Raw genomic sequence first — 72,089 nt, 5'->3', positions numbered from 1 at the left:
AATTCTTTTGATCAGGAATAGTCTGTTAGTCACTGGAAAAGCTGCAAATTAGATCTGCCACAGTTCCTTATGTGATGTAAAAAACAGATCTGTATAAAGAGTTCTGTTTTCTTCACTCTCTGGCAGAGAGCTAGTCACAAGAGATAACTTATCAGTTTTTATTATATTGAGGTGTGCAGAGAAACCTATGCGAAGATCCAAGCTTCCGTACATCCCAGCATAGACTAATCATTAATTAGACACCTTCTCCTTAGTTTTCATCAGATGACCTCCCTTGGACCAATCCAGCAACAACACCAATTAATAGCCTTTTTGTGTATATTCGTGCACCGGCCTTGAGAGAGAGGTGCCTCAGTAGATAAGAGAGACACATACCAATCATCGCAGCTCATCCCTCCTCCAACTTTCTCAGGAGCTGAGCCGGGCAGATGTCCTTGACTGAAGAAACTTGGTTTTTTAAACAAGCCCAGAATGCACCTGGCAGGCATCAGAGATGATTTTTCTTGCAGAAGATGGTTCATGCTTCTTGACATCAGTGAGAGAGAGGCTTAACCTTAGGTGTGAGGAAGGAATAACCCCTACAGGTGAACTCTTATTTCCTTGGTATTTGAAGCTGTGCAGGCATCCAGGGTTTATGGAGAGCCCTGACATCCTTCTTGTGAGAGCTTCTACATGTGCCCGTTCATGTCTCGGCACTATTTGCTCATTTCTCTGTGTATACTTCTGCAGAAAAACTATTTCTTAGTAAATGTTTTATTTTGGGGAACAAGCGTATCTTGCAATGTTGGCTTTCTTCGTAGCCACCCTCCTTTTGGTGTTGGAGGAATAGGCTGATGGGTTGGGAAACTCGTTTGGCTTATTCTTCTAGACGCAGGAGCCGAGATTTTGTGAACACTTGGACTCGTAGCTGTGTATTGAATAGATTTCCATTGTATACAGCCATTCCTGTGTAAGCTCTGCTACCAGTCCGTGCGTTGTTCTGGGTGGGGGGGAGGGGTTCCGGATTGGGTGACAGCAGGCATGATGTCACTGTGGGGGATATCAGAGTACAGTCCCCCAAAGTAGGTAGATCTTATTGTAAAATTGAAATATGCCTTTGTTGCTCTGGTTGTATCTGTTTCTAATAAAAAAGATTTGAACATAAAGCTCATCCACTGTCATAGCTTGTGTTGCCAGGAATTCCTTTGCAGTCTCTGGTGTCTCTGAGAATTTTGTAGATCCATTTTGTCTCATTTTCAGACTTACCAAACTTTCTGTTCTGTAGGAGCTTTCCTCTGAGGCATAGACAACGGAATGTTTTTTTGTTTGAGGGGGGCCAAAAGCTCTGCCCAAGCTCTGACCCATATCCCCGCCTAAACTTCATCCCAGACCCCGCCCACCATTTTTTCATTCATTTTTCATATATACATACAATATAAACTTATTAACAACACTAATGGTTAACCATAAAATTAAACTATACTATATGCTTCTCAACATTCATTCCCACTAGAACACCTGGCCTTGGTCACACATGCAAAACATAGGTAACCCCTTCACAAAACCTAAAAGTACTAATATATACAAATGAGACCCTAAGATGCCAGACTACATTCAGTAATAGAAATAGAAACAAATGTATTTCTCCCTGAACAGTGCAAAATATAGACAGCAGATGTAAATTCTAGAAACTGACACATTTCAATCCCTAAATTGAGAATAAAATCATTTCCCCCACCTTAGTTGTCTGGTGCTTTTATTTTTCTAACCATCTTTTCCCAGTCTTTCCGTCTGTGCACTTAACTGTGTATTCAGGGCCACCTTATCCATTTGCTGTTTTTCTCTTCTTCTCAAAATCTATCTGCTTTTCCATGTCTTTCCTTTCCTACCCATCTATCCATATGTACCCAGTGGCGTAGTAAGGGTAGTAAGGGGGAGAAAGGGGGCGGTCTGCCCCCCCACTCCTTGCCACGTGCACGCCTTGCCTTCTCTAGTATCTTTTGCTGCCCACATCAGCATTGGTGCTCTCTCTGACGTCACTTCCAGGACCAGCACTTAGGAAGTGACGTCAAAGGTTGAGCCAATACCAACATGGACATGCTGCTCACGCTGGAGAAGCTGAAAGGGAAGAGGGCGGGGGAGGGATGCCACTGCCCTGGGTGCCGCTCACCCTTAGTACGCCATTGTGTGTACCATCTCCTCCCTCTTTCTTCTCCCCTATTCCCATCTATCCATAAGAAGCATTTCTTCTTATTTCTTCCCTGCCACACCCAATGCTGTGCACCATCTCCTTCCTCTGTCTCCCCTTCCTCTCCATCCCTGTACACCACCATCTCTCTCCCTCTCCCATGGTCTGATATCTCTCTCTTCCATCACGCTTCTCCGGAATCTGACCTCTCTCCTCCATCCCAGTGGAACATTTCTCCCTCCCTCCTATCCACCACTATCATGTCCAACAATTCTCCCTCTTCCCCAAGTATACCATCTCCCTTTCCCTTCCACCCCACATACAATTCTCTTTTTCCCTTCCCTAAATCACCGGCAGCATCTCTCTTTCCTTCCCTTCCTAACCCCAGCCTGTGCAGCATCTGTCCTTCCCAACCCCCTCTCAGCCCAAGCAGCATCTGTCCTTCTCTGCCTTCCCAAATCCCTCCCAGTCCGTGCAATATCTATTCTTCTTGCTTCCCCCCTCCTGCAGCACCTGTCCTTCCCTCATTTCCAATCCCAGCCCAACCCCCCTCAGCTGGATCCAGTGGTACAACCTCTCCCCAGTTCCCGACTCTCCAACCTACCACCTCCCCGCTACTGTAATTTAAAATTTAAAATCTTCGGGTAGCTGGTGGTGCAATGAAGCCAGCCTCCTTCTGTTGGTCTATCCTGGAAGTGTTCTTTCTGTAGCACTTCCTCTTCCTGTGTTGGCAGGACGCTGCACTTTCAACTGACAAATTATTTTGGGGAGGCCATGGCAGATCCTGCTTGGGCCCAAAATGCCATATAGGGCTCATAGGTAGGAGTCATGGCCTGGGTGCCCCTCTCTACTACTAGCTGGGTTTTTGCCAGGTATTTGAGAGCTGGATTGGCCACTGGAGTCTGACCTACAGAGGCTGTGTAAGCTCCCCACCAGCCTCCCTTTGTCTTCCAACCCATCTGAATTCTTGCACTTTGCAGCTCTGCAGCTCACTTGATTTGGGAGCATTGCAGCACGTGCCCAGGGGAGTTAAAGGGCTGCAGTTCCTCGATAGGGCCAACAGGTGGCAGCCTAACAGTTCCTAGGAAGCACCGTTGGACTCCCGACGTCCCCCTTTTGTACGGGGGGAAAAAGTCTGCGCGGCGATGAGAAGCTTCTTCCAGCACGGCGCATGTGCGCTGCCTTACCTGAGGCTCCGGTAAAGCCACAACATGGACCTGCGCATGCTCTTTGCCCACGAAGGAAAAGCACTTTAGTCTAGGAGAGGGAGCCGGCTCCAAAGTGTTTGAAGTGACGTCGCTAGATCACGAGGGTAGTTAATCTATGTGTACCCAGAATGCCCTGCGAGATGCTTTCTTTTTCAATACTTGGCTAATGTTTACAAACGTTTTCATTTTTCTCTGGACAATGGCGTGTCTTTCTGTGCTCGGTGTTACTGTACGCTTCATTCTGGTATGTTTTTGCCGGTTTTGTGTTTCACTCCCTTTCACTTCTTTAGGAGCTGCTTTTGGTGGCCTTGGCAGCGATATCGTTGCTTGGCCCTGATAATTTTCTTTCTTAATTTTTGGAGGTCCCATTTATGTCAAAATGGGACTAATGTTTGGTTTAAAGATAGACAAAAACTGAGATTTGTATCTTGGTATATAATCTGTGCTGTTGTCTAGATTATAAAATTTAATTCTGGTCTTAATAAGGAGGCGGGTATTTTCCTATGCAAATCCTGGAGGAAAAACAAAATATAGTAAAACTTTGGATTGCAAGTGTTTTGCAAAATTTTTTATTAAATTTTAACTTGATATGCAGCCAATGTTCTGCAATACAAGACCATCACAAATGAGCCGATGGCTTTTCTATGACGCTGCAGGAGTGTAGTGAATGTTCTATACCAGCAAAGTCTTGCAATACAAGTATGTATAGTATTTTGTATTAAAGTTTTTGAGTTATGGAGTTTCCATTATTTCTTATGGGGAAATTCGCTTTGATATACTGGTGTTTTGGATTACAAGCATGTTTCTGGAACAAATTATGCTTGCAAACCAAGGTGTTACTGTAATTCTCTTTTTTTTATTGGAATGTTCAAATACTCCATTGATATTCTCAATCTGGCAAATCTCCCTGTGCTTTTCTCCTGTCCCCAGACTTCCCCGTCTATCCTTCACTCAGCTCCCTCTGACCCAGAACAGGTCTTCCCTTGTCAACCACTTGGGGGAGGGGGGTTTCAGCCTGGGCAGAATGTGGCACAAAGGTTTCAGGGTCAGGCAGTGTGTATGAATTGCTGCTCTTGCTAAGGGAGGGAGGGAGCTTCAAGATTGTAAGGGCCAGGAAAGCTGGATCATAGGAGGGAGGGAGCAGAGACGGAGAATTGGTAGGAGGAAAGGAGGGAGAGAGAGAGGGCTCAAGAGAGGAAGAAATATTAGACATGATCATAGGAGGGATGGACAGTGGAAAATGTGTTGTGCAAAAGACACAGATCCCAGATGCACTGCTCCAAAACAAAATCTCTTTATTACAACAATCACCTGAGGTGCTTCAGGGGTATAATTGGAAAGGCTAAAGTATTTGTGACCCCTGTTCTGTTCTAAGGTCTTCCCGTGTGGTCTTTGCTCATTTTTAAGTGGGGGACAAAAGGGCTGAAGGAGAGCCAAGTCTCTTCCTACCCCTATGCAAATACAGGACCACAAACGAAAAGTCCTATAGGACAAAAATTAAGCCCTAGGTTGCCAGACTCTACATGCAGTACAACACCAGAGAAGGAAATTAATTTCTTCCTGAACAGTGCAAACTATAGATATCAGATGTAAATTCTCAAAATTGTCATATTTCAAATACTGAATCTGAAAATAAAATAATTTGTCCTTCCTTTGTTGTCTGATGATTTTATTTTTCTAATCACCTTTTCCTAGTCTTTGGCTGCACATTCTTTTTTCTTTTTTTACTTTATCTTTATTCAAATTTTAAGTATAAACAAGTAACAGAACTTGCATAAGGATTGGAAATTATCATCTTAAATCACATGAATTAAATTCAGATTAAAGAAAAGAAAAACAACAATATTATTTAGTCCACAATATCTGATCTAAGAACAAGGAAACTTAAAGAAAAAAATACAAGCATTTCAAAATTAGGCGGGATAGGGGGCATTTATCTACCATCCAAACAGCCAGTTTGTTAAACTACGGAAGGAGATATTGAACCAATAATCACCCCTCCCCCTTCTCTATCAGTTATAAATTCAGATAATTGTTTTGCTTCAAAAAAACAGAAAGTTCTTCCCATTAATAGAGACTCAACATTTAGCTGGAAATTTCAACAAAAAGGATGCACCAAGGGCTAATATCCTTGGTCTGTAACAAAGGAAATCTTTTCTTTTTTTGTGTCTCTTTAGAAAGATCTGGAAACATTCTCACTGTTGAACACAGAAAAGCATCATAGAAACATAGAAATAGATGGCAGATAAGGGCCCACGGCCCATCTAGTCTGCCCACCTTAATGTCCCTCCCCTACCTTTGCCCTGTGAATAGATCCCATGTGCCGATCCCATTTGGCCTTAAAATCAGGCACGCTGCTGGCCTCAATCACCTGTAGTGGAAGACTATTCCAGCGATCAACCACTCTTTCAGTGAAAAAGAATTTCCTGGTGTCACCTCGTAGTTTCCCGCCCCTGATTTTCAACGGATGCCCTCTTGTTGTCGTGGGACCCTTGAAAAAGAAGATATCTTCCTCCGCCTTGATGCGGCCCATAAGATACTTGAACGTCTCGATCATGTCCCCCCTCTCTCTGCGCTCCTCGAGCGAGTATAGCTGTAATTTGTCAAGCCGTTTTTTGTATGGTAGATCCTTGAGTCCCGAGACCATCCGGGTGGCCATTCTTTGCACCGACTCCAGTCTCAGCACATCCTTGCGATAATGCGGCCTCCAGAATTGCACACAGTATTCCAGGTGGGGCCTCACCATGGATCTATACAATGGCATAATGACTTCCGCCTTACGACTGACGAAACCCCTTCGTATGCAGCCCATGATTTGTCTTGCCTTGGACGAAGCCTGCATCATTCATGTGCCGGAAATAAGTACAGCAGATTAAGTCTCTATCAAACTCCAAGGCAAATATACCTTTCAGTGATTATTTCTAAAGAACTCTCCAAAAATTTGTCAGATCTAATTTATTTTCTTGTTTTTCTGGTTCTCTTTTTGGGGTAGAAGCAGATGATTTTCTTCTTTGTGGATATTTTGGGGTCAATTCCTTTTGTTTTTTTCTTCAAACCCACTGAAATACTTTGGACTCTGGTTATAGGTGATAAATGTTCCTCAGGTATTAACAATATCTCTTTTAGATATTACTGCACCATTTCTAAAGAAGAAATTACCAAAGATTTTGGAAAATTTAACAACCTCAGATTATTTCTTCTTTGTTTGCTCTCCATAAATTTTAGTTTCTTCTGAAGAAAGGATCTTTCTTTAATCATTTCTGACTCCAAAGATTTTATTTGGGAGAATTGCTCTTCATGGTTTTTTTAATAATCTCACTTTGTTCATGTATGGTAACTCCTTGCACTTTCACCTGGGAGCTAATAAGGGCACAATCTGAATGGACCATAGATACGGCTTTCCTAAGGTTAGGAATAGCCTTCCATAGATTGTGCATACTGACATTTTCAGGCTTACTTATCTCTCCAAACTGTTCACATGGAATGGAAAAGATCTCACTAGTTTCTGCCTTGGGCGCCATTGGTCGAGCTTCAATGGGGGTTAAACTCTCCATCTCCACTACCTCCATCATTCCTTCGGAGCATAACAGCATTGTGCATCCATGGGTCGGCTGTTTAATCTCCTCCTCGGCAGCTATCCCACTCCCAGGCTGGAGAGGTGCCTGCCTCTGGACCAATAAGGTCTGCCGATTCACTTGGCAGTTCTCCTAAAGTCTGGGGAGTCTCCGCTGGCTGAAGCTTCGTTCCGACATCCAGCATTGTCTGGATCAGCTGTCTGGAGCTCGAGGTCGACAGATGTCCTGGCCGCTGAGCTCCCTTCCTCTTCCCCATTGCGCAGTCTCACTGCACAGTGCCGAAAAACTTGAAAGGGGAAATATAACAAATGGCATACGGCTGGAGAACTTGCCAAGCCGACGCTGAGGCAATTTTGCAATGTGGAGAGGGCCAAAACAAATGCTAGCATGGAGCTCAGCGTTGTATCTCCGCCTCAATCACCATCTTGGATCGAATTACCTGTCGGCTGTACTTTCTTCTTAACTGTTTGCAGGACCTTCTTATTTATTAGGTATTTATATACCGCCTATCAAGGTTATCTAAGCGGTTTTACAATCAGGTATTCAAGCATTTTCTCTGTCTGTCCCGGTGGGCTCACAATCTATATACTGTACCTGAGGCTATGGAGGACTGAGTGACTTGCCCAGGGTCACAAGGAATAGCTCAGGATTTGAACCCACAACCCCAGGGTGCCGAGGCTGTAGCTCCAACCACGGCGCCACACGCTCCTCAGCTCCAACCACTGCGCCACACGCTTCTTATCCATTTGCTTATTTTTTCTCTCCTTCACTTTCTGCCCTACATCAATCTTTGATCCAAACAGACCGGGAATTTTAAATTACAGTCCACTTGAGGAGGCAAAACTTTCAAAATAGAACAAAAGACAAAAAAAACCCTCTCATCAATACTGGGCAAGTTTCTCGAATAATATCATCATATAACATTTAAAGGCTTTTAAATATTTAAATGTGCTCATAAGCTCTTCAGCAAGGCACCACAGCAGCGGTACAATGTTGCTGGAAAGGTGCTTGAATTTTAATCATAACACATTGCATGGACCAAGGATTCTCGCTTCTACTGGAGTGGCACAGTAGACCACTTATCTGAAAAGGTCAGTTCACAGCTCCAACACAGTCTGTGTTTCGCTACACTACATCAGGAAGCTAGAAGGATGAGCTTTTTATATTGATTTTATTTGCAATGTGCAGTGCCTAAGAAGAACAAAAACATGCTATGAAAATTGTGCTCATAGTTAAGAAACAAAATATTTGGCATTAACATTTAACATTCAGCTTTCTTCCATTGTTCTGCTTCCTTCTCATCTATTTTTCCATGTCTTCCCCTCATTTCCATCCATGTGCACCATCTCCTCCCTTCCCCACTCCTCCCATCCATGTGCACCATCTCCTCCCTCTGTCTCCCCCTCCCATATTCTGATATCTTCCTATAGTTTGGTATCTCTATCCCCTCCTTCCCTTCCCTCCTCCCTATGGTCCATCTTCCTCCTTCCCTTCCTCCTTCTCGTGGTCTATCTCAGTGGTTCCCAACCCTGTCCTGGAGGAACACCAGGCCAATTGGGTTTTCAGGCTAGCCCTAATGAATATGCATGAAGCAAATTTGCATGCCTATCACTTCCATCATATGCAAATCTCTCTCATGTATATTCATTAGGGCTATCAATATAAACAACTGGGTGAATTCAAAAAAACAAAATTGTTCCTAAATGTCCATGACAAAAAACAAACTAATAAAGGAACAATACTACTTCAAAAAACCTTTGAACCTTAGGTGGTGCTCAGATTCCAAGATGGAAAGCAAAGACCTCAATATGGGGACTTAACCCCTATAGAGACTCTGTGGTATCTATCATTGCACCGTGTGAGAGATTTGTATGAAGTACTTGTTGGTGATAGACTCGATGATTGTTTAGTCTCTATCTTTAAACACTTCAAAGTAGAATAAACTTTAAATTGTATGAGCTTGAAAAATGAACTTAGCTGTAAAATACAGGAAGCGTTGGTAATGCAGGGACCCTGCATTACCAACGCTTCCTGTATTTTACAGCTAAGTTCATTTTTCAAGCTCATACAATTTAAAGTTTATTCTACTTTGAAGTGTTTAAAGATAGAGACTAAACAATCATCGAGTCTATCACCAACAAGTACTTCATACAAATCTCTCACACGGTGCAATGATAGATACCACAGAGTCTCTATAGGGGTTAAGTCCCCATATTGAGGTCTTTGCTTTCCATCTTGGAATCTGAGCACCACCTAAGGTTCAAAGGTTTTTTGAAGTAGTATTGTTCCTTTATTAGTTTGTTTTTTATTCATTAGGGCTAGCCTGAAAACCCAATTGGCCTGGTGTTCCTCCAGGACAGGGTTGGGAATCACTGGTCTATCTATCTACCCTCTTCCTTTCCATCCCTGTTCTCCTTCCCTTCCCCCTCATGTGATCTGGCATCACTGTCCTCCCCTTCTCTTCTTTCTTCCCACAGAGGAATGGCATCTTCTTACCCTTTCCTCCCCACCTCCACAGACCAGCATCTCTGTAGTAGAGCTGCCTGATTCAGAAAAAAAAATTTCAATTCGTTTCAGCCTATTGAATCAATTTTTCAATTCGAATTTCCTGGCCAACTGGGTGTTTTTTTCAAACATTCTGGTGGGTTTATTTTATAGCCTCTTCACCCACCCCACCCCTTTGCCCTCTTCTACCCACACTGGCACTGTAGTGTAAACAAAATAAACAAAAAAGACTTTTCCTCTCTCTGTTAAATCCTAGCTCACGTTCGTGGTCTAACACCAGCTCTGGAAGGATACACATTTCAAATCTGACACTTGTAATCACAAAACAGAAAATAAAATTATTTTTTCTACCTTTTGTTGTTTGGTCATTATTCAAATCTTGTTGGTCCCATGCTCTGCAACAAACATCTTCTGATAACCCGCTTGCCATGGTCTCCTGCCCATTTGTCATTTTCTTCGTTCTCCGTGCTAACCATCCATCTTCCATCTCTGTCCTCGCCTTCGGTTTCCCTTCCCTCCCCCGGAAGATCTGGCATCTTTCTTTTTTTTTGTCTCCATCCCCGCAGCTGCAGCGATGGACCCCACCATCCCCAGATCCACCATCTCTCCCTTTCTCAACTACCCTTTCATCCAGCATCATTCCCTCCTTCCCCACCACCCTAGGGTCCACCAGCTCTCCCTTTCTCTTCCCAGCTACCCTCCTATTTAGTATCTCTATCCCCCCTCTACACCATCCCTTGTGTCCAACTTCTCTCCCTTTCTGTTCCTTCTCCCTAAATTTCATTGTCCACCATCTCTCTCCCTCTCCTCTGTTTTATATCCATTATTTCTTCCCCCCCTAGTCCGGTATATGCACGTCTCTTTGGACCCCCCCTTCCCTCCCTCCATGTACTTCTACACCAGGGCTCCCACCCCCGAAGGCCTGTATGTTCCCCCTTCTTTGCAGCGTCCTCTGGCTTCCCCCCTGGCCTTCCGGTCTTACTGTCAGCTAATTACAGCAGCCTGCAGAGAGGATCTCTGGTGCTGTAATGATCCTAGCAGGCTTCCATTGGCCTCTGTAGCACGTTCCCTCTGCTGCAGTCCCGCCCATCATCTGACATCAAGTGCAGAATTGTGGCAGAGGGAACGTGCTACAGAGGATGACGGCAGCCTGCAAGGATTGCTACAGCACCGGTGATCCTCTCTTTAAGCTGCCGTAATTAGCTAAAGGTAAGACTGGGAGACCAGGGGGAAGCCGAAGGATGCTACAAAGAGCTTCTAAGCACTGCAGCACTTCCCGCCTGACCCAAGGGGCCCCCTAAAGCCGCAAGTCTGATTTTTTTTTTTTTAACGAATCGATTCACCAAAGTGAATTGATGAATCAACATGAATCGGGCAGCACTTCTCTGTAATACTTTCTCCCTCTGGCAGAATCTGGCAGTTTTCTACCCTTTTTTTTCTAGCGCTGCACTCTTCAGGCCACAGGCGGCATGAGTGAAGTAAACACGCTACAGCTTCCTACCACGGGGACAGGAAGCTATAGCAAAGGGAAAGCTTCCAGGGCAACCAAAGGCAGTGTGTTTACCTCACTCACACTGTCTGTGGATTGGCGTGTGCAGCACTAGAAAAAAAAGGAAAAAAGTTCTGAATCCTGCTGGGGGGGGGGGGATAAAATTCTGGTTCCCCAGAGATCTTGGAGGGCTGCCATTGGCTCACAGGCCTTGCAATGAAGACCACTGCCTAAGAGCGCCTGGGTTCAGAATAATCCCATCTACAATGTACAAATATGATCAGCAACATTCAATGCTCACAGCAGCATGGACGTGGACTGTTCCCACTGCCTAAAATTAGTTGGAAGGTCAAAGGGGGGGGGGAGGGAGTGGAGTTTGGGAGGAGGCAGAAAATGTTGTGCCTGCCTGCTTTGAGCTCAGGCCCACCCGTAACCAGTTGTCTGGCTAGGCCACTGGTCAGAAATACAGTAGAGCAGATGATAATCACAGTCCAACTTCTGGAGAGAAATTATATGTAACATTTTGTAAAACTTGAAAAGATGAAGCTGTGTCTGGTTCTATTCATGTTGACATCGGATGTCCACGGACCCGTGTCTGGGATCTGTGCCCATGATGACACAAAGTTGCTCAATGTTAAATCACGAGAGGATTGTGAAGAATTGCAAAAGGATCTTGCAAGACCGGGAGAGCGGGCATCAAAATGGCAGAAGTGAGCAAGTGCAAAGTGATGCATGTGGGAAAGAGAAACCCAAACCACAGTTACATTGTGCAGGGTTCCACGTTAGGAATCAGCGCCCAGGAAAAGGATCTAGGTGTCATCGTTGAGGATACGTTGAAACAGTGCTCGGTGTGCGATGGCAGTGGCGGCTAAGAAAGCAAAAATAATGTTACGAATTATCAGGAAAGGAATGGAAACAAAGATGAAAATGTTAGAATGCCTTTGTATCGACAGCACCTCAAACAGTGTTTGCAATTCTGGTTGCCGCATCTCAAAAAAGATAGAGCGGAATTAGAACAAATATAGAGAAGAGGAGCAAAAATGATAAAGGGAGGGAAAGCTGACATGACTAGGGCTCTTCAGCCTGGAGAAGAGACAACTGTAAAATACTGAGTGGAGTGGAATGTAGATGTCAATCACTTGTTTACTTTTCCCCCAATTACTAGGACTAGAGGACATGGATGACATTGACAAGCAGGAGAGTGTGGCAAAGTGGTTCAAGCTAGAGACTCAGTAGCCTGAGGTTGTGGGTTCAAAACCCTGCGCTGCTTCCTCTGACCCTGGGCAAGTCACTTAATCTTCCACTTCCCCAGGTACATTAGATAGACTGTGAACCCATCAGGACAAATAGGTTAAATCCTTGAAGTACCTGTAGGTAAATCACTTTGAGTGTGGTTATAAATCTACAAAAAAAATGGTGTACAAGCCCTTTCCCTTTAAAACAAACCAGAGAAAATATATCTTCACTCACTCAGTGCATAATTAAACTCTGGAATTTGTTGCCCGAGAATGCGGTAAAAGGTGTTAGCTTAGCAGAGTTTAAAAAGGCTTGGCTCATTTCCTAAAACAAAAGTCCATAAGCCATTATTAAGATGGCTTGGGGAAATCCAATGCTTATCTCTACAATAAAATCTGTTTTACTCCTTGGGATCTTGCTGGGTACTTGTGACCTGGGTTGGCCACAGTTGGAAACAGTTGGTCTGTCCCAGTATGTGAACTATTCATCTTTCTCTCTTTTTTATGGTAAGAAGTAAAGATGAAGCTCCACCATGTCACTAATTCCCTGTTTGTGACCTTGTGGGAGCTGTGTTTCTAATGACCCAGTAAAAATAATTCACCTGTAAATGTGGGTGTGTGGGGGGAGGATTTTTGAAATTTATGGATAAGAGAAAGCTCTCATATTTACCGTATTTTTCACTCCATAAGACACACCTGACCATAAGAGGAGGAAAACAAGAAAAAACAGTCTGAACCAAATTCTCCCTGCTAGGCTCTGCACCCTGTCCCCCCTCTGGTAGTCTAGTGGTGGGCAGGGACAGGGCACAGATGTCAAGGCAGATGACTTTTTAAAATGTGCAATGTCACCTCAGTAACAACTATAGAAAAATAGACAAATATAGTGCAAAATATAGACAGCAGATATAAATTCTCCAAACTGACACATTTTGATTACTAAATTGAAAATAAAATCATTTTTCCTACCTTTATTGTCTGGTGATTTCTTTCTTTCCTTCCTTAGGCCCAACAATTGTCCATTTCTCCCTCCTTCTTTCCTAAGTCCCCCTTAATGCCTTCCAGCCTTTGTGCTCTTCCTCCACCCATTGTCTGGTGATTTTTTTTCTTTCCTTCATCAGGCCCAACAATTGTCCCTTCCTCTTATGTTCCCCTCACTGCCTTCTAGCCTTTGTCCTCTTCCCCCTCCCCCCACAACTCAGGCCCAACAATTGTCCCTTCCTCCCTCCCTCCTGGTCCCCTCACTGCCTTCCAGCCTCTGTCCTCTTCCACCCCCCCCCAAGCCTGCCCGCTGGATTTAATTACCTCCAGCTGCTGTCACTGTGAGGACACGTCGATGAAGCAGCATCAGGAGCAGCAGGTGTGGGGGGGACTCCTGGCTCAGCAGCGCGACACCCGGAATGGAAGGAGTTGCTAGTAAGGGCCAGGTGGGTGCAGCAATTGCACGCCGCCGGTCCAGAAGCCTTTCTCCCAACGTCAATTGTGACATCAGGGATAAGACTTCTGGGCCAGCGGCGTGCAATCGCTGCACCCGCCTGGCCTTTCCTTCCTCTACTTTCGGCGGCATTGAGCAACCAGTATCAACGGCGAGGGGCGAGCAGTGGCGGCGATCTAAATAAGGTAACGGTGGGTATGTGCTCCATTGGACGCACCCTTTTTTCCACCCCTTTATTGGGGGAAAAAGTGCATCTTATGGAGCGAAAAATATGGTAATTTGTAAAGGTTAGTAACATGCCCCAAAAGATATATAATGCTACGTAGAGAGCACATTCATTGGGTTTGTAGTAATGGAAAGCTGGAGGAATGCTGCAAAATTTCCAAAACATATTCAATTTTTTTTTTTTTTTGGAATTTTTTATTTATATTATTCAACAAAATTTTACAAGAATACATCTTGTTACATTAAATATAGGAAAGAAAAAACAATACAGAAGTATTACAGATTCATACTTATAAAAATAATTTTTCCTTTCTTAGACCACCATAATAGGGGGATGGTCAATCGAAACTTTTTTGAGAGAAATTTAACGAGGAACTTAATTAAACGATTAGGCTTTATGTTCTAAACACCAGCTATTAATTTCTATTTCCCCTCAGTCCTTGATGATTTTCTTTACATCCAAGAATTCCTTCAGGTGATTAGGAGAAAAAAATGTATATTTAACTCCCAAATACCTAACTAGGCATTTACAGGGGTATGCTAACAAGAAAGTTGCTCCCAATTTTATAGTATCTTGACGCATAGAAAGAAATTCTTTCCTCCGTTCTTGTGTAGTCTTTGCGACATCAGGATATATCCAAACTTTTTGCTCCCCAAATAATTTCTGTGAGTTTTTAAAGAATAGTTTCATAATCATGTTCACGTCTTGCTCGAAAACGAATGATACTAAGAGCGTAGCTCTAACAGTATCAGTAGAAATTGTTTGTTCAAGAAGAGCGGTCACATTAGCAAATTCTATTTCATTATTTTCCCTCCTTATCTCTTTCTCAATCTCATCTTCTCCTTCTTGTCTTCCGGGTATCTTCTTATTTGGTAAATAGTAGATTTTATTTATAGGGGGAATACAATTTGACGAAATCTTTAAATTTTCAATCAGGTATCTTTTTAATAAGTCCAAAGGCAATATACCCGGAATTTGAGGAAAATTTAAAACACGGAGGTTCAAACGCCTGTTGAAATTTTCAAATTGCTCCAATTTCTTATTTATAAGGAAACTATCTTTAATTGAAGCCACCTTGAATTGTTGCAAATGCAGTATATCCTCCTGCATCTGCTTAGTTTGAGCACTAGAATCCCTTTTCATTACTTCCACAGTTTCAGTCAGCACATCCAATTTTTCCACTATTTTTGTTACCTTTTCAGATGATTTTTCCATTTTTGACTCCATCCGCTGAAGCAAAGACCAGATGCCTTGAAGAGAAACCTCCGTCGGAGAGGACAAATCCCCCTCTCTCTTGTTAGCTTCCATCAGCAAACTGTCTCCAGACGCTGTGCCCTCGTCGGGAGACCCCACGCCTCCACTTCCGGGATCGGGTGTCTCTCGCCACATCGTTCCGGCAGCCGCTGGACACGGAGGAGTATGGGAAACCGGAGGAGACAGCGATGTCTCTATGCCCGAAAGGGCAAGCGACTCCCTCTCTTCGCCGCCCAACGCCGGGCTCTCCACTCCGGATATTGCTGGTGCCGGAGGAGCCGAAAAGAAGCTATCCATCGTTAGCTGTCGGGGGGTAGACGCCAAGGCCGGCGAGGAAGGTCCCCTGACCACCCCTTTTCTTTTCGGAGGCATAAGGAGAACGAGGTAAATTAATCAGGCAAAAACTGAAGCTAAACGAGGAGAGATCTTAACGCGTCTCTCACAGCTCCTCACATCGCCGCCATCTTGACCCTCAGCTATTCAATTTTTTAACCTGCCCTCACAAAGGAGCTCAGAACAGGTTAAAAATCAGGTACTGAAGCATTTCCCCTATCTGACCCAGCAGGCTCACAGTCTAATGTACCTGGCAGTGGAGGATTAACCCCCACCCCTTCCCCTTTACAAGCCATGCTGCTGCAGTAATCGCTCCGATGTCCATAAGGAATTAATGGATGTTGGAGTGTTACTGCATGGCTTTGTAAATGAAGCACCTCCTGCCGGACATACCTGAACCCCCCACCCCCGCAACCTTCGCCAGTAGGAGAGATGGCCAATCTCTCCTGCTGACATCCCCATCCCGAAAGTTCACTGGAGAGGCCTAGGGGATCTGGCCAATTGATGAGGGAGACAGAAAGGGAGTGGAAAAGGAGGTGGCAGACAGATTAAACACGTCCTTCTCGTCGGTCTTCACAAAAGAGGACACATCCAACGTGCTGGAACCGGAAAAAATCTTCAAGGGGGATAAAGAGGAAAAGTTATCGTCAGTGGAGGTAAGCCTCGGAGACGTACTCAAACAGATAGATAAATTAAAACTGACAAGTCTCCGGGCCCAGATGGAATCCACCCGAGAATACTGAAAGAGCTCAGAGACAAAATAGCGGAGTTCCTACAGCAGATATGCAACCTATCCTTGCAAACAGGGGTAGTCCCGGAGGACTGGAGGATAGTGAATGTTACACCCATCTTCAAAAAAGGATCCAGAGGTGACCCGGGGAACTACAGACCGGTCAGCTTAACCTCAGTTCCGGGGAAGATGGCCGAATCATTAATCAAGGACAGTATCAATGAGCATATAGAAAAAAATAATCTGATGAGAACCAGCCAGCATGGTTTCTGTAAAGGAAGATCATGCCAAATGAACCTGCTGCACTTCTTTGAAGTGAAAAACGAACAATTGGACAAAGGTGACCCCATAGACATCATATATCTGGTCTTCCAAAAAGCCTTCGACAAGGTACCCCACGAGCCCTACTATGGAAACTGTGGAACACGGGGTGGAAGGGGACATGCACAGATGGATCAGAAATTGGCTGGCGGACAGGAAGCAGAGGGTAGGAGTAAAAGGACACTACTCTGACTGGAAAGGGGCCACAAGTGGTGTCCCGCAGGGGTCAGTGCTGGGACCGCTGCTGTTCAATATATTTATTAATGACCTGGAAACAGGGACGAAGTGCGAAGTTATAAAATTCGCGGACGACACAAAACTCTCCAGTAGGGTTAGAACTATCGAGGAATGTAAAGAACTGCAAAGGGACCTTGAACAAGCTGAGTGATTGGGCAAATAAATGGCTTCAATGTGGAGAAATGTAAAGTCTTGCACATAGGGAAAGGAAACCAGATGTACAACTACACGATGGGGGAGATGGTATTGGGGGAAGGCAACCTAGAAAAGGATCTGGGGGTCTTGGTGGATAAAACAATGAAGCCGGCGGCACAATGCGCAGAGGCATCCAAGAAGGCGAACAGAATGTTGGGCATTATCAAAAAAGGTATCACTACCAGAACCAAGGAGGTTATCCTGCCGCTGTATCAGGCGATGGTGCGCCCGCATCTGGAGTACTGCATCCAATACTGGTCGCCGTACCTTAAGAAGCATATGGTGATACTCGAGGATTTAGAGAAGAGCAACAAAAATTATAAAGGGCATAGAAAACCTTTCATATGCTGAGAGGCTGGGGCTCTTTCCCCTGGAAAAGCGGAGACTTAGAGGGGATATGATAGAAACTTACAAGATCATGAAGGGTAGAGAGAAGGTAGAGAGGGACAGATTCTTCAGACTGGCGGGGGCAACAATAACAAGAGGGCACTCAAAGAAATTGAAGGGAGACAGATTCAGAACAAATGCTAGGAAGTTCTTCTTCACTCAGAGAGTGGTGGACACCTGGAACGCGCTTCCAGAGTAGGTGGTTGAGCATAGTACGATTTTGGGTTTCAAAATGGAATTGGACAAGTTTGAAGTCACAAGATTATGGCGGTATAGAAAAATAAAGTTATTATTATTATTATTGAGAGGTATGGTTAGAGGGATACTATACAAGAAAAAGATCACTAACAGGTCTTTGACCTGGGGGGCCACCATGGGAGAGGACTGCTGGGCACGATGGACCTTTGGTCTGACTCGGCAGAGGCAATGCTTATGTTCTTGGGCAAGTAGGTGGGAAAGGAAGGAAGGGGGGATTTGTTCAGAGATGTCTGGGGGTTGCACAGATGAAAAACTGTACACTGGCACTGGCATGGTAATCTGTTATTTGTTTTGAATTTTATCATAAAAGAAAAAAAGAAATGCAAGTGGAAATAAAGAAGTAAATAAAAAAAAAAAATAGATAAGTAAATGGGGGCAGGGGCAGGACAGGGAGCCCTTGAATAATTAATCCTGCCCTGCAAACCACTCCAGTGTGATTGTGATGCCTATTTGTCCTATTCTCTCTGGAAAATTATTACTCTCAGATCTATAAAGGGATAACTCTGTGTAGACAGCCAAAGAAATCTTTATCAGTCAGGGGATTCTTTTGTAGTTTTAAAGTTGCTCTTAGTTTTATTGCAAGAAACGTTAGAAAGCTCAACCCATTAGAGCAGCAACAAGAGCCAAGTTCCCAGAATCCGAGAAACCCGCAACCCTTTTGGAGCAAGATAAGCTTTGCTTTTTACAGCAGCCAAATCCATTAGCTTCAGCCCTGTGCAAACTTGAAAACGAGAAATAGTCTGTATCTTTCCCTCACAAAGCGACTCACGACCATCCTGGAGTTTCAATGTTCCGAGGAAAAATGTTTTGCAAAGCTTAGAAAAAAAAAAAAAAAACCCAGCAACAACATTAGTACAGAAAAAGCACCAAAACAAAGACTTACGTAGGCTGCCAACAACCCCAGCACGAAACATACCCTTGATTTTCTTTCCTTATAAAACCAACCTCGGCCCCATCACTAAGGAGCCTCCAAAAATTGATCATTGATTGAACCTGTCAAGGAAATTACTCCAGTCCTCTCACGCTGCCTGTGCCACCAGAAGCAGCTCCTAAAGAAGTGACAGGGAGTGAAACACAGCGCTGCTAAGATAAATCAGCATAAACATCGGATAACTCTGAGCACAGACAGACACGTGATCTCAAGAAAACCCTGAAAAGGTCAGTAAAAATCTGCGATTTTATTTACATTAAAGCAGCACCATCTCGCACAGCATTCTGGGCACGCAAATATTAAGTGCCCCATCTATTGACGTCACCTCACTCAAGCATTCCGGAGTCGCCCCCTCCCCTCGACTAGGAATGGCCGTTCCCTCCTGAGCAAGGAGCATGCGCAGTTCAATGTTGTGCCTTTACCGGAGCCCTAGGTAAGGGCAGAGCACATGCGCAGTAGGGATAGGAGCTGTGCTGGGGGAGTTCAGGATAACGTTGGCAAATGGTGCTTCCTAAGAAGTGTTTGACTAACATGAAGAAAGACCTGGTGAAGCTTGAAGAATGAAAACATATATATATATAGCTTGGAAATTTTTTTTAAAAAATTATTTATTCATTTTCAAATTTACAATAAGTGTAACAATAATCATCAATGGTACAAATAATATGCTCTTATCTCCCACCCTTCCCACCCTTCCTTATCATAAAATCAATACCTTATACAATATGTAACAATAAATTTACCCTCCCCTCCCCCCTCACAAACTTGTAAATTTAAGGAAAAAAATAAAAATAAAATGTCATCTATATATATAGCTTGGAATTTCTATGTGGTAGCTAATGACACCTTTTTACAAACCAAAAGACCCAACACGGTCCGTGTTTCAGAAAACACACCTTCTTCAGGGGTTCATGGTAAGTAAGGTAAACAAGAAACTGCAATTAAAATGGATAAAGAACTGCAGCCTGGTGCTGAGCTTGTGAGAGTGAACCCGTCAATTCAGCCCGAGAATACCAATATTTGGTCTTTTGGTTTGTAAAAAGGTGGCATTAGCTACCACATTTAACATTGGGTAAAATAAATATAGCCTGCATCTTGTACATATTGTCTGCAGTTTATTTTTTGGTTTTTGAAGCTTGAAGAATGGTCTGAAATTTGGCAGCTAAAATTTAATGCTAAGAAATGCAAGGCAAATGATGGGTTGTATCCGGAGAAGCTTTGTTAGTTGGAAACCCGATGTCATAATGCCATTGTACAGAACCATGGTGAGGCTTCATCTGGAGTACTGCGTACAATTCTGGAGGCCACATTACCGTAAAGATGTGCTGAGAGTTGAGTCGGTTCAGCGAATGGCCACCAGGTTGGTCTCGGATTCAAAGATCTCTCAAAGATCGGATTCAAAGATCTACGAACAAAGGCTGAACAAATTACGGCTATACTCTCTCGAAGAATGTAGAGAGACGGGAGACATGATTGAGACATTTAAGTATATCACTGGTCGCATCGAGGTAGAAGATGATATTTTCTTTCTTAGAGGACCCTCGGCCACAAGGGGGCATCCGCTGAAAATAAAGGGTGGGAAGTTTCATGGCGACACCAGTAAGTACTTCTTCACTGGTTGACAATTGGAATGGGCTTCAGGTACAGGTGATCGAGGCCAGCAGCGTGCCAGATTTTAAGAACAGATGGGATGCTCATGTCGGATCTCTAAGAGGGGATGGGTAATCAGAGTGTGATCTCTCAAAGGGTGGGTCAATAGAGTGGGCGGACTTGAGGGGCCTTGGCCCTTTTCTGCCGTCACTTTCTATGTTTCTATGGGGCTGCAAAAACCTGAGGGGACGGTACAGATTAGTGGGTGAAGAATTTATGTGCACGACCCGGGACTTGGGTGTGATTGTATCTGACGATCTTAAGGATTTCCCCGGACATGTCCTTTTGAGGCTATGTCCAGGAGTCTAGACAGCTTTTCAAAGCCTGGTATTTTGTCTGAGGTTTGAAAAGCTTCCAACAAATTGCCATTGGGCAGGAGGGCAGGCAGCGGGGGGCAGGGCTGGGGCAGGATTGGGAGCGGAACTGGGGCATAATGAGGCAGGGATGAGTGGAACTGGGGGGTCCTGGGGGTGGGTCTAGAGGGGGGGGGGTCCAGATTTTCCATTTCCTTATCTTAAGGTGACCAAACAGGTTGAAAAGGTGACGGTGACGGCGAAAGCTAGAAGGATGCTAGGTTGCATAGGGAGAGGTAGAATATTGTGTACAATTCTGGAGGCTGCACATTCCAAAAAGATATAAAAAGGATGGAGTCTGAACAAAGGAAGGCTACTAAAATGGTGCGTGGTCTTCATCATAAGGCGTATGGGGACAGACTTAAAGATCTCAATATGTATACTTTGCAGGAAAGGCGGGAGAGGGGAGATATGGTAGAGACGTTTAAATACCTACGTGGTGTAAATGCGCATGAGTCGAGTTTCTTTCATTTGAAAGGAAACTGCAATGAGAGGTCATAGGATGGAGTTAAGAGGTGATAGGCTCCGGAGTAATCTAAGGAAATACTTTTATACAGAAAGGGTGATAGATGTGTGGAACAGTCTCCTGGAAAAGGTGATGGAGACAGAGACTGTGTCTGAATTCAAGAAAGCCTGGGATGATCAGTGGGATCTTGTAGATAGAGGAAGAGATAATGGTTACTGCGGATGGGCAGACTGGATGGGCCATTTGGTCTTTATCTGCCATCATGTTTCCACTCTCTTTTCAATACTTAGAGTAATTTCAATGTACTTTCTGTTACCAACTTCATAAAAAAAGGTACTATTCCTTCCACTTTATTAAATCCCTTAGCTCAGGATTGTCAGAGTCCTTCCTCAAGATCTATTTGCATGCACTGCTTTCATTGTATGCTAATAGATCTCATGCATCTTCATTGGGGAAATCCTGAAAACCCGACTGGATTGCGGCCCTCGAGGAGGGACTTTGACACCCCTGAGGTAGATAGTCCAAGTGATTTGATCACTTGGTCAAGGCTAAATGGCAATTTTTAGCAGATCTTAAGTGGACAGTGTCACTCAATCTGCTGCTAAGTGACTAGATATCACCTTTGTATTAGCCAGAGTGCTATGGGCTTTTTTGAAAACTCTTCAGTTTTCTAGCGCATATATCTCCAAGCGTGAATTGTACTTTTTCAATCGCATAGTAAGTACTTTTTTTTTAACTTGAATTTAGTAATGCAATATACAGTTTGTTTATGCCTTAAGAAACCTCTTTAATACAGCGCGTTTTAGTAAGTATGGTCTGTAACCGCACTTCCGCGTCTTCCTGGCTGTCGCTGTTCAGGGACTCGGGCTCAGCTTCAAGCTCTGAGAAACGAAGCGACCTAGGGAGGCTGGTCTGGGGCTCTAGGCTGGTTCTGGCAAGGTTCCCCCCCTCTCCAGGCCACACGCGGGGAGACGCCTGAGCCCTGCACCGGAGCATGCTGCGGGCCTGGGCCTCGCTGGGGCCCCGCTGAGAGATAATACACGTCCAGGGTGGGTGGGAAGATTTTTTTTATTTTTTATTTTGAGTGCACATTTTTGGATAAATATAAGGGGGGATGATATATGTATTTGTCATAGAATATAATTCTGATTGAATTTAAGTGCTGTTAAAGTGTAAAATGACTATATAATATGTTGCACTTAGTTTTGGCTTTAAAATGAATAAAGATTTATACCAAAAAAAAAAGTATGGTCTGTAACAGTTTCTTTTTCACACTTTTTATTTTAAATTTAAGAGCTTTGTATTGGCGTTTTGCGTAGTTTATTTTCTCTTGGTAGTTTTTATGCCTTCTAGTATGTTCATTATGGCAATCTGTTTTCATTTCAGTTTTATAAAAATACAGCCATATTATGTCCATTTTTAAAGTTTGTACCATTGATTTGAATCAATCATGTTGATATGTTTTATAATTCTTAGTTTGTTGTCCAAGTGCGAATTGCATCAGTTTCTAGAAACATGACAGCAGATAAAGGCCAAATGGCTCATCTAGTCTGCCCATGAGGTATGTTTTTGTATGTAATTTTTGCATATTTTTATAGACTCCAAGACTCCTGAGTCTTTATATTGTTTTTCATGTTTGTTATTAAAATTCCCATTGGTTTGAAAACCTGGATGCTCACCATAAAATCATTGGAACAGTGGTCAGTTTTTCCAAAGTGCTGTTCGACAGAGGTGATGTCCTGTTACCTCTTGAGCAGAGGATTTATTACAAAACATTATCCATCGTTCATCAAATATTGTACTCCTCTGCTCCTACTTGTTTTCAGAACTTGTGGGAAGTTTATCAACCTGCTAGATGTTTTTCATCTGAGGGAGGGATGTCACTAATCAGTTGAAAAGAAAATGGAAAATCTAAAATCTGCAAAATCTGCAAAATTTGCAAAATATGCAAAATCTAAAAAGTCTATTTTTTCCATTGCCGGTGAAAAATCTCTGGAATTCAATCTCAGGTACAATGAAAGTATACAAAGATCGTATGTTCTTTAAGAAATTATTGAAAACACAATTATTTGTAGAAACTTTTCTCTAAACTCTGGTTATTGTTTGTTTTCTGATATTAAGATAAATTTGTTTTATTTTATTATGTTTGTGTTTTAAAACTGTGCATGTAGAAGGATCACGTGATGCACTGAGCGGAGGCAGACACGCGCTGCCTGGGCTCCCGGGTCCCGAGTCCCGATTCGCACTGTTGCCAGCCGCCAAAGGAACGCTGGAGGTCAGCGCTTTGAAGCGCACAGAGTACTCGCTGTATGGACAGATTTCTGTCCTCGCCCACGCCGCAGATGTCCACCCGCCTGCAAAAAAAGGACCGGGATCGAGCACAGAACGGCGGAGACAAAATGGCGCCGAGCTCCCTCACCCCGGCAATACAACAAATAGCGCAGGAGGCGCTAGCTGCACTCACCCAGGCGGTAACAGCGGCTATGCAGCCTAGCATTGAAAAACTTTCAGAACAACTTTTAAAATTGGAAAACCTGCTCACAGAGACAACTAGCAGAACAACTGCTTTGGAGACCAGAGTTTCAGGAATAGATGACATACAGAGAACCCAGGCCACTACGCTACAGGACCTACAGACCCTGACCCAAAAGCAGGCGGAGAGACTGGAGAACATAAGAACATAAGCAATGCCTCTGCTGGGTCAGACCTGAGGTCCATCATGCCCAGCAGTCCGCTCACGCGGCGGCCCAACAGGTCCAGGACCTGTGCAGTAATCCTCTATTTATACCCCTCTATCCCCTTTTCCAGCAGGAAATTGTCCAATCCTTTCTTAAACCCCTGTACTGTACTCTGCCCTATTACTCCCTCTGGAAGCGCATTCCAGGTGTCCACCACTCGTTGGGTAAAGAAGAACTTCCTAGCATTCGTTTTAAATCTGTCCCCTTTCAACTTTTCCAAGTGTCCTCTTGTTCTTTTATTTTTCGAAAGTTTGAAGAATCTGTCCTTCTCTACTCTCTCTATGCCCTTCATGATCTTATAAGTCTCTATCATATCCCCTCTAAGTCTCCTCTTCTCCAGGGAAAAGAGACCCAGTTTCTCCAATCTCTCAGCGTATGAGAGGTTTTCCATCCCTTTTATCAAGCGTGTCGCTCTCCTCTGAACCCTCTCGAGTAACGCCATATCCTTCCTAAGGTACGGAGACCAATATTGGACGCAGTATTCCAGATGCGGGCGCACCATCGCCCGATACAATGGCAGGATAACTTCTTTTGTCCTTGTTGTAATACCCTTCTTGATTATGCCTAGCATTCTATTTGCTTTCTTAGCGGCTGTTGCGCACTGTGCCGTCGGCTTCATTGTCATGTCCACCATTACCCCCAAGTCCCTTTCTTGGTTGCTCTCATTCAATAATATCCCTCCCATCGTATAGTTGTACCTCGGGTTTCTGTTTCCAACATGCAATACTTTACATTTCTCAACGTTGAACTTCATCTGCCATCTCGCCGCCCATTCCCCCAATTTGTTCAAGTCCCTTTGCAATTCTTCGCATTCCTCTTTAGTCCCAGCTCCACTAAATAGTTTTGTATCGTCCGCAAATTTTATTATCTCACACTTCGTGCCTGTTTCTAGATCATTTATGAATATATTAAATAGCAGCGGCCCGAGCACTGAGCCCTGCGGAACACCACTCGTGACCCCCATCCAGTCCGAGTAGTGGCCCTTCACCCCTACCCTCTGTTTCCTACCCGCCAACCAGTTTCTGATCCATCTATGTACGTCTCCGTCCACTCCATGGTTCTTCAGTTTCCGGAGTAGACGTTCGTGAGGCACCTTGTCAAAGGCTTTTTGGAAATCAAGGTATATGATGTCTATGGGGTCTCCTCTGTCCATCCGTTTGTTAATTCCTTCGAAGAAGTGCAATAAGTTCGTTAGGCACGATCTCCCCCTGCAGAAACCATGTTGGGTTGTTTTCAAAAGTTCGTTTCTTTCCAGATGTTCATCGATGTGTTCTTTAATCAGTGCTTCCGTCAGTTTCCCCGGAACCGAAGTCAAACTCACTGGTCTGTAGTTTCCCGGGTCACCTCTTGATCCCTTTTTAAAGATGGGCGTGACATTGGCTATCTTCCAATCCTCCGGGATCATGCCTGTTTTCAAGGATAGGTTGCAAATTTGCTGCAGTAGTTCCGCTATCTCCTCCTTTAATTCCTTCAGAACCCTGGGATGGATTCCGTCCGGACCCGGGGATTTGTCAGTTTTAAGTTTTTCTATCTGCCTGTGTACATCATCAAGGCTCACTTCCATGGATGTTAATTTTTCTGCTTGATTTCCATTGAATATTTGTTCAGGTTCCGGTATGTTGGTTGTGTCTTCGTTTGTAAATACAGACGAGAAGAACATGTTGAGTCTTTCTGCGACTTCTTTCTCCTCCTTCACCGCTCCCTTCCTGTCTCCTTCGTCCAGCGGTCCTACCTCCTCCCTAGCTGGCTGTTTCCCTTTAACATATCTGAAGAACGGTTTGAAATTTCGTGCCTCCCTGGCTAGCCTCTCTTCATACTCTCTTTTGGCTTTTCGAACCACACGGTGACATTCTTTTTGATACTTCCTGTGCTCCTTCTGGTTCCCTTCAGTTTTGTCCTTTTTCCATTCCCTGAATGAATTTTTCTTATTGCCTATCGCTTCCTTCACTATTTTAGTCATCCATACTGGGTCTTTTGTTCGACCCTTTTTGCACCCCTTTCTGAATCTGGGGATGTGCAGATTTTGTGCCTCGCTCACTGTGTCTTTGAAAAAAGACCAGGCATGTTCTACTGTTTGCCATTTTTTGGAAGTGTTCCTAAGTTTCTTCCTTACCATTTCCCTCATTGCTTCATAGTTTCCTTTCCTGAAGTTGAAAGATGTCGCTATGGTTCTCTTTCCGTTCGGTATGCCTACTTCAACCTTGAACTTGATCATATTATGATCACTGTTTCCCAACGGTCCCACTACTTCCACTTCCTTTGCAGGTCCCCTTAGTCCATTTAGGATTAAATCCAGAGTGGCATTTCCTCTCGTCGGTTCTCTAACAAGCTGCTCCATGAAGCAATCTTGTATAGCCTCCAGGAATTCTGTCTCCCTAGCGCATCTTGAGCTTCCAAGACTCCAGTCTATCCCAGGATAGTTGAAGTCTCCCATAACAACTGTGTAACCACTTTTGCATTCTCGCTTCATCTCGGCATCCATTTCTTTATCGCTATCTCCAGTTTGCCCGGGTGGACGATAGTATAGGCCCATCTTTATTTCATGCCCTTTCCTACCCGGTATTTTAACCCATAGCGATTCCAGTTTGTTGATCATCTCCGCTGTGTCCATTCTTGTCGATTGTATGCTTTCTTTTACGTATAGGGCTATTCCTCCTCCTTTCTGACCTGACCTATCCCGGCGATAGAGCTTGTACCCCGGCAGTGCTGTATCCCATTTGTTTTCCTCATTCCACCACGTTTCAGAGATTCCAATGATGTCTATGTCCTCTGCATTGGCCATGGCTTCTAGCTCCCCCATTTTGTTTCTTAAACTCCTTGCATTAGTATATATGCAGTTTAGATCCTGGCATTTTGTCGTCTTCATTTCTTTTCCCTGTGCTTCAGTCTTTGGTGTCTTCTCTTTTGCTACAATCTTTCTAACCTCCTCTTCTGGGTTAGTTGACTCCTGCAATTTGTCTCTTGTTTCTTCCCTGCCTTTTTTCCCCTTAGTATCTTCACGGGATACCTTTTTCCGAATCATCGACGCTAGGTCGACTGTCGGCTTTCCCCTTTCTCTTAGTTTAAAGCCTGTTCTATTCCTCTCTTGACGTTGTTTGCTAGAAGTCTTGTTCCCGCCACGCTCAGGTGCAGTCCATCTCTCCTGTAGAGCTTGCTCTTGCCCCAGAACGTTGTCCAGTTCCTCACGAAGTGGAACCCTTCTTCCTCACACCATCTCCTCATCCATGCATTTATTGATTGTAGTTCTTCCTGCCTTTTCACATCTGCCCTCGGTACCGGTAGGATCTCTGAGAATGCTATCTTCTGGGTCCTCATCTTCAGTTTCCTTCCTAGAATCTTGAACTGTTCTATCAGCGTGCCTCTTCTGTAGTCTCTCCTGCTGACATCATTCGTCCCGATGTGGATCATTACTGCGGTCTCTTCCGTCTCCGCTCCTTCCAGGACCTTCCCAATTTTGTCCACGATGTCCTTGGTTCTCGCTCCTGGGAGGCAGGTCACCAGTCGATCCTCTCTTCCTCCTGCTATGTGGCTGTCCACATGCCTCAATATCGAGTCTCCCACCAGGATCGCTGACTTTCCCTTCTTCAATTTTCTTATCGGTCTCAGGTCAATGTCCTCGGTGTGCTTAGCTCTCTCTTCTTCTGGGCATCGACTAGCCAATTCTTCCCCCTCGTGTGGTATTCTTCTGTGGGTGTCTTCTTTGAGGTCATCTGCTTCTTGCTCCCCCTTCCAAGTTGGTGTTGCATCATCTCTCATCTGGAGTTCGTTCTCTTCCACCCTCCTCCTGTATGCTTCCTCAATGAATTCCTCGAGTTCCCTGACTTCCTTCTCGATGTGTTTCTCACTCCTGAAGTCTTCAAATGCCCTGGTAGGGTCCTCCGTGGTGTAAAGTCCTTCTAGCTCCTGTATCTTGTCCTCAAGTCGCTTGACTTCTTTCTTCAAGCTTTTCAGCTCCTGACACCGACTGCATACGTATGACTGTCTCCCCGAGGGGAGGTAGTCATACATATGACAGTCCGCGCAGAACACTGGAAAGCTCATCTTCTGGTTACCTTCTGCTTCCATCGGGGTTACTACTTTAAAAAAAAAACAGATAAGTTTACGTGTTCCTTCGGTGCCTGCTTCCTTCTGCACCTGCTTCTTGCTTTACTGCCTTCTGCCTTTGTATGGACTGCCTACGCTCTACCTTTCCTTACTTTTGTTTGTGTGATTGTTCTTTCTGTGCCTGGTGCCTTTGCACAACCTTGCCTAACTTTTGCTTGTGTGTGGTTGTTCCTTCTGTATCTGCTTCTTGCCTTGCTGCTTTCTTGTGTGTGTTGTCTTTTCTCTTCCTTACCTTACTGCTGCTTGTGTGTTCGTCTCTTCTGCGCTGCTTGCCACTAACTCACCTTTCAGTCCCTCCCTGTGCTCTTGGGTGTAGTGACTTGGCCCTTCTTGAGGCCCTTCGCAAAGGCGCTCTCGCTAAGGCGAGCGCCTTTGCCGCTCGCCTTCGCCGCGCGCCTTTGCCGCTCGCCTTCGCCGCGCGCCTAACGGCTGTGCGCCGTTGGCTCCGCCCCCTTTTATGGGGGGTTCGGGTGCTGACTCCTCTGACGCGGTGGGGGTGGGCGGAGCTAACTCTCGCCCAGCCCCTAGCCTCCTGCTCTCCTCTGTCTCCCTCCTCTGCTCGTTTTTGCTTCTAAAACTGCTTTTCTCCCTTGCTGCTTCTACTCCTCTTGCCTGATGCTGTGCACCACGTTCGTCGTTGGCTCCGCCCCCTTTTATGGGGGGTTCGGGTGCTGACTCCTCTGACGCGGTGGGGGTGGGCGGAGCTAACTCTCGCCCAGCCCCTAGCCTCCTGCTCTCCTCTGTCTCCCTCCTCTGCTCGTTTTTGCTTCTAAAACTGCTTTTCTCCCTTGCTGCTTCTACTCCTCTTGCCTGATGGAGGACCTGGAAAATAGATCACGTAGGTCCAACTTACGCTTTTTGGGTATTCCAGAAACGGTGGCGGGTCCGAAGCTGCTACAAACCCTAGAAGTATGGCTGACAAATACCTTTTCATTGCAAGAGAGCTTGGGACCTATCCGCCTAGAACGGGCGCACCGCATGGGCAGGGAACAGGCCCGGGAGGCGAGACCTAGAATGGTCATAGCCAAGCTCTTAAATTATAATCACAAAGCGGAAATTCTGCGTAAATATAAACAACTCCGGGAGACCTTAAAATTTGAAGAGTCGGAGGTCCGCATCTTTCAGGATTATTCCGCAGCCCTGACCGAACGCAGGAAGCAATTTTACCCGATTTGTTCTTCACTGGCAGAAAAGAAAATATGCTTCCTTTTTCTATATCCAGCCATTTTGCGAATACAACATCAGGGGCAGTGGCATGTTTTTGATGTAGCTGCGGAGGCAGCCCTCTTTGTGAACACCCAGGTGCTCCCCCAGTCGGACCTTACCTGACTGAGAGAGGGGTTCAGGAATGCACATGACTCTTTCTGATTGCGGACTTGTGAATCTGAAGTACTGGCACCTCTTTGGCCCCCCGAGTTGGGGGAAATGACACTTTCACCAGCATACTTCATATTTGGGACTATGGTTTGCATTGATATAAACTTACCTGTTCAGTTTTACTGTTTATGGGATAGTAGACTGTGGAGGGGCTATATCCTATCTGTTCTCGTTTTTGGTATACTCTATGGTATAAGATAATTTTCCTTTTGGGGGGCTCGGGGCCTGGAGTGGCATTAATTTGTGATCTTTCACACCTTTGGGACTGCCTCGGGGCGGACCTTTAGTTGTGACCACAAACCATGCAAAAGGGGGAAAGGCAGGGATGGGAGGGTGGGGAGGGCTGGGGTTGGATGGGGTGGAGTCCTTTCTATTGTGGATGTATGTGAGTATGTTTAGGATGTTAGAGAGAGCGGGTCTGGCTGTTGCGATGAGATTCCTGTCAGCCGTTCTGTTTATTGCATTGCGGGCACTCGGGCAGGTCCTGAGTGCCACATGTCTGCCCTGGGTGGGGCTGGGCACCTGGGGCGGTTTATTGTTATACATGGTACATTTTCTGCATTTATTTTCTCCTCTCATACACTATACCTAATAATCTGAAGATAGTATCATGGAACGTGTCTGGCATCACTTCCCCCATTAAGAGAACAAAAATTTTAACACAGCTGAAGCGTCAAAATGTTGATATAGCCTGTCTGCAGGAAACCCGCCTGACGGATACAGAACATCAGAAATTGAGGAGGTCATGGGTAGCTGCAGTTTATGCAGCCTCCTCCGCACAAAAGCAAGCGGGGGTAGCGATCTTAATCCGTAAGACCTTACCACACACGGTACAAGTGGTTGACATTGACCCTCAGGGCAGATATATTCTGATACAGGTGACAATAGGAACATATTCCTTTTACCTTATGAATGTCTATGCACCTAATATTTATGATCATTCTTTCTTTGAGGGCATTACAAAATTGCTTCTGGATCGAGTCACAGATCCAGTCTTCGTGGCGGGAGATTTTAATCAAGTCATGGACCCGAGTTGTGATCGCTCTCTGCCAGGAAGCAATTCCAGTCAGTCCCAAAATAGAGGCCTACCCTATCTTTGTGCGACTCTAGATTTAATAGATCCCTGGAGACTATTACATACCACAGAACGAGATTATACACATCGCTCCAGAGCCCACAACACACAATCTAGAATAGATTACATTCTTACCACGAGTAGGGTGTTCCTGAATGTAGATGCAGCGGTCATAGGACCGGCGGTAATTTCTGACCATGCGATGATTTGGATTGATGTGAATGTAGGATTTGGCATACGGGGCCCTGTACGCTGGCGCTTCCCTAGTTACCTATTCTGTGATGACCATTTCAGAACTTATTTAACATCTAAGTGGGAAGACTTCCTGGACTTCAATGGTCAGCATTGTATGAACCCGACGTTGTTTTGGAGCACAGCTAAGGTAGTACTCAGAGGAGATTGTATAGCTTATGTTATAGCGCGCAATCGCCGTCTGTCATGGGGCATTCTCCGGCTGGAAAAGGAATTAGCAACTGCCAAACGTCATTATACACAACACCCGACCCGAACTTCCAGGGAACACTTGATATCAGTGGAGACGACCCTTAATTCTTATATACACGAGCGCAAGATCAAAATGTTGTTATATCAAAAATACCGCTATCATCGCTATGGCAACTGCGCTGGGCAGTTATTAGCACGGTTGACAACACAGGCTAGGGGTCATCGTTATGTCATGGGTTTGAGGGATGATTTGGGACGTCAGCAGCATTCTACTGCACAAATTTTTCAATCTCACTTTCAGAAGATTTATGGTCGCCAGGACTCGGGAGATGAACCCCTTATTAGGGACTACCTAACAGATTCTGGTCTATTGCCGCTCTCTGAACCAGATGTAGAGTTTCTTAATGCAGTCATCACCCCAAAGGAATTACAAAAAGCAATCCAGCAACAAAGAAATTTCTCTGCCCCAGGGCCGGATGGCTTTACGGCTGAGTTTTATAAGCTTTTAGCGGTATAGCTTGGCCCCGTCTTACGGGACTATTACTCTCAAGCAATACAAGATGAACACTTTCCCATAGAAGCGAACGAGGCTTTAATTACTTTGATATTGAAACCTGGAAAAGAAAGCACTGCTCCCGAGTCCTATCGTCCAATCTCTCTTTTAAATGTGGATATTAAAATTCTTTCTAAAATATTGGCTGATAGATTAGCAACTCTACTCCCGAATATCATTGCCCCAACACAGGTGGGCTTTGTAAAGGGAAGGCAGGCGGTGCATAATGTTCGCAAGACATTATTATCCTTAGCGCACACTCAACATCATCATACCCCGATGCTGCTCCTAAGTTTGGACGCGGCGCAAGCTTTTGACCAAGTTAATTGGACATATCTATTTGAGGTGCTGAACTTCATGGGAATATCGGGTTGGTTCGCCACAGCGTTACGCACTTTATATTCGACACCACAGGCGAGAATCCTGGTTAATGACATTATTACGGATCCAATTTTCATTGAACGTGGTACCCGACAGGGATGTCCCTTGTCCCCTCTCTTATTCTTGTTATACTTGGAACCCTTTCTGCGTACAGTGTCCCTAGACCCTGATATTGTGGGAGTGGATTTTGGAGCTCATTCGCTAAAGGTGTTAGCTTTTGCGGATGATCTATTATTTATGCTCACCAACCCTGCTCACTCTATTGAACATCTACTGCAGGCGCTAAATGAATTTAGATTTTATTCAGGCTTTACTTTGAACTATTAGAAATCTGTTGCTTTAGCTAGCCCGGTGACACTACAACAGACTTGGAGTGGTCACTTTCCTTTTACTTGGGCGGCAACCTCAATTCGTTACCTGGGAGTTTGGATTCCTCGAGACCTTAAGACTCTTTATGATAGTAATATCTCCCCGCTGCTACATGACACTCTGCACCACTTACAAAACTGGTCCACCTTCCCCCTTTCCGTAGCGGGCAGGGTGGCCCTCTTTAATATGGTGCTCTTTCCCAGATGGCTGTATCGTTTTCAGGTCCTACCGCTGCTCTTATCTTATACTCACAATGCACGTCTAATCAAGGGTCTCCAAAGTTTTCTATGGGGGGGCAAACGACCCCGCATGCAATTTCTTAGGATGTGTTTGCCCAGGGACAGGGGGGATATGGATTGTTAAATGTACGATGGTATGCTATGGCCTGTCAGATGAGACACATTAATGACTGGTTCAGGGGGACATCTGATTTTTCTGCCACGCCACTGGAGTTATCTTTGTTGGCTCCGTACCATGTAAGTTATTTTTTGCATGTGGCGGACCCAAAGATACATCCTTTGGTGTCATACTATCCGATATTTACGCCGGCACGGCGAACCTGGAAATGGGTGTGTAAAACTGCTAAGCTGTCTTCTGGGGTCTCCTTGTACTTACCCATTCAGGGCAATAGAGCCTTTCAGCCTGGATTACAAAATACCTCCTTTCAGAGGTGGAGTATGCAGGGACTTCAATATCTTTTCCACCTGTTTTTGGAGGAGGGGAGAATAGCAACTTTTGCGAAATTACGTCGGACTTTTGATTTACAGCCTAATGACTTGTTTGCTTATTACCAGATCCGACATTATGTACAATCTCTACCGGAGGCCCACCTTACTGAGGATAATAGAGATGCCCTCTCGGAACTCTACAGCCTTTCTGCGCATCAGAGGATTCCTCTTCGTTTTCATGTTGTGGGGGTACAGGATTGTCAACCTGGCCCTAACTTGGACATTTTAGCGACAACATGGGCAGAGGACTTGCAATGTACACTCACGGCCCACCAGTTACAACAGGTCTTGAAACATATTCAAAAGGTATCTCCTAATATCACCCACTGGGAAATGCAACTGAAAATTGTTTTGAGACTTTATATTCAGCCGGAACGTGCAGCCCGGATGGGGATCACGCCGTCTCACTCATGCCCGAAATGTGACCATGCTCATGCCTCTTTGGGACATATGCTTTGGGCCTGCCCTAAAATTTTACAGTTTTGGAGTCACCTGGGACAATATATAACGCTGCTTTGGGGGAGGCGTTGGCTACCGCAACCGAGAGCATTATTTGGGTATTACAATATAGCCACACCTAAACCCAAGGGTATGTCCGCTTTCATTACCAGAGCACTCTTGATGGGGAAGAAAGCCATTCTCACCAACTGGCTGTCTAGTACTCCCCCAACTTATGCCCAATGGAGATCTTTGATGATAATCCACGCAACGTTAGAGCGGAGAATAGTAGGAGATTTGGATCGTGGTCCAGGTCGTAAATTTCATCAGACCTGGGAATGTTTCTGGCAGGATCTCACCCCACATGCACGTAGTAGACTTTTGAATATTTAAGTCTGACTCAGACTCTCAGGTTTTTTTTTTTTGATCTGGCACTGGACTCCGGGGATGGGGAGGGATGGGAGGGTGGGGAATAGTTGCATCATTGTTTACTGAACTATACTGCTGATTGTGTTGAGTGTTTACTGTTGAAACAATAAAAAACATTTGAATATAAAACTGTGCATGTAATGTTTTTGTACATTGCTTAGTTTTAAGTGATTCATCAATTTTTAAAATAAATAAATACATTTTTAATATATCTGAGTAAGTTGATCCTAGTCTTTAGCATCTGGCCTGTTTCACCAATGTAGAATCCTTCTTTGCACTTTTTGCATTGAATGATATATACCACATTAGAAGATAAGCATGTGAAGGATCCCCTTATGTTGAATGTTTTTTTCCCATTTGAGTGACCATGGGATCCTTTGAGATGTACTCGCACAGTTTGCAGCTTGACACACCACAAGGATGTGTCCCATTCTCTTCTTTGTGGGTTTGTACAGGGAGTTTGCCTCATACCAGTTTCCATTTCATAGTAGATGACTGGTGGAAGGCCAGAACAGGTGGATCTGGGAATATTTCTTTTAGTAATTCATCTTCTTGGAGTAGTGGTTGTATATCTAATTTTTCTTAGTTTTTCTAGCCCTGGATTGTATGTCACTACCAAGGGGGTCCTTTCTGCGATTTCCTTGAGAAACTAAAGCAAAAGTAAAGTGGCCAGTGGAAGGCCCCACACCAGTAGGATGAAGATTACACAGCTTGTTAAGCCCTGTAACAGCGGTCACTGAAGCTCTTTAAAACTGTCAGTATAGGATGGGAAATGGTACTGCTGACTGGGTGTTATCACATATGTTGCCAGAGTAAAGCTACTTAGATAGCAGCCAACACCAAAAAGCAACAAAAGGACAATTAACCTGCAGTCGAGATCTTTACAGGGCACAGCTTTCCGAGAAAGGGGAAGAGGTGGCCATGGGAGAGATTCTACTCCGCCTGGAGTGTCACCAAGGTCTTCAACACAGAAACTGGAAACGAGTGTCCCAAGAACAATGCTCCGGGGTCAGCCCCGAGGACAGCCCCCGTTCTACACACAGGAGCCATTGGACGATGTTACGAGCAGCAAGAAGACAGTGGATGACTAGACCTGGCACCAGCTCAGGCAGGGGCTGAACAACCCAGGGCTAATTCAGGGAGACAGCATGTTTTAATTCCCCTGTCCTGTGAGATGAAATTCATTGTCAAGGAAAAGCCTTCAGTTCTATAATAGGAGCTACTCACTCTGCCAAAGTTCCTGTTTTACTGCAGGTCTGAAAGTAATCCGTAAAAAAACTTTAGCTCTGCCAAAAAAAGGTACTCCTTCTTGGCTCTATCTCCTACCCAGGTAAGAAAACTCCAGGGGATCTGTAATTACTGGGGGACAGTGGATTTTACACTATACATTGATAATCATGCCTTTACAGGTGTAACTGAGGGGGGAGGTTCCTGAGAAATCCTTGCTCTGAGGACCTGAAGAAGACACAGCTTCTTCATCCTTAAAAAAAAAAAAATCTTTCCTCGAATTGGAGAGCAGGAGTTCAGGTTCTCAACTTTTTCAAGGGAGCCTGAACATGGAAAGTGGAGTTCAGACAACAATGGGAATAGGACCTTCCCAGCTGGAGCAGAGACAGGGAGAGACTGGTGTAGGTGAGCAGATTGAACTGAACGTACAATTTTCCTTACTTCAAAAACCCCATGAAGTCACTTTAGAATCCCTGTGGGACCTGATTACTAACCTGGGCAAAAATTTTAACTCTTCCCTTCCCCTCCTCTAATCTCTCTGCCATCTGTTTCCTTCCTTTTTTCCTTCTCCCTTCCATCCTCCTCCTGTCCAGCAGTAACTCTCTTCCCTTCTCTCCTCCCCTCCCAGCAGCATATCTCCTTCTCCTTCCCTCCTGGTCCAGTAGCAGCTGTCCCTTTATTTTCCCTTGTCCTCCCAGCAGCATCTCTCCTTCTCCCTCCCTCCTGGTCCAGTAGCAGCTGTCCCTTTTTTTCCCTTGTTCAGCAGCTTCCCAGACTCCTTTCCCTCATTGCCTCCCAGCAGCATCTCTCCTTCTCCCTCCCTCCAGGTCCAGTAGCAGCTGTCCCTTTTTTTCCCTTGTCCAGCAGCTTCCCAGACTCCTTTCCCTCATCGCCTCCCAGCAGCATCTCTCCTTCTCCCTCCCTCCAGGTCCAGTAGCAGCTGTCCCTTTATTTTCCCTTGTCCAGCAGCTTCCCAGACTCCTTTCCCTCCTCCCCCTCTCAGCAGCATCTCTCCTCCTTCCCTTCAGGTCCAGTAGCAGCTGTCCCTTTTTTTCCCTTGTCCAGCAACTTCCCAGACTCCTTTCCCTCATCCCCTCCCAGCAGCATCTCTTCTTCTCTCTCCCTCCAGGTCCAGTAGCAGTTGTCCCTTTATTTTCCTTTGTCCAGCAGCTTCCCAGACTCCTTTCCCTCCTCCCTCTTCCAGCAGCATCTCTCCTCCTTCCCTCCAGGTCCAGTAGCTTCCCAGCCTCCAATAGTGGCTTTCTCCCTTCCCAGCAGCTCTACGTATTTGCCAGCGCAGTGATTCACTAAGGTAGCTTTGGGTCTTTTGATGTGTTTTGCCGCCTCTGAGTAAAGAGGAAGTTGCATCATCAGAGGTGGGCTGCAACTCAGCAAAAGCCCCAAGGCTACCGAAGTGAATCGCTGCACTGGCAAGTACCGAGAGCTGCTGGGAGGGGAGAAAGCCACTGTTGGAAGCTCTCCATGATCTCGCCAGCCCTGCGTGGACCAATGGGAAATTGCAGCTCATCGATCTCACCAGCCCTGTGTGGACCGGCAATAATTTTCTGTGGACCAGCACCAGTCTACGGACTGGCGGTTGAAAAACACTGCTTTAAAGGATATTGGGTCTTTGGGGAAGATTGTGGATTTGGGGGTCAACTAGGTTTGGATGGGGTGTTTGGGATGAGAGGGTGGGATATGAATTGGTTGCTCATGTTTAATATCATGTGATCAAGGTTATATGGGCGTTTCAGAACTACTTTCTACTCATCTGCAGACAGATTTTTATGCTGTCGAGGGGACACCAGTAGCTGGGACAGTATCTTCTGCTTATGGTTTTGCAATTTTCACCCTATTTTGATGGCTAAACTCAAATATTGTATATTACTTGGAATGTGGGAGGCATAAGTTCCCCAATTAAGCGTAAGAAGATTTTGCAGGCGTTAAATAGGCAAAAAGTATCAATTATCACACAAGAATTGCTCAAATGGCAACAAACTATCAATCAGTATTTACAACGTTGCCAGCCAGCAGTGGGATTGACCACAGGAGAACAACATTACTCAAAAGAGGTGAAGAAAAAGCCTCAAGTACTGATTTCAAGCCACTCGTATCTTATCACAGGCAATAAAAAAAAACTCCACACAGTAATGATGATTTCAAACAGGGGCAGAAGCCCACCACCAAAAATTACAAAAGTTCAGCATAAGTACTCGGCTTTAGGGTGCTAACAGCTCCTTCTTCTCAGTGTTGACTCGTAGGAAACAGCGAACCTCAAATGTCAGCTCCTTGAGGCAACGCAATACTGGAGAGATCCTTCCATGCTGGAATCAAGCCCCGGACAAGGCCCTTGTTTCGCCAGTAAACAGCTGCATCATGGAAACTTTTCAAACATATACTAACACCGTCTTCCCATGCACTAACGGCTCCAACATGCGCCTGAACTTTACAACAGCAAAGCTCCATGATCTTCCAGTGCTCTGACATCATTCCATCGTCCGCCAGCTGATTAATAGAATTTATACCATGTTGCACATATGGAAATTGATGGTATGCCCTAATAACTACTCAAGCTCCTTTTACCACTAACTTATCAATCATATTGTCCCGATGATGATATATTGTGCAACCTGGGCGGAGATTTTAATACTATGCCAGATCCTTTAATGGATAAGACTCATTAAAGCCCCCATGCTCGGACTGATTTGACTAAGGGCATTCCTTTATTGGGTGACACTCTGGATGTGGTAGATCTATGTACGCATGCTTCACCCACAAGATATAGACTTCACCCTCCTTTCTCGCGCTCACAACACCCACTTTAATGGCTTACACTCCCTAGATGTGACTATTCTGGGAGGCTGCCAAGGTGGTCTTACGGGGGGACATTATTGCCTATACTAGTCACAAGAGAAAGTCTAGGAATCAGGAGATTCTGTGTCTGGGGACGTCAACAGATACAACTCAATAAACAATGTGGCACGACGCCTACAATCCTATTATGGACTCAGCTGTTGACTACTCAGGCAGCTCTTAATGAGCTTCTACACCAGCGGGCAAAAATTTGGCCTTATATTATCAGAACCAATTGTATAGACATAAGAACATAAGAATTGCCACTGCTGGGTCAGACTAGTGGTCCATCGTGCCCAGCAGTCCACTCACGTGGCGGCCCCCTGGTCAAAGACCAGCACCCTAACTGAGACTAGCCCTACCTGCGTACGTTCTGGTTCAGCAGAAACTTGTCTAACTTTGTCTTGAATCCCTGGAGGGTGTTCTCCCCTATGACAGACTCCGGAAGACCGTTCCAGTTTTCTACCACTCTCTGGGTGAAAAAGAACTTCCTTATGTCAGAGTGGTAAATTACTGGCTAATCTACATAAAGAGGGTCAGAGAGATAAAAAAAATTTTTACTTCTGAAAAACTCACAGGGTTCTACTCTTCATACAGATGAAGATATACATACTGCTGTTCAGGACTATTACATGAACCTCTACAAACAAGATACAGAAGTTGAGGGGTTAGATCCTGATGTTTACCTTGAGAAAATAGACCTCCCATCAATTGGCTAATTGAATTCTCCAATCAGTGTGGATGAAGGCTACTGGGCCATTAATAATAGTTCTCCCCATAAAGCTGCAGGCCCAGATGGCTTCAAAGCTGAATTCTACAAACTCCTCTGGGATGACGTTACCCAACCTTATCAAACATGTGCACTGCTATACATCAGAGGGAACTTCCCCCAACTTTAGGGCTTGCTAATATTATAGTTTTCCCCAAGCCGGGGAAAGGCCCCCATACACCCATCCTCTTACAGGCCCATACCCTTGCTCTGCTTTGAAACCAAACTGTTAGCCACTATATTAATTAATCTTCTTGCTCAGGTTCTTCCATTGTTTGCAGAACCACAAGTTGGGTTTATACTTCAATGCCATGCCGTTAGCAATATTAGGAAAATATTAGCCTCTCTTGAGTCAGTTCATGCCCAGAAACTTGATTCTCTCCTTATCAGCTTTGAAACTGAAAAAGCATTTGATCATGTCCAGTGGAATGTCTTATTTAAAGTGCTGCCCCAATATGGTATCTCTGGCTTCTTTACATATGCTTTATTAGCATTATCTTTAAACTACGGCAGATCAGATCAATTACCAAATTTCTAAGTTTACCCTCATTAAAGATCCTAATTCATTCTTTTGTTATATCGAAAATTGACTATTGTAATGCCTTATTTATTAATATTACACAAAAAGAAAAAAGGAGATTACAGACCATCCAAAATACAGCTATAAAAATAATATATAATGCAAAAAAATATGATCATGTCTCCCCACTACTTAAAGACGCTCACTGGTTACCAATAAGTCACAGGACTCTGTTCAAAACAATGCTTCTCATCTTTAAGACTTTATTATCCAACGAACCACAATTTATTTCAAAATCATTAATCCCTTACATAACCCAACGCCCATTACGATCATCGGAACAAAACCTTTTAACAGTACCGTCTCTGAAAATCATAGGTACACGAAGAGCCGACATGTTTACAGTAATGGGACCACAATGGTGGAATGCAATTCCCCAATATATTAGAACTGAACAGGACATTACAACTTTTAAAAAATTACTAAAAACTTATTTATTTAAAGACGCTTTTACCTCTGATTGACCTAAAAATACTTTTTAATATTGGCTTAAACCTTATTGTTTTATTCCTTTTAAATCACTTACTTAAAGATCTTCTTTAATTTCAAAGTGTTTATTTGCTTTAGAGACAGCCTTATCTTGTGTTTTGATAAAGTTAAACCTAGCCTTTTGTTTTTCCCTTTTTTCTAATCCAACATTGTAACTTTATGTTATTCCTTACCCCTCATGTATGTTTTAGATGAAATTTATAGTGTAATATGTCAATATTTGTTATATTTTAGCCTCTTGAATACTTTTATTTTGAAAATGTACATCGCCTAGAAATTTTTTAATAGGCGATTCATCAAATATTTAATAAAACTTGAAAACTTAAACTTGAATTATATCATGACCCAAGGGCCACTCTTTATGTAAATAATAGAGTCTTCCCAATTTTCGATCCAACGGGGCACTAGGCAGGGCTGTCCCTTTGTCCCCTTCTGTTTATTGTTATTTTAATTTTGTGATTCTAAACAGCAAAATTTACATCAGACCAGTGGGTACTTCAGTTCATCTCTCAGGATTATGCTCTACGCTTGCTCAGAAAACCACCAAACCACCCATGAAAAGAGTCTCTTTTCAACTGCCTCCATAAAACTCTCCTCCAGCTAAACAAAATAGATTCTGTACCTCTGCAGGAGAGGAGCCAAGGGGTTCGACTCCAAGTATTTCCTGATACCATAAAAGATCGGAGGCCTTCAATCAATTCAAGATCTCTGAGGCCTCAACAAATACTTGAGGAAAGAGAAGTTCCACATGGTCTCTCTGGGAACCCTTGTACCTCTATTTGAAAAGGAAGAATGATTTTGCTTTGTAGATCTCAAGGAGGCCTACACTCACATATCCATGTGCAGAAAGTATCTCTGTTTTTGAATTGGATCTTGACACTTCCAGTTCAAGGTCCTGCCCTTTGGACTAGCCTCAGTGCCTCATGTATTCACAAAATGTCTAGTAGTAGTAGTGGCAGCCCTTTGCTTTTGGGAATTTCACATTTTTCCCTATTTAGACAACTGATTGATCAAGGCTTCATCATCGCTACTAGGTCAGCATGTCATCAGCTCTACAGTTCGTTTACTGGAGCTGCTAAGGTTTGTCATCAACTACTAGAAGTTACACCAGCACTCTTCTCAGACCCTCAAGTTCATAGGAGCTCTATTAGACACTACTCAGGGATGAGCTTTTCTACCACAGCAGAGAGTCAACAATCTGTTTCACCTATGTGGTACAGTCTCCACCCTTCCACCCATTACTGCACATCACATGCTGCACCTTCTGGGACACATGGAGTCCACAGTACACATCACTCTTTTGGCACATCGTCACCTCAGAATCCCACAGTGGATCCTGTCGACCCAATGGTTTCAAGCTACAAGACATCTGTCCGCTCTAATCCATATCACCTCCAACATTCCCTCCAATGATGGATGATTCCTCACAATCTTACTCAAGGTCTTCCCTTTCAGCCCCATCAATGTCACACAGTCCTAACCATAGATGCTTCAAAGTTATGGTGAGGAGCTCATCTGGATGGTCTCCACAGTCAAGGACTGTGGTCTCAAAATGAATAAACTCTCCATATCAATCTTCTTGAACTCCAATCAGCAATGCGCTCAAGGCATTTCAAGAAGATTTCCTCCAACAGGTGGTCCTCATTTAGACTGATAATCAAGTCACCATGTTCTACCTGAACAAACAAGAAGACATAGGCTCTCACACTCTATGCATGGAAGCAATTCAAATTTAGAATTGGACGATTACTATCAGCTTTCTCTTCAAACCAGCTTACCTGGCTGGGAGCAGAATCTATTGGTGGACAGATTGAACAGACTCCTTCAACCCCATGAATGGTCTCTCAGCATGAACATCCTGCATCAGATTTCCTACAAATGAGGGACTCTGGACATAGATCTCTTTCCTTCCCCCCACAACTACAAACTTCTACTCTTTTGCTACAGACGTTATGCTCCTAATTGCCACAAGTCAGATGCTTTCCTCCTCCATTGGGGAAACAGATTCCTCTACAAATTTCTACCAATCCCTCTTATCAGGAAGACTCTATTCAAACTTCACCAAGATCAGGACATAATGATTCTTGTAGTGCCTTGTTGACCTCACTAACCTTGGTTTCTACTTCTTCTACTCTCAACCCAGCAGCTGTACCACTTGCACCCATTCCCCATATTGCTAACACAGAACGACAGATCTCTCCTTCATCCCAACCCTCGGTTGTTAGCACGCACAGCTTGTTTTCTTTCACTGAACACATAAATACTTTCACCCTCTTGGCTGCACTCTCTCCTGTTACTGAAGCATCCAAAAAAACTTTTATTCAGAGCTATTATAACTTTAAATGGACCAGATTTTCTGCTCAGTGTGCACTACATTCTCTTAACTCTGTCACTTATCCACTTCTATCCATCCTAGACTACTTTCTCTATCTCTCTCATTTTGGCCTAAAGACCAACTCAGTTCGAGTACATCTCAGTCTTATTAGTGGGCTTCATACTTGCTTGGACAAGAAACCTCTATCTGTTTAATCCTTGGTATCCAGGTTCATGAAGGGACTTGACTACTCCAAACCACTTATCAAGCCTCCACTTGTTGCCTGGAATCTTACCGTGGTACTTCCTGCTCTTATGAAGTCTCCATTTGAGCCACTTAAAACTTGCACTCTCAAACTTGGAAAGTCATTCTCATAGCCCTCACCTTTGCATGTCATGTGAGTGAACTTCAAGCACTTGCATCAGATTCTCCCTGTACAAAATTCTACCATGACAGAGTGGTCCTTCAAATTCACCCAAAGTTTCTGTTCATGGAGGAAGTGTTTATGAACAACTTGAAAAACTGAAGGTGGACAAAGTGATGGGACTGGACAGGATCCATCCCAGAATACTAAGGGAGCTCAGAGAGGTTCTGGCGGGTCCTATTAAAGACATGTTCAACAAATCTCTGGAGACAGGAGTGGTTCCCAGAGATTGGAGGAGAGCGTATGTGGTCCCTATTCACAAAAGTGGTCACAGAGATAAAGCAGGAAACTACAGGCCGGTGAGCCTCACTTCGGTTGTTGGAAAAATAATGGAAGTGTTGCTGAAAGAAAGGATAGTGTATTTCCTTGAATCTAATGGGTTACAGGATCCGAGGCAACATGGCTTTACAAAAGGTAAATCGTGCCAAACGAACCTGATTGAATTTTTTGATTGGGTGACCAGAGAGCTGGATCAAGGACATATGCTAGATGTAATTTACTTAGATTTCAGCAAAGCCTTTGATACAGTTCCTCATAGGAGGCTGTTGAACAAACTTGAAGGGCTGAAGTTAGGACCCAAAGTGGTGAACTGGGTTAGAAACTGGGTGGTGGTTAATGGAAGTCGCTCGGAGGAAGGAAAGGTGAGTAGTGGAGTCCCTCAGGGTTCGGTGCTGGGGCCAATCCTGTTCAATATGTTTGTGAGTGACATTGCTGAAGGGTTAGAAGGAAAAGTTTGCCTTTTTGCGGATGATACCAAGATTTGTAAGAGTAGACACCGAAGAGGGAGTGGAAAATATGAAAAAAGGATCTGCAAAAGTTAGAGGAATGGTCTAATGCCTGGCAACTAAAATTCAATGCAAAGAAATGCAGAATAATGCATTTGGGGATTAATAATCAGAAGGAACTGTATATGCTGGGAGGTAAGAAGCTGATATGCACGGACAGGGAGAGGGACCCTGGGGTGATAGTGTCCGAAGATCTAAAGGTGAAAAAACAGTGTGACAAGGCAGTGGCTGCTGCCAGAAGGATTCTGGGCTGTATAAAGAGAGGCGTAGTCAGTAGAAGGAAGAAGATGTTGATGCCCCTGTACAGGTCATTGGTAAGGCCCCACTTGGAGTATTGTGTTCAGTTTTGGAGACTGTATCTGGCGAAGGACGTAAGAAGACTTGAAGCGGTTCAGAGGAGGGCGACGAAAATGATAGGAGGCTTGCGCCAGAAGACGTATGAGGAGAGACTGGAAGCCCTGAATATGTATACCCTAGAGGAAAGGAGAGACAGGGGAGATATGATTCAGACGTTCAAATACTTGAAGGGTATTAACGTAGAACAAAATCTTTTCCAGAGAAAGGAAAATGGTAAAATCAGAGGACATAATTTGAGGTTGAGGAGTGGTAGATTCAAGAGCAAAATTAGGAAAGTCTACTTTACAGAGAGGGTGGTGGATGCCTGGAATGACTCCCAAGAGAGGTGGTGGAGAGGAAAATGGTGACTGAGTTCAAAGAAGCATGGGATGAACACAGAGGATCTAGAATCAGAAAATAATATTAAATATTGAACTAAGGCCAGTACTGGGCAGACTTGCACGGTTTGTGTCTGCATATGGACGTTTGGTGGAGGATGGGCTGGGGAGGGCTTCAATGGCTGGGAGGGTTTAGATGAGCTGGAGTAAGTTTTAATGGAGATTTCGGCAGTTGGAACCCAAGCACAGTACCGGGTAGAACTTTGGATTGTTGCCCGGAAATAGCTAAGAAGAAAAAATGTAAATTGAATCAGGTTGAGCAGACTGGATGGACCATTCGGGTCTTTATCTGCCGTCATCTACTTTATCTGCCATCATTGTTACTATGTAACAAAGGTAGAAGAAAAACATTTTAACTGTTTACATGGAATACAGATAATAATTAGCAAAAATATTGTTTAAATTTTGGCAAACCTGCAGAATTTGCTAATTTTGTGTGCAGAATTTAAATTTTTTTTTTTTGCATAGAATTCTGCCAGGAGTAAGCAAAGAGGTAGAAAGGGGTGAGAGAGAAATCTTGCATATGGAGGAGGGGAGGGAAAACATGCATGGATGAGAGAGAAATATTGGACATGTGGAGGGCAGGGAGAGATGGTGCATGGGGAGAGAGAAAGAAATTTTACTCATGATAATGGAGGGGAGGAAGGGAGAGATGCTGCATGGACGAGAATAAAGAGGTTTGACCCAGGGCACAAGGCAGAGAGAGAGAAAGAGAGATGGTAGACAGTGGGAAAGAAACACATGTTGGATATGGCAGTGGAAGGGAAGGTACAGAGACGAAAGATGAATGGTGAGCACGGGGAAAGAAGAAAATGTCAAATGGGCAGGAGACTCTGGTGAGTGAGTTAACAGAAGACAAACAGAAACCAGAGTCTGGGACCGGCATGATTTGAGCAGGTGACAAAAGATAGAAAAAAATAATTGTATTTTCTATTTTGTCATTATGTCATATTTGAAATGTGTATCTTGCCAGAGCTGGTGTTAGTGAGCATGAGCTCGGACCTAGGAGAGAGAGGAAAAGTCTTTTTTGTTTTGTTTACACCACAGCACAAGCGTGGGGTTGGAATCGGCAAAGGGGGATAGGGTGGGTGAAGAGGCTACAAAAATAAACCAACGCCCGATTGGGCAGGAAAAGTGAATCGAATTGAAAAATAAATCAATAGGTCGAAATGAATTTAAATTTTTTTCCCTGAATCGGGCAGCACTAGTTCTCAGTGCTAAACAGGCTTGCTTGTCGGCGGAGGTAAGGCTAGACTCAATCAGGGCACTGGTCTTTGGCCTAGGGGCCTAGAATTTGACCCAACAGCGGCAATTCTTATGCTATTATTAAGATGATCCCAGACACCCTGATGATATCATCTCTTAGGCCAATCTCCTGCGCTGCGCAGTTGCTCCCCTCAGGAAAATGCAGTGAGTGTTTTATGATTATGTGGGTGGGGACTTAGGGGTAGGGTCAGGGGGTTTAGGGGCTGCACTGTTAACCTTGCTTTCTGGGTTGGGGGAGGTCACTAGAGTACAGTGCAGGTAATATATGCATACCCAAAATGCCCTGCAATATGGTACTGTTTTCTTTTTAAAGATTTTGGTGATTTTTACTGACTTTTTCAAGCTTTTATTGAGAATAGTGTCTGGTTGTGTTTGCTATTAGCCTACGCTAGGGTGACATGTTTCATCCAGTTCTGCCTTTCACTCCCTGTAACTTTCTTAGGAGCTGCTTTTGGTGGCATTGGCAACGTTCACCTACTGAACTTATAATCTCTGGTTTCTCTTCAGACCGAATAAATCTTTCGCCTTTTACTAAAGATTTCCGTGGAGAGGAACATTAATGAGTTTCATAGAATTTTTGACGGTCCCATCAATAGATGGGACTAATATAGGGTTTAAAAAATAGAAAAAATAAAAAATGTGTGGTTGGTCCAATATACTTACTCTAAAGTGTTTGTCTTTTATAGTTCTTTATTGATGGTTTTCATTTTAAATACAAAGTGCAAAAAGTTTTGAAACAGGTAATATAAAGAACAGCACTTATATCCACTCAAATAATATACTGTAATACAAAACATATTTCTCTTTCTTTCTAGATATGTGTGAAAAACAAATAGGTATTAAAAGATTATACAATTAATCTGATTTAACAAATTCCGCTAATGAACCTCATGTTGTTTTAAATATTTTATTATGTGGGTTGGTTGGCTTATGGTGTGAAATTTCGAGCTGCCTTGTTAATCTTTGACCTTGTTTTGGATTGTTGTTTTTTCTTGGTGCACAATAAAATATATTAGACGATAAATATTGTATTATGACCCAATATTTCCAAATTCATTTTTTCATATTTATAACATTGACACAAAGTTCCCCATCAAAAGGAAAAATTTAGCCTGTCCCAATTCTTCCATTTCCTGGTGATTATTTGCATGGCAACTCCTGTCATAATTATAAAAAGTCTGTTTTTATACCTGTCTAATGGATTTTTAAGCTTTCAACAATGTCCCATGTATGACCACATCGTAGGACAATGGAATCGATGTTCCTAGTATATTAATATATCCCCAGATTGATTTCCAAAAATTGAGTATTGATCAGGATAATTGCACACAAGCGTACTTATAGCTATTCTAGGGTTGTAAAATGAAATGACAAAAAAATAATGATGCAAAATATTTTAATAAAATCCAAAATCTTATTTTGTATTAGATATCGATATTAGATCATAAGATTACTCAATTCCATTGATTAGCAAATCAATTGAGTATCATTTTGCATCAGAGAATTATTACAGAAGCCAAAACCTGGCCTTGCTCATAAAAAAGTCCGTTTTACCAGTTACACATCCATATATATCCTAAATGACGATATTCCTTCGTTACAATCCATCTGCAGTCTAATTGGTTCACATTATTTATTTCCATATAAGGCTAGCTTCATATAGGCGTGTCACAAATTACATTCTTATATCTAAAAAGTTACATTCTCACATTATGCTTACATATTTTATAAAAAAAAAAAAAAAAAGAAATTCATAGACAAATGTTGTAATATACTTATAAAGGCTATACAGCTTTTTAAAATCCTTTCCTGTAAAACTCCGTGTGTCTTTTTTATACTGAGATCTCTATCTTACTAAGACTGAACAAAGGAAAGATGGAAAGAGCAGGTACCCCTCCCATCAAGATTCTAGAAGTAGAAAAAAGTTGCTTAAGGTCAGAGGTCAAACACCATCTGTTGCCTTATCAGGATCTCTTCAGGATTTCAGATATATGAAGATCAAAATAACATATATTCCTAATCTATATTTGTTGTTAACTTATATTTGTTAATTTATTACCTATAGCTACCTAAATGAATTTCTATTATGTATCTTTTCCTAACTTAATGAAATTTACTAAAACTTAAATTTATACATACCATGATACACATATGGTTTAGATTTGTCCTTCCCCATAGCAAACTTAAGTCATGGCAAACCTAGGGCCCCCTGGTATGTGGATACCAGGTCAAAAGCCAACTCCTGTCTGCTTACATTTCCCTGAGGATTGGCCTAGTTCAGGCTGGTCACTCTAACACAAAGAAGCTCTATAAGAAACTTAAACTTTTCCATCTGGGGTACATTTGGTTTGGTAGTCATCAATCACAAAATGTCTTAGCCTGCCTCCCTATATCCGTCAAGCACATGACATGTGTTAACTTAGAATTCCTATCTTAAACTTTTTGTATTTCTGATCATTTTATTCCAGCTTATCCAATTTTCATTTATTCATTTATAGCTACTAATCCACATTCTCACTTGCTCTTGGATTAGGCCTTATCTATCAACAGATGTTTCTAACTAGTAAATCCTGGTGCAATGTGAGAAAGTGTAATAGCTGAATTTTTTATTTCATGTTTGCTCATTTGTACCTGTCCAGGTAAACTAAGCTGGCCCTCCCCAGAACTACTTAAGGCATAGGACAAGGTCCTTAGTATCAAGGGACAATAAAACAACAGATGATCCAGTGTCCCTACTTCAAGATGACAGTGCCAGCATCTATTAGACTTTGGACCATCCAACTTTAGCAAACGAACTGGGATCCCAAAAATTATACGTAACAAAAAAACAAAACAAAACAGGTTTGTCTCAGATGCTGACGCTGTACATCTCATCCTCCAAGTCCAAATCTGTGCCATTGAGTAGCAGAAATCTGTTGCTTTATCTCAATGCTCCAAATGTCTTTAAGGCTTGTTTTAGGTTTTTTATTCAAATATTCAGTTATTAATTTGTACCACTTGGCAGCCTGGTGTCCTAGCAAATCTGTCTGGAAACATAGGCCCGGCAAGCTATACTGATTTTTTAAGTTACACCAATCAGGGAACCCCCTTCTGAATGGTCTGCTTCAACTGCAACCATTTATAAACTTGAGACTTTGATATATTGAATGATTCTCCCATTTGAGATCACATCATCTAAAGTACGTATGCCTGCAGCCAATGTTTCCAGAGCATTTTAGACTCGCCGATTTGTATCTTGGAGTTTAACCATAGAGATTGACATGTGGATTGTTGTATTGGATTAGGTATTAAATTATTAAAAACATAAGAAGCACCTTGATCAGACCTTAGGTCCATCTAGTCCGGCGACCCGCACACGCGGAGGCCAATGCTAGGTGCTCCCTGATGGAGACCTTGATTACCCGTATCCCTCAATGTGATTTGCAAGAAGGTATGCATCCAACTTGCACTTGAATCCCAAAATGGTAGCCTCCGTCACAACCTCCTCTGGGAGAGCATTCCAAGCGTCCACCACTCCAGGTGGAAAAAATAATACTATTGTCCTTATATATTCTAAGCAACTTGATACTCAAAATATGGCTCAGACGTAATGGGGACAAGAGGTGACTCTAATATTAGCCAGTCCGGTAGATTCTCCATGAGTTCAGGAAGGATCCAATACATACCCTGATGCAATAAGAACATAAGAACATAAGCATTGCCTCTGCCGGGTCAGACCATGGGTCCATCATGCCCAGAAGTCCGCTCCTGCAGCGGCCCCCCCAGGTCCATGACCTGTAAGTGATCTTTTACTTTAAAACATGTTATTCCCTAACCGTTAAATATCCTGTATAGTAACCCTCTAACTATACCCTTCAATCCCCTTTTCCTTCAGGAAATCATCTAATCCCATTTTGAAACCCATAATCGTACTCTGCCCTACCACCTCCTCTGGAAGCACATTCCAGGTGTCCACCACCCTCTAAATGAAGAAGAACTTCCTTGCATTTGTTCTGAATCTGTCTCCTTTCAATTTTTCTGAATGCCCTCTTGTTTTTGTTGCCCCCGCTAGTCTGAAGAATCTGTCCCTCTCTACTTTCTCTATACTCTTCATGATCTTATAAGTTTCTATCATGTCCCCTCTAAGTCTCCGCTTTTCCAGAGAATAGAGCCCCAGCTTCTCTAGCCTTTCAGCATCCTTCTAATGAAATATGAAGGCCTTTAAAAATTTGGAAAGTTTAACCCTCCCCCCTCCACCAATTGTGATTTTTGCAGAGATACTAAGGCTATTCTAGCAGTTTTACCCAGCCAAATAAATTTTGTAAGAATCCCATTCAATTTTTTATAAAAGGACCCTTGGAAATAAACTGGCAACATACTCATTTAGTAGCAAACTACAGGCAAAATCATAATTTTGATGGTTTGGACTCTCTCCCACCAAGAAAGATGTAATGGGTTCCAATGCTCACACATTTCTTTGACTTTCAGTAATAAGGATTTTTAATTTACTGTCATTGTATCTTCCAATGTTCTTTGGATCATGATACCCAAATATTTTATACCTTCTTCCTTCCAAAGGAATGGGAATGAATCAAATAAGCCTTTTACATAATGCACATTTAATGGAAGAACCTCTGATTTGCTCCAATTTATTTTGTAACCAGAAAATTTGCCAATTTGATCAATCAATTCCAGTAAATGCGGGATGGTAGATTCAGGATTCTTCAAATGAAGCAAAATATCATCTGCATAGGCAGAAACCTTATAATCTCAACTTGCATATGAAATTTCCTGCATCTCCTTTGCTGAATAGCCAACAAGGGTTCCAAAACAATATCAAAAAGCAAAGGAGATAAGGGACATACTTGTCTAACTCCCCTCTCCAGACAAAAATGTTCTGAAAATGTATTATTAATATATAATCTGGCAGAAGGGGAACTATACAAGGTTTGAATCATTTGAATAAATCCTATTCCAAACCAATCCATTGCTTGATACATAAAAATCCGTTCTACATGATCAAAGGCCTTCTCTACATCCAAAGAAACAGAGAAGGCCAGATCATCTATTGCTTTTGCTAAATTTAGCATATGAAATGCCAATCTGGTATTATTTGAAGAATGTCTTTGAGCAACAAAACCCGTTTGGTGCATACCAATCATATAAGGGAGAGCCTTGGCAAATCTTAGAGCCAATAATTTTGCCATGATTTTCCCATCCACATTAATTAAAGAAATAGGCCTGTAGATTGAAACCAACATGGGATCTCGGTTTGGCTTTGGCATAATAATGGTTAACAATTCTGCCATAGTACCTGATATACAAACCTTAGTCAGTTGTGATTGATATAAATTTAAAAGATGAGGAAATAGTAAATTTTGAAAAGATTTTAAAAACTTCACTGTGAAACCATCACTATCTGGAGTGGATCCAGCTCTGAGAGACTGCATTATGTAATAGTCTTTCTAAAGGGCTGAATTAACAGGAAATGTAAATAGATGAGGAAAGGAAGCAGGATTTATTTATTGTTTTTATTTATATTTCTTATATACTGCTTCTATTGGAGGTGGTTTACAATTGGGTGCTCTAAGTATTTCTCCCTACCTGTCCTGGCAGGCTCACAATCTTTTTTTTTTTTCAGTTCAATAAGTTTTTTTATTATAATTTGAATAATACATTATCCAATAATATAAGGAAAAAAAAGAGAATCTACAATCAAAAATACATAATACATCATACATAAATCCTTTATAAGCCCACTAAACAGGGGGAACAGGATACTACATTCAACAAAGAAAATAAAGAAAAGATAAAGGAAATAATTCTCAGTTCACCTCCGTGAACCTTGTATCATTCCTTACTATTTTAGGGATACATTCCTCCTTAATATCTTAGCAATGAAACATACAAGAAAAATAATACTCATTTCTGCTCTCGAGCAACTAAAAATTGTTGTAATTGAATGGGATCCCAAAAGACATATTCAACATCATGTAACTTAACTAAACATTTACAGGGAAATTTTAAATAAAAGGATGCCTCTAGAGCCAAAACTCTAAGTTTAACCTCAAGAACTCTTTCCTTCTGCATTGTGCAGCTCTAGAGACATCAGGAAAAATCCTAACTAAGTCACCGCAAAATTTAGTTAACCTAATCTAATCTAAATCTTGGGTTTATATACCGCATCATCTCCGCAGATGGAGCTCGACACGGTTTACATGGTTATTTTTAAAGTAAAGTTTCATGATTAACATTTTATCTATCTCACTCATGCATGTTATCAGCAAGGTAGACTGACTCTGAATCACATCTTGGGTGTCTTCCAAAAATTCAGTTAAATTAATTTCTGTTGTGACCAGATGGTCCACCTCTTGGACGGATTCTTTTTTTTTTTTTTTTTGAGGTACATAGTAATAATTATTTATTGGAAAATTCTCCGCATTGGGCAATCCCAATATTTCTTTAAAATATTTTTTTAACAATATTTCAGGTGATAATAAATGAGTTACAGGGAAATTGACCAAGCGGAGATTTCTCACTCTATTCATATCTTCCATGGATTCTATTTTAGCATGTATCACAGTAGAATCTTTAACAGCAGAGACTGAGACAGCTTGTAATGTATTACATTGAGCTTCCATAACATTTAAACGTTTATCCAAACAACTTAAATTGGAATCCACATTTTCTAATTTACAGGAAACAGATTGTGGAAAGTCCCCCATTTGTTTCATTGTTGACCTAAGAAACCCCTCAACCCTAGTAATACTTAACCTCAAATTTTTAAGAGTAATATCTTGTGTTTCCACCGTAGGAGATTGTTCCTCCCTAGACCTGAAAAGTCCAAAACTTTAGGTATTTCAGAGTAAACTAACTTATTAGTCTGAGCGAAGGTTACCACCTGTTCGGGGGACATGGCAGGAACAATGTTCTTGCTTTCACCAGATACTGGATGAAGGGGAGGAGATTGTTAGAGAGGACTCATAGAAGCACCAGACAGGGAAGAGTTCATATTAATTGGTACAGCAACAGAAGTTCCAGATGCTGATGTTAAATGCCTATCCATGGGGCCAGAAATGGCTGGTGTAGAACTCTTTGGTTTAATTTTTCTTTTCCCCATGTTCAGCAAACATTAGCCATTATATAGTTACCATCAACATTTAGTTCCAGCTCACCAGCTACTTGCAGCTCCAAGGGGCTCCCAAGGGGCCTTCGGCCACACCCTGCGGCCGCAACCGCAGCTCGATTAAATCCAATATGAGACGGATCCAGTGACATCAGGGGTCCGTCTCGATGAATGCCTGCAGGTAGCCCGAAGAAAGCACCGTTCCTGCGGGAGACGGGAGGCACGGAGCAAGAACAAAAATCCCTCATTCCTTCAGGTAACAGTTTCCAGCTCACCCAGCAGGCTCACAATCTAATTACGATACCTAGAGCAATGGAGTGTTAAGTGACTTGCCCACTGGGGGGATTGACCCTACAACTTTGGAGTTCTGAGGCAGGGATTCTACCCACTCCTCCACTTGCTTCTGGCCCAGTGTGGTTCTGATGCCCATTTGTCCCATTCTCTCCGGAGAATTATTACTCTCAGATCTATAAAGGGATAACTTAATTGTTTTATTACCAAGACTTTTGTTTAACATGTTGAAGTTCTCCCACTAAAATTTATTTATTCGTATAGCCCAGTGTCTTGCACTGCATTCTAAACTGGGAGCCTCGTCTGGACAGCATGGATGTCAACACAGTGACATCATCACATCTATGTCTGCACATGCACGGAGGCTCTCCAGATGAGGCCCTGAGCTTGCTATTACTATGCTGGGGGGGGGGGGGGGGGGGGAGCGAGAGGAGAAGTATGTCCTTTAGGCAGCCACACACCCAGAACCTTCCCACACCACAGTTTGCAATACACTGGTATAGTTGTAGAAATAGCATGGCATACCAGCATTTGCCCCAGCCCAGAAGTTGTGAATCCTTTGAACTAGAGAATGATACCGAGAGAAATCTTTCCCCAATCCCCGCAAGAACTCAATTTCCGGCCCTCTAAACTATTCTCAAACACTTCAAAACCATCAGAGCAATTAAGCTAGAGTTTACAGAAACGAGACCAATTAGCCCCTCTCATTCTCCAGCCTAAACCAAAGATCGTGTGAGTAAAGCCTGAGCTCTTCCCTATCTACAACAGCATTTGAAATGCTATTGTTAAACGCCGTATGAGGCCCATCGAGCGATCGGACCTTCCAAAAATTCAATTAGTCAAGACTACCATTCCTGTTTACTAGAAAGGATTAAAGGGATTAGCAGCTGGGTGGCAGAAGCGCTGCGAACACTACCCGAAGCAGCTCCTAAAGAAGTGACAGGGAGTGAACGACAGCGCCAGTGGAAACACACAAGCAGAACGCGTCCAATAACACTGAGCGCAGACAGACCGGTATTCTCGAAAACAAGCCCCGATAAAGTCAGTAAAAATCAGCAAAATGCTCAAAAGGAAAGCGGCGCCATCTCGCAAGGCATTCTAGGAACGCATAAATTAACTGCCGCGCGATCTAGGCAGCCTTCCCAGACAAAGCGCCACGCCTTCGGATCCGGAGCATGCGCCATGCTGAAGGACGCTTCTTAGTGCCGCGCAGAGGTGGAGAATGAGATCTGATGCGTGGTGGCTGCCGCCTGTTGGCCCTTTGGAGGAACTGCAGCCCTTTAACTCCCCTGGGCACGTGCTGCATTGCAAGCAAGAGGAGATGGAGTGGTTGCAAGAATTCAGATCTCTTCGATTGCAAGACAAAGGGAGGCTGCTGGGGGGTCCAGAGACTCTGGCATATGGGGAGCTCACAAAGACATACTGGGTCAGACCCAGTATCCTGGCAAAAAACTCAAATAGTAGCACACAGGCCATGAAGAGATTCAGCCCCTGTAACCTGTAAGTGCATATGAAAATCTTACACATTCTTCTCTGTAACCTGTAAATGCAATTCCTCATTTCTCTAATAATTATTGTTGTGACTCCACAGATTGACAAGATCTTATCTAAGTCTGCTTTTATTAATAATTTGTGAGCTGTGCCATCACCTGCAGAGCCCCTCTTCCCAACTCTCATTTTATATTGACATCATTTATTCTCTTTTGCACAAACTTACCGCTCCTATCTGCCTAGTTTCTTATCTTTAACCTATCTTTTCACCATATATGACCAAGCTACACTTTCCTCTTACCTTTCTGCTTTAGTAAATATGCTTCTGGAAAATGCACATGTCTTTCAGCGCTTTAGAAATAATAAATAGTAGTAGTAGATTGATTCTACAGCTACTTTGCACACATCCCTGGTGCTTAGGTCCTCCCACCCTGCCCTTCATCCTACCCACCCTAAGTCCACATTACTTTTATACACCCTCAGCAATCCTCCAGCTGTTGCTGACAACTTAAAAATCACAGATTCAGGCTCTTGCCACCAAACTTTTCTTCAAATCAACCTCACCGGCAAACATTCTGGCCCCCGGGACTGACCACCACATAATCACCTTCAACCTACACATTAAAACTAAATGGGCCATGGACCAAATAAAATCACAGAAAACAACCACATTTGATCATAAGTCGGTCAAACTTCACTCCTTTTCCCTCGGCATCACCAAACTAGACTTAAGCACAGGTCCTATGTCCAACTCCCTAGAAGAGAAGGCACTGGTGTGACACACTGGTATTAAAACATTGTACAAGAACTTAGCAAAAGTTAAGGAGACCAAAACGAACACAAGATCCTTCTCTTCGTAAAGAAGAGTCAGGAAAGCAGAAGGAACTTGGTGCAAAACACATAATGCTGAGGACAAATCCACCTGGAAAAGCCTTCTACAAGAGTACAAACTAGCGATACTCGAAACAAAAAGGCACGTTTTACTAATCTGCTATCCAAGATCCCGAGCAAGTCGAAGGCCATCTTCATGCTAACGAGAAACTTGTTCTCTTCTCCTGCAAGGGTCACACCACACCCAACAAACAAACTTAGTGAATTCCTCTCTACTTTCTTCCATGACAAAATATCAATGATACGGGAAATCCTGGACTCAGAGACCAAAGGTTATACAACATGACGACCACACAAGACAGAAACCCTTAACAACTTCAAACCAGTTTTCCACGATAACCTAAAAAGTATAGTAGACTTCCTACCAGTGGCGTACCTAGCATATGTGACACCCGGGGCCCATAATTTTTTTGACACCTCCTCCCATCTGTATGAAAAACATGATTTTTAGTAACAAGCCACACGTCACACATGAGTACCTAGGAAAAAGCAGCATCTTACATACTGCGGTGAGTAGTACAACATCAATACACCCTTTGAAAAACTAAACAAGCCAGACTAGTACAGATCAATCCTACACCGTCAATCCTAACAGATAACCATGTCTTTCGAACACACAGAACACAGAAAACACCTTCACCTAGTATGGAATATGTAATCACAAACTAACCCATCCCCCTTTTACAAAACTGTAGAGAGGTTTTTAGCCATGGTGGTAACAGTTCTGACGCTCATAGAATTCTAAGCATCAGAGCTGCTACCACCGCGGCCAGCGCTAAAAAAACGCTCTACAGTTTTGTAAAAGGGGGATAAAATAGAAATACGTAGACAAAGATTAAACTGAACCACCAAGAAGCTGGACTCTGCATACAATGTAACACCACAGAAACAGCGATGCATCTCCCCTAAAAAAATAAATAAATAGAATTTTTGTTCTACCTTGTCTTCTCTGGTTTCTGCTTTCCTCATCTTCTCGTCACTCTCTTCCTTTCATCCACTGTCTACCCTTTCTCTGCCCCTTCTATATGGCATCTTCTCTCCTTCTATTCCCTTTCCAGAAACTTTATGCCTCTCCCTTCAATATCTCCCTTCACCCTCATTGGTCTGGTATCCATCTTCCCTTCCCTCCTCCAATGGTCAGGCATCTCTCTCCTCTCCTCTTCTTCACTTCCCTCTCCCACACCCCCATGGTCTGGCATTTCACTCTCTCCTCTCCCTTTCCCCCACTTCCATCAACATCTTCCCCCTTTCTTTTCCCTCCAACCAAATTCCATCCAGTATCATTTCCCCACACACCAGTTCCATCATCATCTGCCCCCTTTTTTCCCCTCCAATCCAATTCCATCCAGTATCCTTCCCCCTTATGTCTCTCTCCTTTCCCTGCACACCAATTCCATCAGCATCTGCCCCCTTTCTCTCCCTCTACCACCCCTCCATACCACCCTTACCCTTTTCTCACCCTCTACCACCCTTCTATGCTCCTCTCTCCCTCAAAACCAGCAAGGTCCTGTGATGACTGCTTCTGCTGCCCCTGCTCTGGAAGACATAATGTCGAAGGGGGTGGGCCAGCAGACACAGAGCGTTGCAGTAAGGTCCCATGATGACTGCGAATGCCGGTCTACCCCCTCCGATGTCCCTTATGTCTTCCAGAGCAGAGGCAGCAGAAGCAGTTTTCTTCCCACAGCTTAAACCGAGGCTCTGTAGTGAGTTAAGGGGAGCAGCAGGGACGGAACAGTGCAGGGGCACGGAACCCAGCATGAGGCTGAACTGACCTGGAAGCAGCCAGTGCCACTTGCTGAGTCTGATTGGGACATGAAGGAGGAACAGGTTGGGAACTCTCCTTCACAAACCTGTGTGCCTGAGCCTATGGTAATTGAAGAAAGCTATGATCCGTGTGAAACACATCCTGAGCAAATGGAGATTGCATAAGTGCTATGAGTTTAAAGGGGGAAAGGTTTCTGTAACTTGCTGTTTCTCTACTGTTCCACTGCTAACTAGGGAAAAGTTATGTCTAAAGATATAATAGTAGAAACTGCCTGTGGTGTTTCTTGACTGGATAGAGCACAAGAGCTTATATGTTTTGCCTATACAAACCTGCACGTAACTAAGCCAAATGCTGTGCAGAAAGACAGTCATGGTTTTCCCTGGTTTCAGGTTACCAAAACCTCCGTGCAGGCTTGCAACTGCTAATTGATCATTGCTAATTGATCATTGCTAATTGATCACCTGGGTAGTAGCGATCATCAAACGGTTTGGTTTGATATAACGGCTAAAGTGGAGAGCTGCCGCACGATACTTAAAGTCCTAGATTTCAAACGTACGGACTTTAATGCAATGGGAAAGTACCTGAAGAAAGAGCTGTTAGGATGGGAGGACATAAGAGAAGTGGAAAGACAGTGGTCTAAGCTGAAAGGAGCGATAAAAATGGCTACGGACCTTTATGTGAAGAAAATCAATAAAAACAAAAGAAAAAGGAAGCCGATATGGTTCTCCAACCTAGTGGCTGAGAAAATAAAGGCGAAAGAGTTGGCGTTCATGAAATATAAAAAAACCCAAGAAGAGGAGAGCAGAAAGGACTACAGGGTGAAACTGAAAGAAGCCAAGAGAGAGATACGTTTGGCGAAGGCACAGGCGGAAGAACAAATGGCTAAAAATGTAAAAAAGGGAGATAAAAATTTTTTCAGATATATTAGTGAAAGGAGGAAGATAAAAAATGGAATTGCTAGGCTAAAAGATGCTGGGAACAAATATGTGGAGAGTGATGAGGAGAAAGCAAATGTGCTAAACAAATACTTCTGTTCTGTGTTCACAGAAGAAAATCCTGGAGAAGGACCGAGATTGTCCGGCAAAGTTACACGAGAAAATGGAGTAGATTCTGCGCCGTTCACGGAGGAGGGTGTTTATGAGCAACTTGAAAAACTGAAGGTGGACAAAGCGATGGGACCAGACGGGATCCATCCCAGGATACTAAGGGAACTCAGAGAGGTTCTGGCGAGTCCTATTAAAGACTTGTTCAACAAATCTCTGGAGACGGGAGTGATTCCTGGGGATTGGAGGAGAGCGGATGTGGTCCCTATTCATAAAAGTGGTCACAGGGATGAAGCAGGAAACTACAGGCCGGTGAGCCTCACTTCAGTTGTTGGAAAAATAATGGAAGTGTTGCTGAAAGAAAGGATAGTGTATTTCCTTGAATCTAATGGGTTACAGGATCCGAGGCAACATGGCTTTACAAAAGGTAAATCGTGCCAAACGAACCTGATTGAATTTTTTGATTGGGTGACCAGAGAGCTGGATCGAGGACATATGCTAGATGTAATTTATTTGGATTTCAGCAAAGCCTTTGATACAGTTCCTCATAGGAGGCTGTTGAACAAACTTGAAGGGCTAAAGTTAGGACCCAAAGTGGTGAACTGGGTCAGAAACTGGCTGTCGGACAGACGCCAGAGGGTGGTGGTTAATGGAAGTCGCTCGAAGGAAGGAAAGGTGACTAGTGGAGTCCCTCAGGGTTCGGTGCTGGGGCCAATCCTGTTCAATATGTATGTAAGTGACATTGCTGAAGGGTTAGAAGGAAAAGTGTGCCTTTTTGCAGATGATACCAAGATTTGTAACAGAGTAGACACCGAAGAGGGAGTGGAAAATATGAAAAAGGATCTGCAAAAGTTAGAGGAATGGTCTAATGCCTGGCAACTAAAATTCAATGCAAAGAAATGCAGAGTAATGCATTTGGGGATTAATAATAGGAAGGAACCGTATATGCTGGGAGGAGAGAAGCTGATATGCACGGACGGGGAGAGGGACCTCGGGGTGATAGTGTCCGAAGATCTAAAGGCGAAAAAACAGTGTGACAAGGCAGTGGCTGCTGCCAGAAGGATTCTGGGCTGTATAAAGAGAGGCGTAGTCAGTAGAAGAAAGAAGGTGTTGATGCCCCTGTACAGGTCATTGGTGAGGCCCCACTTGGAGTATTGTGTTCAGTTTTGGAGATCGTATCTGGCGAAAGACGTAAGAAGACTTGAGGCGGTCCAGAGGAGGGCGACGAAAATGATAGGAGGCTTGCACCAGAAGACATATGAGGAGAGACTGGAAGCCCTGAATATGTATACCCTAGAGGAAAGGAGAGACAGGGGAGATATGATTCAGACGTTCAAATACTTAAAGGGTATTAACGTAGAACAAAATCTTTTCCAGAGAAAGGAAAATGGTAAAACCAGAGGACATAATTTGAGGTTGAGGGGTGGTAGATTCAGGGGCAATGTTAGGAAATTCTACTTTACGGAGAGGGTGGTGGATGCCTGGAATGCGCTCCCGGGAGAGGTGGTGGAGAGTAAAACTGTGACTGAGTTCAAAGAAGCGTGGGATGAACACAGAAGATTTAGAATCAGAAAATAATATTAAAGATTGAACTAGGCCAGTTACTGGGCAGACTTGTACGGTCTGTGTCTGTGTATGGCCGTTTGGAGGAGGATGGGCAGGGGAGGGCTTCAATGGCTGGGAGGGTGTAGATGGGCTGGAGTAAGTCTTAACAGAGATTTCGGCAGTTGGAACCCAAGCACAGTACCGGGTAAAGCTTTGGATTCTCGCCCAGAAATAGCTAAGAAGAAAATAAAAAAAAAAAAAAAAAAAAAAAATTTTTAAATTGAATCAGGTTGGGCAGACTGGATGGACCATTCGGGTCTTTATCTGCTGTCATCTACTATGTTACTATGTTACTATGTTACTATGTTACTATGTTATAGCAACCAGTGAGAGGCAATGATTGCTGCCTGCCTATAAAGTTTAAACCCAAATGCTGGCTAAGGATTGCTGGGGAAATACAGTCCCAGTTTATGGAGTGGTTTCCAGCTTGGCATTACCAGTTGTACTACATTCAAGCTGACAGGACTTTTAATGTGGATAGCAGTTGAACTTTTCAGTTATGAGACTACTGAAGAGGATGTTAAAAATTTGCAGAGTGCTTGTTTTGTGTATAAAGTTCATGCCACCGGTGGAACCGGGGTTGCTTGGGCTGCTGAGGTCAGTGGCCTAATAAAGTCTATAATTTGCATTGAAACCATTCAGACTACTGGAGTCTTCTGTGAAAGAGCACACACCATGTAACCTAGGGGTATCCTATGTGAAAGGTTACCCTACTTCAAAGGGGCTCAAACCAAGGTTCAAGTCCAGTGTCACTGCCTGGCTACCTAAAACCGCTCAGCCAAAGCGCAGGTTGTGACAGTTCGCACCTTCGAGAAGCGACTACTGGGAAGCGGCCCGACCTACTACAGACCGGTCAGCAACCAGAAAAACTAGATCCTTCCCACGATACCAGTCCGATAGTCAGATAAGTATCTGCACTGCATATTCACCCCCACACTATCACTGAAGCGGCAGGGAACCCTCAGAACCGCAGCAGCCAGAGCCAACCACCAGTTTCTGCCCGCCTGCTCCCACCAACACTAGCGACCTGCCAAGGTTCTGTTAAGATTTCGCTAAAGTTACCATTTACTGTCGAGGTTCTATTAAGATTTCGCTAAAGTATCACGCCCAGCTTTCAGGCAAAGGTACAACCTCCACCGCACACATTAACACAATGACACCCAGTACAATAAAATTCATGTTTGTCCATCTACTACTCTTCCTATTCCTAACAAACCGGAAAACAGCAGGATACCATACATCCTCTATCCCAATCATAACAGACATACACAACCATCCAGGAAACTTAACTCTCCCAGAATTCTGATAGACTGCTCTACATTCAACCAAAAAAGCATCCCTACTAGCTGGGGAAAAAGACCACCTACAAAACCAAGGTCAACTGACCACAACACCCAACCTCAACCAAGAAACCTCCTCCATCCAAAATGCACCTCCTTTCCCCACATAAGATATACCCCAATAGCTTGTGCATATATGAACATTAGATCGATAGGCCCAAAGGCAGACCTAATAAAAGACTGGATAGTTACAGAACAGTTAGGTTGCCTATTCCTAGCCGAAACCTGGCTTACCTCAGACCCCTGCATCACTGAACTCTGCCCCAAGGGATACAAAATCGAATTTGTCTGCTGGGAAAAAAAGCGAGGAGGAGGTCTGGCCATCCTAGTCAAAAACAACATCAACATAAAAGTCCTAGACAAACATTCCAACCCCCATTTGGATCTTCTAGCCTGCCAACTATCCGACGACACACTCAAAGGTACCTTGACTTGCATCTTATGTTACATAACATCAGGAAAATGGATCGCAAATAAACAAGTTCTTGAGGATTTCATTTACCAGAACTCTCTAACATCACCTCACAACCTGTTCCTTGGAGACATTAACCTCTACCTAGAAGACCATACCTCCAAACAAGTTGAAAATATACTCATACCTCAAAGCTCTAACCTACCAGATTCTTAACCCCCAACCCACACATGAAAAAGGCCACCAACTAGATATCGCAGCATACATGACCCAACACCCTCACAATCCCGAAATCCACATCTCAAACGGAGCCTGGCACCCCTCCCTCTGGTCAGACCACTACATGTACACCTTTAACATCAACTGGGCTCAACGCAACAACAAACATCATCCCCTCAAAACTCCCATCAAAACACACCAAAAAATTGAACCCATCGCATTCTGGGACAAAGCAGGCCACTTAATTGATATCATAGCCCCCAACAAATTTATACACCAATGGCGAACCTTAAGTGAATCCATTCTGAATGAGCTTGCTCCAGAAAAATTAAAACTCAGAATCTGCAGACTATCAGACAAATGGTTTGACACCGAACTTCTCCAATTAAAAAAGCATTGCAGACAACTAGAAAGAGAATGGAAAAAAAAGAACCAAGAACACATCAAAACAGAATGGAGAAGCCTAATCAAACAATACAAGATCAAACTCAAGGAAAAACGGAAAGCCTACTACTCCAAAATGATAGGCAAGGAAACCCAAGACACAAAAAAGCTATTCAATCTAGTAAAAAACCTTACTGATACCAAACCTTTCCTAGCTACACAAGGAAACCACCCACCGACAGCCATCCAACTTGCAGACCACTTCAAAAACAAGATCACCAAGATCAGGACCACCTTCAACAACACACACACCCACCTCAATGAGATAACTACAAACCCTACAATAGGAGAAGCCATCGCCGCTGACAGAAGCTGGAACAATTTCCCAGTAGTAAACTGGTCTGATATGAATCGACTCTCCAAAAAACAGCCAAGCATCATGCGACCTAAACAATTGTCCCACATACCTGATAACAAACGCCTCCACCAAATTCAGAGCCACCTTATGCGATGGATACAAACCACGTTAACAGAAGGACAATTCCCACAGGACCTAGGAGAGATCATAATCACCCCAATTGTGAAAGATCACAAAGGCCCAATAGACACCCCCGCCAACTACAGACCCATTACGTCAATACCAATATACGTTAAAATAATAGAAGGTCTAGTCGCACAATTCCTCACTAATTACCTGGAAGACCACAACCTACTTCACCCCTCACAATCAGGATTCCGAACCAACCATAGCACAGAGACACTACTAGTAACCCTACTAGACACAGCTCGACAGCACTTTAGCAAAGGCAAAAAGATGCTGATAATTCAACTAGATCTCTCTGCTGCATTTGACCTGGTCGACTACTCCATACTACTACAGATACTTGAAGCCATAGGAATCTCAGGCAGGGTATACAACTGGTTCCAAGGATTCCTAAAATCAAGAACCTACAGAGTAAAGTCCAACGATCTCAAATCAGACCCATGGTCTAACCCCTGCGGAGTTCAACAAGGATCTCCACTATCATCTATGCTCTTCAACCTCTTTATTTCCTCCCTCGGAACCACTTTAGACAACTTAAATGTTACATCTTTCAGCTACACAGACGACATCTCCATACTCCTCCCCTTTGACTCACCAGATCCCACCTCAACAATAAAACTGGAAAAAACATTAGAAGTAGTGGAAAAATGGATGACCGCCCACAAACTGAAACTAAACACAGACAAAACAAAATTCCTTCTGCTCAAAAAGGCCAAAACCCCCACCATCACAGAATTAGAAATTAAGGCCACCAAATACCCAATACAGCCCGAACTTAAACTCCTAGGAGTAACGATAGTCAGATGCTGCACAATGCAGGCCCAAATCAATAAGACAACCCAGAAAGCTTTTTTAACCATGAGAAATCTACATAAAATAAGAAAATTCTTCAACATAGAACAATATAGGCTCATTGTACAATCCCTAGTCTTGGGTCCACTGGACTATTGCAACTCCCTCTATCTACCATGCCCTGCCAACATGCTAAAGCAACTACAAACGATACAAAATACTGCTCTCAGACTGATCTACTCACTAAGAAAATATGACCACATCACCACTGCTTACCTAGACTCACACTGGTTACCAATACAAGCACGAATTCAATTCAAACTTTACTGTCTACTATTTAAAGCATTAAATGGCTCTGCCCCTCCTACCTAAACAACCGCCTAAATCAGATCCTCACTACTAGACAAAGAAGAACTCTGATCCCATTTACCTACCCTCCTCTCAAAGGTACTCAGCGCAAGAAGATGTTTGACAACCTACTTGCGATGCAAGCAGCAAAACTCGACCACTCCATTTCCAACCTGCTGACAACAACGAGCGACCTCAAAACATTTCGAAGAGAGATCAAAACCCTGCTATTCAAGAAATATGTTCAGACACCTTAACCCCCACCCCCTCCCTCACCTGCCCGGTAATTCCCTTCTCAAAGCCTCCACTTCTCTGGTAATTTTTTCCTACTTTAAATATCAACCAAGAATACAGTTCCCTAAAATGTAAAGCTCCTGGAAATGTCCAGCTTTCTTAGTTGTTATCCTATCTGTAATATTGCCTAGAAATGTCCAATACTTATTTGTTATCTAATTCGCAATATCTCCTAGAAATTTGCAGCATTCTTATCTCACTTGTAACCAAAAAATTGTAACCTTCCTGGAAATGTCCAGTTAGCTCTTTTGTAACCCCCCTCCCTTACCTCCCCGGTAAATTCCCTTCTCAAAGCCTCCATTTCTCTGGTAATTTTTTCCTATTCTAAAGATCAACCAAGAATACAGTTCCCTAAAATTGTAAAGCTCCTGGAAATGTCCAGCTTTCTTAGTTGTTATCCTATTTGTAATATTGCCTAGAAATGTCCTATACTTATTTGTTATCAAATTCACAATATCTCCTAGAAATATCCAGCATTCTTATCTCATTTGTAACCAAAAAATTGTAACTAACCTGGAAATGTCCAGTTAGCTCTTTTGTAATCCGCCTTGAACTGCAAGGTACAGGCAGAATAAAAGTCACTAATGTAATGTAAGCAGTAATTGCAGGACCTTCTTGCACTTCAGCGTGGCTGCCGATTCTGCTTCGGAATAAGTATGGCAGCCGCGCTGAGATGCAGGTGCCATTTAGAACAGTGCGGGAGGTTCCGGATCCGGCCGTCTGTGCACCCCCCTAGGGTTGGCACCCGGGGCTGTTCGCACCCCCCCCCCCGCCCTTGGTACGCCATTGCTCCCTACACCCCACAACCTCGGTTCTAGACCTATGCCCCTTCCTCCTTTCTCCCTGGTCTGGCATCTCTGTCACCTTCCCTCCCCCCATGCCCTGGCATCTCTTCTTCCCCCTCCATAGCCTGGCATTTCCTTTCCTTCATTACCCTCCCTCCTTTCCTTCCCCATGGTCTGGTATCTCTCTTTCATATCCTTTCCCTTCCCTGGTCGTCATTCTCTCTCACTCTCCTCTAATCAGGTGCTGCATTTCTTTCCACTTCCCTTCCCCTCCCTCCTTCCCTTTGCCATCCTACAGTCAGCAGCACAATGCTCACAATTCGCTGCTCTTGCCGGCATCAGGCCTTCCTCTCTGCCCCCAGCCTTCCTCGCTGCTCCCTTATGGGATGCACCCTTGCAGACTGCCCCCCCCCTTGGTACACCAATGGATAACACTCTCAATCTTCCTGTCTCAACTTCAGGGTCATCTTTGACCCTTCTCTCTCTTTTTCTTTGCATATCCAAAAGAACGCCAAAACTTGTCGCTTTAATTTCGTAGCTTGGAGGGCTGCACTCCAGTGTTGTCTTCAACTGTTTTGTTTAGTTTGGGGGTCGTGGGGTGGGTGGAGGAGGAGGGGGGGCTTTGAGTGTGTGCTTTTTTATAGATGATGGGGGGTTGTATGTTGCTGATGTTCATATTTTGTGCTGTAAACATTTGAAAAATTGTGTATAAACAGATTTGCAAAACTTATTGCTTCTTTCTATACAATGTTGCTAAAAATTGGACCTTCCTTTCTGAACACGCTGCCAAGACCCTCATCCACGCTTTCATCACCTCTTGCCTAGATTACTGCAATGTGCTTCTCATGGGTCTTCTGCTAAGCTAGCTCTCACCTCTTCAGTCTGTTCAGTATTGTGCCATGCCTCATATTCTGTCAAGGTCGTTATATTCACATCACCCCCTTCCTTAAGTCACTTCATTGGCTCCCTGTCTGCTTCTACATACAGTTCAAACTCCTCTTACTGACCTACAAGTGTATTCACTCTGCCGTTCCTCAAAATCTCTCCTCTCTCCCTATAATCTGTCCCAGGAACTCCATTCATAGGGTAAGTCTCTCTTGACTGTACCCTTTTCCTCTACAGCCAACTCCCAACTCCGTTGCTTCCTTGATGCCTTAGAGACCTAACTATCCTTTTAAGGGCAATTGAGCGAAAATACTATTGAGTTTAACAGCAGCCCTCCCTATTGTTTTTTCCCTAATTGTTCTCTTTTACTTTACCTAATGTAGTTCTTGCCTTTTACCTTTTGTTCTTGTTTGTCTTTGTTTTTAAAAGTTTTTATAGTTACAGTTTGGGGACGTATTGTCACCTCAAACTTATATTTTAGTTAAAGTTTGCTTTCTGTTTTTACAAATTTGTACACTGCCTAGAAGGCTGATTGGGCAGTATATGAAATTTTAAATAAACTTGAAACTTCTGCCTTGGTGTGCCATATGCCTGGAACCTGCCCGACTAGGTACGACGGGCTTCATCTTTGGTGGTATTCAAGGTCAGGTATTTAAGTCTTAACCTTACCAATTTGCAAAGCACCACATTTGTCATTCCCTCTGTTGCCCCTACCCTCTCTAACTCTTCTCTCTTTGTATTTTCCCACATGCACAGCAAATATTGATTTACCAGTTTTATCCAGTGTGTTTTTCACAATTAGATTGTAAGCTCTTTTGAGCAGGGACCGTCGCTGAGTGCATCTTGTGATGTTATCGAAATAATAAATAGTAGTAGTAGCTCCCTGCCTGGGAGTCCTACTATTTCAAATAGGGTATTTTGGTCACAAGCAGGCTCTTGCCTGTGGTCCCTGGACTGCTTGCACCAGGAGCTCCTCAACGGAAAGTTTAGCAGACACTGCAACGCAATTCCTGGCAACACAGGTTATGACAGTGAATGAGCCTTAATAAACATTACCGTTTGGACCAAATACCTTCTCTAGCGAATGTGTGATATGTTTAAATCATTTTTATTGAAGCACAAACATAGCACTGAACAAAACAGAGCACTATTTTCAAATACCACACAAGACCAATCCCCACCCACCCAACCCGCCAACCCCCCTCCCACCCTCCCTCCCACCCCGGCAGCAGCGGTAACAAATCAAAAAAGATAAAGCAATAGGGGGGAAAAGAAGTCAATTAAGTACCCCAGAGTCGGTTTTGAACGTAAGGTGTAAAAGTCAAGCTAAAAGAGTACCAACACTGTGCGTACAATCGTCCAGCTTTAGTCGACAAGTCCATCACTTCACGCCGTTCCAGCAACATTTGATGTAACATCAATGCTCTCCATTGTGGGACGGTCGGAGGGTGGGGTGAAAGCCATTGTAACAAGATACATTTCCGTCCCAGCAACACGGTTTTCCTAAAGAATGCTGCACAACCTGGTCTAGGTGGATGAAATCGAACCTGCATCGTAAAAAGAAAATCAGGGTGTAATCTCCAAGAGCAATGCCAAAGTCTTGCCACCAAGGACACCAACTGCATCCAAAAGGAAGATATCATGGGGCAAGTCCAAAACATATGTCCAAACGATGCCTGAGGACCCGCACATTTCCGGCAACAGTGGTCCACGCTGATCCCTATCACATGCGCCCTCTTGGGTGTACAGAAGGCTCTTAGTATGAATTTATAATTTCGTTCCCTCTCAATCGAGGACACAGTCGCGGCCTTTCCCAAGCGAAGGCCTCTGCGAAGTACAGCTGCAGCAATGGGCAATTGAAGATCATCAGACCACCTTCGAGCCAAGGCGGTAAAGTCTATTTCACCCGCCCGTTTCTGTAACCATTTGTGGAAGGAGCTGAGGGACATGGACTCAGGAGCAGTGAGTGCAATCGCTTCCTGCAGTCGGTCTTGCACATCCTCCTTCAACTTCGCCGGAGTCAAAAACTGTAAATAATGTGTGAGCTGTTGATATGCAAACCAGTCCGTAGATAATAGCCGATACTGTATTTGTAGGTCACGGAAGGAGATCGGAGAACCATTATCCTGTATGGCCTGTGACACAAATTGTAAGCCCTCATGAGACCAACGTCTGAACACTGCGGAATCCATGCCAGGTAGAAAGTCTCCATTTCCAACTATGGGGAGGCAAGGGGTATGATGCGGAGAAATCTGCAAGCCCTTGCACAACAACTTCCATGCTGTACGCATCGCTGGCAAAAGTGGATGGGATTTCAGCTGAGGTAAGTCTGGTAACTGAGGAGCATGGAGAAGATAGCTAAAATGGTACGGCTGTAAGGAAAAACATTCAATCACAGGCATAGAAAAATCAGATGTGGTACAGAACCAGTCATGAATATGACGCAATTGACATGCAAGGTTAAACCGAGATATACATAGTAATCCCAACCCCCCTCGATCCACAGGAAGCATTAACTTAGCCAAAGAAATCCTCGCTCTTTTACCCTGCCACAAATATTTAGATAGATGGGATCTATGAAGTGCAATGTGAGGTGCGGTTAACATGATAGGGAGCATTTGTAGGACATAGGTCCATTGAGGCACAACCATCATGTTATAGAGAGCTATGCGGCCGGACAGGGAAATGGGAAATGTCCGCCATCCATTCAATGTACTAAAGGTTCGATGAAGCAAGGGTATTATATTTGCTGAATAAAGTCTCTTCAAGTTTTGGGGGATAATTACTCCCAAATATGTCAATGAAGAAGTTGCCCATTGTAATGGAAAATCACCCGGCCAAGTGTGTCTCACTTCTAAAAGAGTGGGGAGTGCTAAAGACTTTTGTTTATTTAGTTCCAAGCCAGAATAAATGTGAAACTCATCCAGTATGTCTAATGCTCTTGGTAGTGAGCTATGTGGGTTGTCTAATGCAAGTAAGAGGTCATCCGCAAAGGCTAGCACTCGTAATTGCGACGCGCCCTCAGGTAAACCCAGAAGTATATCATCCTTTTGTATGGTGCGCAGCAAGGGGTCTAAATATAACAGAAAAAGTAAAGGAGAAAGTGGGCAGCCCTGCCTTGTCCCCCTACCTATTTCAAAGGGAGAAGACCTCACTCCATTGACCAGAATTGAGGCCGTCGGACCAGTGTATAGTGCTTGCACAGAGGATAGGAAACCCACGGGAATCCCCATATAGTGTAAAACCTGAAACAGGTAGTGCCAGTTAACCTTGTCAAAGGCCTTTGCTGCATCTAACCCGACAAGTAATCCAGGGCGGCGTTCCTGTTGAGCGCGGGAAAAAGCTAAAAGTGTGCGCCTAACATTAATGGTGGAATGTCTATTCTGCACAAAACCCACCTGTTCGGGCACTATTATGGACGGCAAAAGAGGGGCCAACCTATCGGCCAAGACTCTAGCTAATATTTTAACGTCAACATTTAGTAAAGATATTGGGCGATATGATTCAATATCGTCTGGGGGCTTAGAAGGTTTTGGGATCAATGTAATCAGAGCTTCATTACTATGACGGGGGAAAACCCCTTGTTCTTGGATAGTTAGATAATAATCCAAAAGAGGTTTGCCTATGTAAGGGGATAAGATCTTATAGAACTCGGGCGAATAACCATCCGGTCCCGGTGCAGTACAAGATCTCAATTTTAGTATTGCCTGGGTCACCTCCTGTACATGTAATGGCCTGTCCAATCTGGACGACTGGGCCGCCGTCAATCGAGGCATTCCCGCGTCCGCCAGATAGTCCTGTACATCAGGGCCCGTGTAGGGACCAGGGGAAGCATAAAAGGCCTCAAAATATTTCCGAAAGCCAGCCAATATATCCCCTGACGAAGTTAGGAACCTCCCCGAGCTCTCCTGTATCATGGGTATGTATCTAGACCCCTTCCAGCTTTTTGTTATAGAGGCTAGCAATTTCCCCGCCTTGTTACCATACTTATGAAAGTGAAATTTACGGTAAAACAGGAGTTTCTTAGTGCGTTCGTGGATTAGGGAATTAAGCTCCACCAACACCGCCCTGTACGCCTCGTTGTTAGCCTCAGATGGATCACGCAACAAGTCCTTTTTCAACACTGTCACTTGGCGTTCAAGAAATATTATGCGATGTGCAATTCGACGGGTTCTAGTAGTGACATACGCAATAATGTCTCCGCGCAATACCGCCTTGGCCGTATCCCAAAATAAAGTTGGTTGGTCTACATGTTGGGCATTATGTGTGCAATAAGCCTCCCATTTTTCTTTTAAGAATTCCTGAAAATGAGCATCTTTGTGTAAATAGGAGGGAAAGCGCCATCCAGCCCCCGGACCCCACGGACCCCCCAGTGTCACATCAATCCAAATCATGTTGTGGTCCGATATTTCCAGAGGGCCTATCGTGGCCTCCGAGACCTTAGTAAACAATGTCTCAGAGAGTAAGATGTAATCGAGTCTAGAAAAAGAGCCGTGTGCTCTAGACTGGTGCGTATAATCACGTTCAGATGGGTGTAGTAGTCTCCAGGGGTCCACCAACCCCAAGGCTCTACACAAATAGGGAATACCCTTAGTGTGTTTCATTCGGACCGTGTTCGTCGACCCAGAGCAGTCCATAGTGGGATTATGTACTTGATTTAGGTCACCCACCAAGATTAGAGGGCAGCCCAGATCCTGCACACAAATATTCACCAGATTCTGAAAAAATGCATGTTGATAGCTATTTGGACCATATCCCACCAATAGTCTGAATATCCCACCGGGTCCCTCCACCCTTACCAACAGATACCGGCCCTGAGGGTCACGTCGCAATACTTGTACTTTACCTAAGAAGCCCCTGCGAATCAATATGGCCACCCCAGCTCTCCTCCCTGGTGCAGAAGCAAAGTGTAAATCTTCGACCCAACCTCTCTGAAGTTTCCGATGTTCACTATCAGTAAGCCTAGTCTCCTGCAAGCAAGCTATATCTGCCGAGTGATGTTTCAATTGTGAAAGTATTTTAGTGCGTTTAATAGGGGATGTTATGCCCGATACATTCCAGGAGATTATACGTATTTTCCGGTCACCCATAAGGATCCACACTCCCTGTGTAAGTATAGACAATCTCCCCAGAAGGAAGGGTCCCAGGGCGCCCAGCCTCACCCCAAGACAGTACACTCACAGTGTTAGCAAACCATCCATTCCACCACCTGAAATTCAACGCAAAAGAATAAGCAAAGTAGATCATAAGAAAACAATACCCCACCGCTGCTGCCCCCGAAATTCCCCTATCCCTGCCCTTCCCCCAAGGTATCCCAAAAACCCCCATCCCGTGTCGGGGGTACAGGTCACCAGAGATATCTCCCCAGGGCCACCCCAACCATCAATATAATTCTTTCAAAAGAGCCAATAGGCCACCCTTTCCTCTTCAAGTAACTAGAACAGTAAACTATGCCATTAGTCCTCATGCCCCTCTCAGTGGTGCAATACTCCTCAGAGTCAGACAGCTCCAGTCCCCGGACTCTCCAAGTGCTGTATGTACTCAGCAGCGGCTTCTGGTGTCTGGAATGTTTTCCAAACTCCATTGTGTTGAACCCTCAGTGTGGCTGGATAGTTAAATTGAAAGCGGTGTTTCAGCTCGGAGAGCCGTGCACATAGAGGGTAATACGGCCTCCGTCGCTCCTGCAGCGCTACCGAAAAATCCTGACTCATGCGAATCAAGTGTCCATCATATTTCAAACTCTCCCTCCTGGTTCGAAATTGTTGCAGGAGGGCCACCTTATGCCTGAAATTCAAAATCTTCAGTATTACCACCCGGGGTCGTGTATCCAGGCCCGACTTAGGGCCCAAGCGGTGCGCTCTTTCCAGGCGTAAAGGCCCCATAGAAGGTGGGAAGGAGAATTCATCTTGCAGCCATTTTTCCAAACTTTCCAGCAGGAGACGGTCAGCAATAGTCTCCGGGACCCCCAGCAGCCGCAAATTAGAGCGTCGCGACCTATTCTCTAGGTCATCCAACTTCTCAGTTTGGGCTCTCAGTTTCTCCTGCATAGTCTCTACCTCAGCCGCACGTGTAGTGGATGTGTCCTCTAGATCAGACACCCGGTGTTCCAGTTCTGAGGTTCGAGTAGCTGCCGCGGCTAGGAGCAGTTCAATGTTGGTAATCTGAGCAGTCAGAGTGTCCATTTGGGGCCCCAGTACCTGTGCCAGTGCTGTCTTGATATCGCTAAGCGCGGCCTCTGTAAGATTAGATACCGCCGCCGCGGGGCTCATCGCCATCTTGGTTTCGGTCGGCCGCACTCGATCGCGCTCCTTCCTGGCTGGTTTCGCCTGCATGGAGTTTTGGGAGCGAGTAATATATCTGTCCATGCAAGTGGGGGTATTTTCGGGCGCGCTGAAATCGCCGCGGCCGGTCAAATTGGCTCAATCGGGTCAGTTAATTGTGGGGCAGCCCCGGAGCAAACGAGGAGCCGTCCTCACTCGTGCATGATACCACGTGACCTCCGCGAATGTGTGATATTATAACTAAGACGATGATGTTTGCACACAGTTGCCTCCTAAGTTATTGGAGAGGTTTCTGGGAAGTTTGGACAAACGAGACAGGAAATGTTCATTGCTAGTCACGAGTCCTGATACTTAACTGCTGCCATAATGCTAGGAAATTATTTTTCATGGAGAGGGTGGTGGATGCCTGGAATGCCCTCTTGAGGGAAGTGGTGGAGATGAAAATGGTGACGGAATTTAAAAAAAAAAGTAGGATGAACACACATGATCTCTAATTAGAAAATGAATGGTATAAAACAAACTAAGGCTGGTACTGTCTGTGTCCTGTATATTGATGAGTTGGCTTAGGATGAGCTGGAGAGGAGG

The 72,089-nt window shown here is 43.9% G+C and overlaps 1 non-coding gene across 1 annotated transcript; it reads left to right on the top strand.

The window, feature by feature from the left end:
* The first annotated feature begins 45,516 nt into the window (after positions 1–45,516).
* On the top strand, positions 45,517–45,633 carry LOC117358311. The gene has a single exon (XR_004539009.1). It is a non-coding gene; the product is annotated as a U5 spliceosomal RNA (small nuclear RNA).
* Positions 45,634–72,089: the final 26,456 nt, after the last annotated feature.

The sequence above is a fragment of the Geotrypetes seraphini genome, chromosome 3, assembly GCF_902459505.1.
Source record: "Geotrypetes seraphini chromosome 3, aGeoSer1.1, whole genome shotgun sequence".
In the NCBI taxonomy this organism is placed as follows: domain Eukaryota; kingdom Metazoa; phylum Chordata; class Amphibia; order Gymnophiona; family Dermophiidae; genus Geotrypetes; species Geotrypetes seraphini.
The sequence above is the reverse complement of the archived record's forward strand: the minus strand, read 5'-3'. Positions and strand labels throughout refer to the sequence as shown.